Source organism: Lolium perenne, chromosome 1, assembly GCF_019359855.2.
Source record: "Lolium perenne isolate Kyuss_39 chromosome 1, Kyuss_2.0, whole genome shotgun sequence".
NCBI classification, from domain to species: Eukaryota; Viridiplantae; Streptophyta; class Magnoliopsida; order Poales; family Poaceae; genus Lolium; species Lolium perenne.
This window is the reverse complement of record NC_067244.2, coordinates 21,895,077-21,967,165: the sequence shown is the minus strand read 5'-3', so window position 1 is coordinate 21,967,165 and position 72,089 is coordinate 21,895,077. Positions and strand designations below refer to the sequence as shown.

At 43.8% G+C, this 72,089-nt stretch overlaps 1 protein-coding gene across 2 annotated transcripts; it reads right to left on the bottom strand.

The window, feature by feature from the left end:
* Positions 1 to 19,758: 19,758 nt before the first annotated feature.
* Positions 19,759 to 57,828, bottom strand: LOC127344130 (uncharacterized). 2 transcript variants are annotated; one of them, XM_051370347.2, is made up of 12 exons: positions 57,548 to 57,828; positions 57,207 to 57,435; positions 56,833 to 57,091; positions 32,861 to 33,092; positions 32,608 to 32,737; positions 32,258 to 32,473; positions 28,583 to 28,933; positions 28,030 to 28,297; positions 27,152 to 27,389; positions 26,835 to 26,982; positions 26,425 to 26,689; positions 19,759 to 20,148 (listed from the first exon to the last, which is right to left on the bottom strand). In XM_051370347.2, the coding sequence occupies exons 2-12, from the start codon at positions 57,372 to 57,374 to the stop codon at positions 20,102 to 20,104; spliced, it is 2,322 nt and encodes a 773-aa protein (XP_051226307.1). In that variant the 5' UTR covers positions 57,375 to 57,435; positions 57,548 to 57,828; the 3' UTR covers positions 19,759 to 20,101. The 2 variants fall into 2 exon arrangements, with proteins under 2 accessions (XP_051226307.1, XP_051226325.1); XM_051370365.2 differs by having other exon boundaries at positions 57,207 to 57,431.
* Between the last annotated feature and the right edge of the window lie 14,261 nt (positions 57,829 to 72,089).

Here is a 72,089-nt window from a genome sequence, read left to right as displayed (position 1 = left end):
CTGATGCGCACGTCGCTTTGCCCCTTCGCCGTCCCAATCGTCGCCGCCATGGTCGACTTCCTCGCACCCCCACGGCCACCTCGCGCTCCTATAAAAGGAGAGCACCCGCGCCTCCAATCCTCACACCAGTCGCCTCCCCTCCTTCATCTAGCTCGCCAATACCCCTTCCCCTCCTCGATTTAGCCTCCCTTCGCCGGAATTTCACCGGAGTAGCCCGCCAGTACCCTGCAAGCCCACCGTCGATTTCGTCCATCCCCGGAGCTCCCACGACCACCGTTGAGCTCGCCGTCGTCAACAACGACCAGCAGCATCGACGCCGTTGATCGCCGGAGCCCCTGATCGCCATCCGCCCCTTCCTCCGCCGTGCCAGGGCTCACCTCTCGCCGCCAACGACGACGATGATCGACCGTCGGATCCTCCTCTAATCCTACGGCTCATGATCACAGGTACCGCTTCGGGTTTTAAATCACACTGACGGTAGGCCCCACCGGTCAGACAGCCCGCTGCGCGCCAGAGTGTTACTGGGCCAGCCTATTAGTCTTTCCCGCCTAGCCCATATGATTTGAATTCGAATTAATTTGGTTCACTCAAATTCTATACTGGTGCCCAGTTTGAAATTGAATAGCTTCAAATCTACCCAACTAAATTTGGTGAATTGGATGTTGTTGGAAAGCTTATGAAAGTATCTACACAACCCCGCTGGTCTCATCTTGAGAATCATTGTGGAATTAATGTGACAAAAAGAACAAGTTAGGTACTTTTGCACATTCAAACAATTATTAAAAATCAACCAAAAATGCTATTGAGTTGATTTCAACTCTCATGGATCACATTTCACATACTCTAATTGATTATGTAAAAATATGGCAAGGTTATTTTGAGTGATCATGGCCTAAAGTAAATAAAGGACTATATGGCTATTTTAGTCAAATGATATTGTCCAAAACTATTATGTAAATTGTATGAGAGGCTTGCTCTCATTTAAATCTTGTCCCAAGTACTTTCATATGAAGTTGTGACCCTGGTCTAATTACTCTCACATGGAATTACTTGGTGATATTAAATAATAAGTGGTATTGTTAAATGGTATGAGGTATTCTACCTCATTTGAATTATTTTCCCAAATAATGATGATGAATGGTTGACTTGGGTCAACATGGATTCATGCACGATTTTTGGAGAAGCTTAAATCTTAATAAGATTCAATGAGAGGAAATTATTTCCTCCAAGAACTAAATAGAAACTCTAATCTACATATGTAATGAGAGGAAATTATTTTTCTTAAAGAAAGAAAACAAAATGCAACTAATATGTTATGTGTGTCATGATAATAGAATAGTTTGTGTGAAGCCATGGTGTGCTTAGTGTAGCTCTTGAACTTTGTTGGGTGATTGTATCTCGTATTCGTTTTTAGACGCTAGTACCGGAAAATATCAAGAGGAGGAAGGCTTCTACCAAGAAGAGGAAGAAGAGAACTCTGATCACTACCTCAACCAAGGCAAGCTGATATTCTTGCAAGTGCAAAGCTCTATTTGAGCAAGGCAACCTTACTTTTACCTTATGTGCAACAATCCCATCCCAAGTTTTTACCTTACAAGTTTTCACTTGGTTTATTAAAAAGTTACTTTTATAGTTAACTTTGGTCTAAGTTTAGTGTGTTACTAGAGTAGTAAAGTTAGCCTCAAAGATGGCCAAGAAAGATAGCACCCCTCATGATTAGTGCTAGTGCTAAAACTAAAATTGACTACTCTAGATGGGAACTTGTGATTTGAAATGAATTTGAAAACTTTGGAATGATGAGTCATTCTATTGAAAGAGCTTTGAAGGTGAATATGACTTGAATGATATGGTGGATTTTGATTAAAACAGATATTGGTTTGGATGCGATACCTTTCCAATTTTTGAGTACCCCCTGACAAGGGATTAACTTATCAATGCCTACAAGTTGTAGACTAGGGTTTTAATCGGAAGTAGAGGGCAAGTAGATCTCGAAGGTTTCAGCCGAAAAGTGCTCGACGATATGAAAACTAGGTTTTTGTGAGACAATGATTCGATGCTTTCTTTGTTCCTCGACCCCCCTTATATAGGAGGCGGAGTCGAGGGATTCGTAATACAGAAGTTATAGAGTCCGGGAGGGTTTCGAACCCATCCCGCTAGATTACAAACATTATTTCCTAATACAACTCTAGCTTTCCTTAATAATAACTTGGGCCATCGATTCTTCTTATTCTTCGAGTCATGGGCCTCCAGTAAACCCCGGGTACCATCTTCGGCAGGCCCATTGGGGATGCCTTTGTCAGTAGCCCCCGAGATTTTGCTTGAATCGCAGAATCAGGGAAAATCTCCAACTTTATATTCAATAACTCTGCCGAATTTTATCACATATCTTTGGATACGTAATTATATATTGTACAGGGATAATGGTAGTTGGGGCTAGTTCATCTGACGGATCAGGTACTAGTTAACTGCTCTAGTGGCAATCCGCAAAAACCTACTTCAAGATCACGTCCCTGGACATGATCTCGGGATACTGGTGTAAACTTCGACAGGTGCCGCTTAAGGTCTTACCATTCTGTCGAGTCCCAGTCATATTTTATCGGGTACCTAACGCGTCCGTTAGGATTTTTCTTCGTATCTGTTGATACGTAAAAAAGTAGCAAACCGACGTCAGAGACGGCGCCACGCCACGCAGAACGGATCTGAGGTCTTACCTTCGTAAAGTTTTGCGGCATTCAGAGATTGTTCGCAACTTTGGCGCTCTGAGAATATTTTGTCGAGTGCTTTTTCGGCTGTTGGAATAACACATTTTATTGAGTCAACGGATGACTTATATTGCTCTCCCGATGGGAGTATATGTAGAGTTTTTTTCATAACTCGAAATATGCTCACTTTTTGTTCTCTCTCTCTCTTTTTTTTTTATAATTTCATCGGGCACGCGAACAGCGTTCCCGATGGGAGTAGCCCCCGAGGCTACAGCCAAGGACTTGTGCTTGGGTGTAGGCTGAACGCCTTATGTTTCTATATTTTCCTTCTCTCTCGAAATTTTCATATTTATCGGGTGCGCGACCAGCGCTCCCGATGGGAGTAGCCCCCGAGGCTATGAGCAAATGCTTGTATTTGATCATAGGCTCTCGCCATTTCTATTTTGTCATTCTCGAGTTTTTTATTGTTCCAAAGTAGCCCCCGAGCATTTGATAAAAACTTGTATTTGACCAAAGGCTCCCGAAATAATCAACAATCTTCTGCTCTCGCCATTCTTTATGAAGCTTCATAGCCGAATTTTTCTCTTGCCAAGGTGACATCATTGCTGACGATAGCCACGATCACTGTATCGGGAAAACGCGAGAATTGCGCTCTCTCTGCCTTGCGGGCCCAAATTGCTCATCAAGTTGACACGTCGTGCAAGTGAGGGACACACGTCCTCCACTTTCCTGGCGCACGCACTGTAGCGCCTGTTCTTTCTCTTCTTAGTGAAATTAATTTTTTACCCATTGTCCACGTGTACACCATCTATCTCACAATCTCTTCATCCAACGGTGCGTCGATTCACCGCACCTTTATTTAAGGTCATCGTCTTCCTCCTTCCACACTTTCGCTTGCGCCGCACCTCTGCTTTTCCTCTGCAAAAAATCCTCCATTGCGCCCATTGCCTCTTGCGCTCAACCACGCTCGCAGCTTTCTCCTCCACTCTCATTGATGCCACCACGCGCGCGGCTCACCAGGCATAGCACTCCCGAGTACAAGATGGCCACTGAAGATCTGGAGTGGGAGAGATCGAAGATCTTCAATCAAGATATGAACCTGCTGAAGAAGCTTGGGTTCACGAAGAAGGAGAACGCGCTGCGCTTCCCCTAGGAGGAAACCTATCCATCGCCTCCAATCAAATACCGGGTCAGTTTCGTTGACCACCTCATCCGCGGTCTTTCTCCCCCTATCCACGAGTTTCTTCGTGGTCTCCTCTTTGTCTATGGGCTACAGCTACATCAGCTGACGCCCAATTCCATCCTTCACGTGTCGATTTTTATCACACTTTGTGAATGCTTCCTCGGAGTCCAACCTAATTGGGCTCTGTGGAAGCGCATCTTCTGCCTCCGCCGCAATGGCTCCCACAATGTCGCGTATAACATCGGCGGCATTTTCATTTGCGTTCGTTCTGATGTCGAGGACTTCAACGTCAAGTTCCCCGACTCCGTCCAAGGGTGGCGCAAGAGATGGCTCTATGTGCACGAAGAAAGCTCCGACTCAGTGGAGTTCAATATTGCCCCTTTCGACGGAGGAGCCAAGATTCTTCACCGCCGTTCCTGGGACGCTGAAGCCACCGAAGGAGAGAAGTTGGCGACAGAGACGTTGACGACTCGCATCCATGAGCTCTAGAACACCCGTGGCAAGGAACTGTCGGGTATCCAAATCACAGCTTACTTCCTTAGGATTAGAGTACAACCTCTCCAAGCTCGCAAAAATCCCCTTTGGATGTACGCTGGTGAAGAAGACGTCGACAGGCTCTCCAAAGACCTTCCTGTGAAGGATTTGGAGAAACTGATCCGAAGAATCTCATCGCTCAGCAAGAAGGATACTATTCCATCCTCTTGCCGCATTAAGCCATATAGTGGCGCCAATGCCCTTCCCGATGTAATTTTTTCTCTTGACTACTATCTTGTCTTCTTGATTTTTTAGTATTTATCGACTACTATCTTGTTAGCATCTTAAAACTTTTTGTCGACACTCCTTGTTTTTCGCAGAACCATCCTGTTCTAGCTTCTCTTCCTCCTCTTCCTGAAGGTGGAGAAGTCGAAGAACGTACTGTTGTTACTGATGACAACCAGGGTACTTCTCGCCCTGAGAGTGAAGTCGCGGGTTCTCAAAAATCCGCGGCTTCCTCTGAAAAAGAAGCCGAGTCTGAGGCTACTGCCTTGACACGCTCCCTTCCTTCCGCTGTTTCTCCAAGGGACAAGAGGAAAAGGGATGAAGTCGCCGATTCCTGCGCCTCCAAAGCCGAAGAAGCTGGTCCTTCTGAAAGGAAGACAACTTTCAATCCTTACGAGGATGCCCTTGTCAGCTCGTAAGTTATTATCGCTCTTTGTTGTTTTGCTCTCGATATTTTTGCCTATGTTGCTTTTTATATTGTCGCCATTTTATTGCAGTGGTGACGAGGATGAGGATCAACCTATTGACGCGACCGCTCGAATGAGTACGTCGCGTACTTTAGTTGTTTCTGAAGCTCAGCCCGATGGAGATGAAACTTCGCCTCCTCACCAAAACATCGAGCATCCAACTCCACCTGCAAGCCCCCGTGCCCCTTCACCAAAGAGGGCTAGGGTCGAGCCAGCCAAGGAGCCTACCTTACTACTTAGTAGCTCCACGACGCCTTCCTTGGATGACGTAAGTTGTCCACTTCTTCTCTTATGTGCCGAATATTTCAATGTTGTCGACTCTTCTTTATTTTTCACTTCTCTTTTATTTTTTTTGATGTCGAACTTTTTTACCTTACTGATGTTTCTTTTTCTCTTTCCTTTGCAGCCTTTAATGAAGGAGTTTATCCGACTCGGTACCCAATTCGTCGGGTAACGTGACCATGCTAAAAAGGCCGAAGGTACTATTTTGTCACTTCTTCTGGTAACTGACCTCTCCACCATTTCTTGTCGTGATATTTATTGCCGTCGACTATTTTGCCAGAAAACCTTGTGGAAGCCAACAAGCGTGCTGATTCTCTTGCTCGTAAACTGGAGCAAAGTGAAAAGGCTCGTAAGAAAGCTGAAGCAGATGCTGCCGCTGTCGAAGATCTTCGACAAAAACTTCATGACGCAGAAACTGCTTTGAGCGACAACATAGCTGAGCAAGCTTCTCGTGAAGAAGAAATCCTCAGTCGCTTGCAGACGCAAAGTCGAAGTTTTGTTAGTAAGTTCTCATATCTCTGCTACTTCTTCGAGCTGTCAATTTTATCTTTGCGCAATTTTTGACGAGCTTTCTTTTGCTTCTTTGTAGGGAAAACACACCAAGATTTTGACTTGGAATGTCCTGAAGGTGATCAGCTTCTTGACGAGCTTTCTCTTCTTGAATTTCATGGAGAGGAAGCACGCGAAGGACTTGCTGAAGCCAGAGCAGGTCTGTCGCGTCTTTTTCCTTATTTCTTCCCGAAGAAAGAAGAACCCAAGAATTTCACTACTCTCGCCAAGTGCTTCAACTCTCAAGAAGATCTTGGGCTCAAACTTCGCCAAGAAGGCCTGAAGATTGGCGTCGAAGGCACCATTTCTCTGGTTGCTGAGAGCCAATAAGACGTCGACTGGGCTAAGGTTGGCGATATAAAGGAGATGGAGACGAAAAAATGGCAATCTTTGATTAATGCTGCCAAGCCCAACTCAAAGCCGATCCTTGCCTTCCTTGGCTGCAAGCCAACTCCTGCTCCCAGCTCATCCAAGCCGGAGGTCAAGTAGACCACCCTATCTTTCTTATTTTTTTGTTTTTCCTTTTGATGATGTCGCCAGAGTAGCTTTGGCGACAACTATCTCACTAGTTCGATAGGGTATCCTCCTTTTGTAATGCCTTGTAAATACTTTGAGAATCAATGGAAATCTATTTTGCTTGATGATTGATGTCGAAACTTTTGTTTTCAGTTGATATTTGATAACGACACTTCAACTCCTCGTCCCTCTGCTGTTTTTCCTGCTTCCTCCCACTCGAAGAAAACGCCTATTGATAATGAATTTGGTGAAGACTCTTCGAGTAAGGGTTCAACACATGACTTGGAGGAACTTCGTCAACAGCTTCAGTATACGAAGAAGCAAACACTTATAATAATGGACCAGTCTCGAAAATCATCCGAAAAGGAAAAAGTTGCACTGCAGCAGGCTCAAGAGGCCATTGCTGCCAAAGAAGCCGCCGTTTCTGAAGCTGCAAAGGCAGCCACTCGAGAGAATTTTATGCTCGAGTTGATGACTGAAGCAAGTTTGGATATGACAGGTATGCTTTGCAAACCAAAACTTTCTCTGTTTCTTCCCTGTTTCCTCCTTTGAAATTCTTGTGCTATCACCAAATAGGTTCCTTTCTAGACACTGCTACCGAGGATCAACGGGTAGACACAAGGACAAATCTCCTTGTTAATCTTTCACTTGACCATGGTTCTCTTTTCTAGGCTACTCCAGAACGCACCCGACAAATTGTCAGATTCCAGGACCGTGCTTGTCAAGTTCGTGAGTTTCTTGATTTTTGTACAAGAACCTTGTCTCTAGTTTATAGTACCATGTTTCCTCGGAACCAAATACCAGACACTCTTCCTGCTCTGATGGAGAAATTTCGGGATGCCCCTCGTATCCACAATTTTGTGCGGGCTCAACTATCAGCTGGGGCAAGGTTCGCCATGATTATGATATAGATCTGCTACCCGAAATTAGATCTGTCGAAGATTGTCGCCAAGTGTCTGGCCAAGCAGTCGAAATGAAAGAGGAATATTGATAAAATCAACGACATTGTAACTCCTGTAGCCGAAGAAATGATGGACAAACTTCTTCGGATGGACTCATAGTTCTTTGTAAAAGGTAGCTATGCTGAACATACGACTGGTGCTGCAAACAACAAGGGTGTAACCATAGATGATATATTAGGTAGCAACTGAGTTGTACTATATTGCGGGAATTCATATATTTTTTCTGTGTCGAATTTATCTTGATGATGAAGTTGTCTATATTGTAAAGCATACTCTATATTGTGAAGCCCCGAGCCTTTGGCCGGAGCTCAAGCTATTTTTGCGTCTCGATTAATTTACTATTTTGCGAGAATATATCTATATTTTGTTGCCACGGGTTATGAGCCCCCGAGCCCGTCGACAAAAAAAGATGTATGCCATCAATATCTTTTACTATATTGCAGCACCGCGAGCCCGCCTCATTAAAAACCTTTCAGCCCCACTCGGTGCCCTGAAAGGAAAAGAGTGCGTCTGAAAACTCGCGGGCGTTTCAGTACATTGTATTTTTACAAGGAGGACTATATTTCGACACTAGGCGTAAAAACGCCTTAGCTGCGCCACGTTCCAGGGGTTTTTCTTGGGAGACCCCGTCTTCTTGTCCTTTATCCTGTACGCTCCTCCTTCGATTACTTCCGTGTTGATGTAAGGGCCAAGCCATGGAGACTCGAGTTTTTCAGTGCTGTTTTGGTTGAGTCGTAGAACTAAATCTCCAATCTGAAAGGATCTTGGCCGCAAACGTCGACTATGATAGTTTTTCAAGTCTTACTGATACTTGGTGACTCGTGATAATACTTCATCTCGAGCTTCATCAAGTGCGTCGACATCGTCTTCTAATGCTTTTCTGGAAGCTTCTTCGTCATATTCCGCGACTCTTGGAGAATCATGCTCTATTTCTATCGGCAGTACTGCCTCAGCTCCATGGACCAGAAAAAACGGAGTCTCCTGTGTTGCTGTATTTGGTGTTGTTCGAATACTCCATAATACACTCGGCAACTCTTCCTGCCAAGTATGTCGAGCTTTTTCTAGTGGTCCTAACAAGCGCTTCTTGATACCGTTGCAGATGATACCATTGGCTTTCTCGACTTGACCATTGGTTTGCAGGTGCCCAACTGACGCGAAGTGCAATTTGATGCCTACCTCTGCGCAGTATGCCTTGAACTCCTTGGATGTAAAGTTACTGCCATTGTCCGTGACGATGCTATGAGATACTCCAAACCGAAAGACAATGCTCTTTACGAACTTTATTGCTGACGCTGCGTCTGGTGAATTTATCGGTTTTGCTTCTATCCACTTGGTGAATTTGTCGACAATGACGAGCATATACTCGTATCCTCCTGGCGAGGCCTTGTGTAACTTCCCCACCATATCGAGGCCCCATTGAGCAAAGGGCCAAGACAATGGTATTGGCATCAACTCCGCTGCCGGAGAGTGAGGTTTTGCGGCAAATCTCTGGCACGCGTCGCAATTTCGTACTATCTCCTTCGCATCCTCGATTGCTGTCAACCAATAAAATCCAGCTCGGAAAGCCTTGGCCACAATAGCTCGACTGCTTGCGTGATGACCACATATTCCCACGTGTACGTCCTTCAGAATTGTCCTTCCTTCTTCGGGTGTGATGCACCTTTGTAACACACCCGAAATACTTCGCTTGTATAGCTCCCCTTTGACCAACGTAAAAGCTTTGGATCGTCTAATAACTCGCCTTGCTTCAACTGGGTCGTCGGGTATTTCCTTCCTTAAGATGTATGATATATACGCTTTCATCCATGGGACCTGCACCATCATCACTAGCTCCTGTTCCTCTTCTTCTTCTAGTGCTTCTTCAGGAGCCGTCGAGATTTTCTCATCCTTCTGCTTCTTCTGTGCCTTATTCGGCTTTGTAGACCTCTCAGTTATCTCTTCCCAGAACACACCTGGTGGAATTGCGAGGCACTGTGACCCGATGTTTGCAAGAACATCGGCTTCATCATTGCTCAGCCTGCTGATGTGATTTACTTCGCATCCATCAAATAGCTTATCTAACTCGTTGTACACTTCTTTGTATGCCACCATGCTATCATTGACTGCATCACATTGGTTCATGACTTGCTGAGCCACCGTGTATAAGAGCTTCGTATTCTACCTCATTGTTAGACACATTTGGGAACGTCATCCGTAAGACATACTTCAATGTGTCGCCTTCAAGTGATATAAGTATCACTCCTGCTCCAGCTCCCTCTAACCTCTTGGACCCGTCAAAGTTCATAGTCCAAGTTCTCGATAAATCCGGGGGTCCTGTATTTTGTAACTCCATCCATTCTGCAATGAAATCTGGCAGAATTTGCGACTTTATTGCTTTTCTTTTTTCATACGTGATGTCCCGAGGGGAAAGTTCTATTCCCCAAATGGAGACACAACCCGTAGCTTCTGGATTGTTTAGTATGTTGGATTAAGGCGCCTCGTTGACCACTATTATCGGATGCGCCAAAAAATAGTGTCGCAATTTTCTTGCGGTTGTAAACACTCCATATGCTAGCTTCTGGTACTGAGGGTACCGCTGTTTTGAAGGCGATAAAACTTCACTGATGAAATATACCGGCCTCTGCTGACCACGAGTGCCGTGCCGTGCTGACCACTTGAGGTGTAGCTGCAATATATAACAGGAGGGGTTCCTTCTCTTTAGGCGCCACCAAGATTGGTGGTGTCGAAATTGTGCGCTTGAGATCTTCGAAAGCTCTATCTGCCTCTTCGTTCCACTGGAACTTCTCTTCTTGCTTGATTAAAGCGTAGAACGGTAACGCCTTTTCTCCTAGCCTGGCGACGAATCTGCTTAAAGCTGCGACTCGCCCAGTTAACTGCTGTATTTCTTTCAACTTTGTTGGCTTCCTCATTGTTACGATAGCTTGGATTTTTTCTGGATTAGCTTCAATCCCTCTTGCTGAGACTAGGAACCCGAGAAGTTCTCCTGCAGGGACGCCGAAAGAACACTTCGTCAGATTCAGCTTGAGACAAAACTTGTCGAGGATGTCGAAAGTTTCCTTCAGGTCCTCGATTAGCGTTGCCCCCTTTTTTGACGTTATGACGACATCGTCAATGTACACTTGTACGTTTTTCCCAATCTGTGTTGCTAAGCACTTCTGCATCATCCGCTGATATGTTGCTCCCGCGTTTTTTAGACCAAAGGGCATTGTTCTGTAGCAAAACACGCCGTAAGGTGTAATGAACGCTGTTTTGACCTCATCTTCTTCTTTCAACCTGATCTGGTTATAACCAGAGTATGCGTCCAGGAAGGAAAGACGTTAACATCCTGCCGTGGAGTCGATAATTTGATCGATCCTTGGGAGGGGAAAGTGATCCTTTGGACAGTGCTTGTTAAGACACGTAAAGTCGACACACATGCGAAGGACTTTAGTGTTTTTCTTCGGGACCAGCACTGGGTTTGCTACCCACGTGGCCTCTCTATGCAGCTCTTTAATGAAACCAGCTTCTCTGAGTCGATCAATCTCTGACAGCATAGCTTTGCGGTTTGGTTCCGAAAAACGCCACAAAGGTTGCTTAATTGGTCTCACTATTGGATCCAAGTTTAGGTGGTGCTCGGCAAGTTCCCTGGGTACTCCTGGCATGTCAGCTGGACACCATGCGAAGATTTTCCAGTGCTCACGGAGGAACTCGACGAGCGTGCTTTCCTATGCGACGTCCATGTCTGTCGCGATGGACGTCGTTTTCTTCGGATCTGTCGGGTGAATCTGCACCTACTTGGCATCTTTCGGGGGTGTTAAAGGTTGATTCTTTGTTAGGCCTCCCTACATCTGGCAGCACATCATAATCAGTCGTGAGCTTTGATGCCATGTATTCTGCTTGCATCCCGAAAGTTTCTGACAGTCGATGAAAATCCTTGTCACATTTATCGGCTAACGCGAAGCTTCCTTTGACTGTGATTGGTCCCTTAGGTCCTGGTAACCTCCATAACAAGTATGTGTAATGTGGTACTGCCATAAACCTGGCATATGCTGGTCGTCCCAACAAGGCGTGATACTGCGACGGAAAATCCACGACTTCAAACTCCAGTCTTTCTATTCTGTAATTTTCTCGGGTCCCAAACTGAACGTCGAGATTGATCTTCCCCAACGGATAACTCGGCTTCTCCGGTGTGATACCGTGGAAACGTGTGTCGGTTGATTTCAGATTTGCTAGGGAGATGTTCATCTTCCTTAGTGTATCTGCATACATAAGGTTTAAACTGCTGCCGCCATCTATGAACACTCGAGATACATCGAATCCTGCAATTATTGCTGGTAAGATAAGTGCTGACTGCCCTGGTCGAGGAACTTGCTGCGGGTGATCCGCTATTGTGAAGGCAATGTCTTGCCCTGACCAATTTAGGTACTCGATCGTTGGTGGAGGCATCTTTTCTGCTATGAACACTTGTCGCGAGATTACTTTCTGAGCTCTATTGGACGGCCTTCTGAATCATCGAGACCGCACCGTTGGAGTTAGGATCAACGTATGGAGATGGTTGTGGTGCTGCCGCTATTCTGAGCTGGTGTCGATTTTCGTCTGTAATTGCGGGAGGAGGTGGCAAGTGTATCTCACTCCTGGGCCCTTGAGGATTTTCTATTTGTCGCCTGAGCATTGGCTTGCCCTGCAAACCTTAGCATTGCCTGAAAATTTCGACAGTCCTTCTGCAGGTGTCCTGACTGTCTCTTCCCATTGCTGTCGAGATAGAAGTGCAACTGACACGGCCCGTTCATCATATCCTCGGGGGACACGAAAGGTCTCTGGAACCTTGGCCCACTATTTTGCCTGTTATTTCGGGAGTCATCTCTATTGTCGCCTCGCTGCTCGCTGCTCCTTTGATAGTCATCTCTATTGCCTCCTCCATTGCTTCCTCGGAAGCCAGCCGATATTTGGCCAGGAGCGTCATAGCTCGAGTACTGTCGAGGAAATCATCGTCTATTTTGAAAATTTCGACCACGGTCCTCCTCTGGTGACCTGTGCCGTTTGTTGTGAACAGCATCTTCTCCATCTGCCCACCTGTTTGCTATCTCCATCAATGCTAATACTGTCTTTGGGTTGGTTCTCCCCAAGTCTTCGACAAAATCTCCTCGTCGAATTCCAGCTACGAACGCATCTATCGCTCTCTCGTCAGATATGTTCTCCGCCGAGTTTTTAATGATGTTCCACCTTTGGATGTACTTTCTCATTGATTCATCCTGCTTTTGTCGACACGCTCTCAACTCCTCTAGTGACGCGGGTTTTTTGCAGGTGGATCGGAAATTCTTGACGAACACATCCTCGAAACTGTCCCAGCTATCGATGGAACCCAGAGGAAGCTTCTTTATCCAAGATCGCGCAGCTCCACTCAGATGTACTTGGATGCTCTGCATGGCTGTTGCTCTGGTTCCTCCTATCAGCTTCACCGTCTCGAGATAATCAACTAGCCAATCCTCTGGATCTTGCAGGCCGTCGAATTTTTTGAAGTTATCGGGTAATTTAAACCCTGAAGGAACTCGAGTTTTCCGGACCCTCCTTGTAAAGCACGGCAGCCCACACATATCCTCGTCATCTATCTCTGGGGAGTGCCGATGTTCCCTTCTATTTTGCCGTGCTCTGTCCACCCGTGCTTGTGCTGCTGTGTTTCTTGCTCCACTTGTTCTCTCGGGACCTGGTGCTGCTGCAGTAGGTCGTGGACTATTTTGCCTTGCGGATCCTTCAGGAGGCGAAGTTACAAACGCCGTTCCCATGGCCCCAACTCCTGCCATGGCCATATTGTACAATGCTTCTCTTGAATCCCCGGGAGGTGGCTTGGATGCGAGGATGAACGCTTGCGTCGCCATGTATCCAGCTTCCGGTGTCTTAGGGATGATGTTCCCCCTCGTGTCTATCGACATAAAGGACATGTCGAGATTTTGAACTAGATTTTCTCTGTCAGCCTCAGGTATATTTTGCAGCTGAGATCTTGCTCTGTTTCGAGCTTCTCTGTGGCTATCTCCCGAGGTTCCTGAATGTCGACTTAACTCCGCCCTTCGCCTGCTTGATGCGGAAGCTGCATCCCTTCTTTTGTTCAGAGCAGCTATCTGTTTTTCCAATTCTCTTCCAGTGCGAGCGAGTCTGTATTGGTATGCTTGCAATTCTTCTATCGTAGCGGTTGTAGCTATTGGTTCTGTACCATCCATAGCTCTTGCGGCTCTATCCCACGCTTCTTGTGGGAGTTGTACCCTTAAACGTGGTGTAGGCCCAACATATTTAGTGCCTAGACCTCGCCTAAGGTCAGAGGGATCGACGTATGGATTTCCCAAATCATCGAAAGCCTCTGACGTCTCCTCTGGATCGCGACTCGGTTCTCCAATGGCATAAATCTGATGATATTTTGGCTTCTGAACCTTGCTGGGTTTGGTGACATCATGATACGTCTCCGACGTATCGATAATTTCTTATGTTCCATGCCACATTATTGATGATATCTACATGTTTTATGCATACTTTATGTCATATTTATGCATTTTCTGGAACTAACCTATTAACAAGATGCCGAAGAGCCAGTTGCTGTTTTCTGCTGTTTTTGGTTTCAGAAATCCTAGTAAGGAAATATTCTCGGAATTGGACGAAATCAACGCCCAGGGGCCTATTTTCACACGAAGCTTCCAGAAGACCGAAGAGTCAACGAAGTGGGGCCACGAGGTGGCCAGGAGGTAGGGCGGCGCGGCCAAGTGACGCCCCTTGACCTGCCCTTCCGCCTACAAATAGCATTCGTCGCGAAACCCCCAGTACCGAGAGCCACGATACGGGAAACCTTCCAGAGACGCCGCCGCCAATCCCATCTCGGGGGATTCAGGAGATCGCCTCCGGCACCCTGCCGGAGAGGGGAATCATCTCCCGGAGGACTCTACACCGCCATGGTCGCCTCCGGAGTGATGAGTGAGTAGTTCACCCCTGGACTATGGGTCCATAGCAGTAGCTAGATGGTTGTCTTCTCCTCATTATGCTTCATTGTCGGATCTTGTGAGCTGCCTAACATGATCAAGATCATCTATCTGTAATGCTATATGTTGTGTTTGTTGGGATCCGATGAATAGAGAATACTATGTTATGTTGATTATCAATTTATATCTATGTGTTGTTTATGATCTTGCATGCTCTCCGTTATTAGTAGAGGCTCTGGCCAAGTTTTTGCTAGTAACTCCAAGAGGGAGTATTTATGCTCGATAGTGGGTTCATGTCTCCGTGAATCTGGGGGAGTGACAGAAACCTCTAAGGTTATGGATGTGCTATTGCCACTAGGGATAAAACATTGATGCTATGTCCGAGGATGTAGTTATTGATTACATTACGCGCAATACTTAATGCAATTGTCTGTTGTTAGCAACTTAATACTGGAGGGGGTTCGGATGATAACCTGCAGGTGGACTTTTTAGGCATAGATGCATGCTGGATAGCGGTCTATGTACTTTGTCGTAATGCCCAATTAAATCTCACAATACTCATCATAATATGTATGTGCATGGTCATGCCCTCTCTATTTGTCAATTGCCCAACTGTAATTTGTTCACCCAACATGCTATTTATCTTATGGGAGAGACACCACTAGTGAACTGTGGACCCCGGTCCAATTCTTTACATCTGAAATACAATCTACTGCAATTGTTCTACTGTTTTCTGCAAACAATCATCATCCACACTATACATCTAATCCTTTGTTACAGCAAGCCGGTGAGATTGACAACCTCACTGTTTCGTTGGGGCAAAGTACTTGGTTTGTGTTGTGCAGGTTCCACGTTGGCGCCGGAATCCCTGGTGTTGCGCCGCACTACACTCCGCCGCCATCAACCTTCAACGTGCTTCTTGACTCCTACTGGTTCGATAAACCTTGGTTTCTAACTGAGGGAAACTTACTGCTGTACGCATCACACCTTCCACTTGGGGTTCCCAACGGTCGCGTGCTGTACGCGTGTCACACCATCATAGAGATTGGTGAAGACCTTTCCAACGGTAGTGGATCTGTCGATGAAGTTGAAGCTGTCGATGCTGCTCGAGTCATCGCTTATATTGGAGTCCGCAGATGACTCGAAGGACATGTCGCTAAAGATTTTGGCGAGTTTTTCGCTTGCCCTGGAGTTGATGAAGCGTGGCGATGAAGTCTCCTCGTCGCCTGACTCGATTGACGGTGTTGAACTTGAAAAGTCGGGATCGACCGCCGATAATCCCGATGAGTTCGGAATTTCGATACGATACGCTCCTTCTTTCTCGACGCGAAAGTGAAACCTTCCGAACGTCATCTCCATAGGCTCCTCCAGATAAGCATATGCATCCAAACGGGAGGGCGGGTGAGGAACAAAATCGACTAGACCAGTTTCGATCTGTTTACCTCTGTCCATCGTGTTGCTTGCAGTTGACGCAGTCGACGATCTTAAACGTGCCATCGAGATCAGATCCTTGACGCCTCTAATCCCCACGGTCGGCGCCAATTGACAAGGGATTAACTTATCAATGCCTACAAGTTGTAGACTAGGGTTTTAGTCGGAAGTAGAGGGCAAGTAGATCTCGAAGGTTTCAGCCGAAAAGTGCTCGACGATATGAAAACTAGGGTTTTGTGAGACAATGATTCGATGCTTTCTTTGTTCCTCGACTCCCCCTTATATAGGAGGCGGAGTCGAGGGATTCGTAATACACAAGTTACAGAGTCCGGGAGGGTTTCGAACCCATCCCGCCAGATTACAAACATTATTTCCTAATATAACTCTAGCTTTCCTTAATAATAACTTGGGCCTTCAATTCTTCTTATTCTTCGAGTCGTGGGCCTCCAGTAAACCCCGGGTACCATCTTCGGCAGGCCCATTGGGGATGCCTATGTCACCCCCACAATACCTGATTATGGGTAGGGCTTAACTGGAAGTTTATACATCTTAGTATGGGTTCCCTCTGAACAAGCATCATAGGGGTTATGCCGAGGCTGCCTCCGTAGAATGAGAAATGATGTGAAATGCGGTGAATGTACGGCCCAACCCCTGTGCAGTTCCCAGGTTGACAGTTGGTCTTCACTGGGAGGCCAAGCTCATGGGGAGAGGTACCTATACTAGGGTATGTAATTGAAAGGTTTTGGTTGATGATCCGCGTACTGAGTTACGATGATTCAGAGTTGCCCCTGACGGATGAAATCAAATGTTGTGGCACAAGTATGCAACCTCTGCAGAGTGTAAACCTATTCGAATAGCCGTGTCCACGGTTACGGACGGTTGGAAAGGCCATACTGTTACCGGTGTCAGATAATTCTTGAAAATGCTGATGAAGGGAATGGTGACTTGACTTGAGTCACAACTGAGTTGTGGGAACGACACTAATGTTCCCACTTGAGTTAGTTAGCACATGAAGAGTCTTTTATCAAATACTTGTGAACTAAAATTGGCTTTATGCAAAATAAACTAGAGTTTAGCACCCCCTTACTAGAATTGATAGTCCTTACACTATTATTAGTTTGCGAGTACTTAAAGTACTCACGGCTGTGTCCCTGGCTATTCAAATGGCCAGACTATGAAGAGGAGCAGAACTACCAAGGTGACGACCAGCTGGACGCATACGACAACTAGGAAGCTTCTGACGTCAGACGTTGGCCTGTGGACTAGATAGTCCCTTTATTTACGCTTCCGCTATGAATTGTGTTCGTTGATCATCAGATCAACTATTTGTGTAATATTGGATCATGTGATCTGAATTTGTAAGACAAGTATGGTTTGTAATGAATGATGACTTATGATATCGACTGTTATGTCTCGCAACAACAATATTTCTGGGATTGCGATGTATGGCATAATAGGCATCTATACTTAAAAATCCGGGTGTTGACAGTGGCCATGGCGGCGCGGAAGCTCTAGTCCGCGCGTGCGTGTGGCCGGAGTGGAGAGTGGGGACAGGATAGGGACAGTCCTCCTCCCCCAGTCCACATTTAATAGGACTAGGGCACCGACAGCTGGGCCAGCCACGCGGACCAGGCGGACACGCGAGGACGCCGCGTGCCATCCGCGGGCATGCAAACCCGGCCCAGATTTGGGCCGGGTCTGCGTCGTTCCGGATGCCGCGGCCATCCGCTTTTGCGGTACGTCCCCGCGTTGGGCCACATTTTTGTCCGGCTGGACCCATCCGGACGCGCGGGATGGGTCGCCGCCTTGGAGATGCCCTAAGGTCGGCGCCCAAAATCGGGTGGCCCGCGGTGGCAGAGAAAGGAGGAAAGGGGCAGTGGCTCAACGCGGGAGTTCCTTGGCGAAGCGTACGGGTTCATGGAGGAGGAAGGGCGCCGGGGGGGAGGATGAGCACGACGGTACCGAGGCGTACATGCGGCCGGCCGTGGCAGGTCGAGGACGGCCGTGCCGAAGGAGGGCACACCTGGACGAGGGGGAGATCGTGGGAGACGCGCCGTGGTGCGCTGGTCCAGATGGAGGCTGCACATTGTCGAGGGGGACGCCGGTGACGAGCATCTGCGAGAAGAGCAGACAGTCACCGCGGCGAAGAAACAAAGCAGAAGCAAAGAAGGATAAGAGGATGTCCAGGAGATGCGGAAATTCTCCCTGAAGCTCAACCTGTGCTCAGAACGGAAAGGGGAGTGCGGTGGTCGCCGATATTGACGGTTTTTCCCGCCGGAGTTGGAGAAGAAACGGCGAGCTTTCGATTGATTTAGCGAAGCCCGCGTCAATTCCTTGGAGGTAGATGATGAGGTTGACGAGGCGCGTCGAACGGCGATCTTGGATGGTCTTGGGGTGGCTGGAATTGACGGGGAGCCGGCGAGCAAGGCGCGGTGGTTCTCGTTGGGGTTCACAGAGATGAAGAGGGGAAAAGAAACTGGTGGCGGCGCGTGGGAGGGAAAGTCCAGGGTTTCAGGAGGCCGGAAAATAAGAGCATCTCCAGCCGTTGGGGCTCCCCATGCTGAAATACGGCGCTAAATAGCGCTGGATGGATGTAAAAATTGGTCTGGGGAGACCCATTTTCCCAGCCGCGAGCCCAGGATGGATGAAAGTATTTTGACGTAATACGGCGAATTCAGACAAAATTGGGCGAAACTTGTTAAAACATAAGCGAAATTTAATGATATTTAACATATAGAGGCTTGTTCGTACATAAATAGGCCGAATTCGTACATATATTTGAATTCGGTGATGGGATAACTTAAACTTAAACTAAAACCGGCCTTCTACATGCCGAAATGGCAGTAGAAGGCCGTGTAGTCGCGACTGGTGTGGCGGCGCGGGCAGCGAGTTGCCGCGCGGCGGCCAGGTCCAGCATGGGCGCGTTTGGTAGGCTGCATGCTACGCGTTTCGTGATACCGAGGCGACGACATTAACTCGCCGCGTGAAAGCTACGCGTCCGGCGAATACTGACCGACGGCAGGCTTTTACAGCGCACGGAAGACGATGCGATGAGGACGACGATCGGTGTCTCTCGCCGACAAGTTGGAGCCACCAGACGCGCGGAAAGTTTCCTTGGTGTTTCACGCGCTTTCGTTTCGTCGGAGTGCCCGAGCGCTCCCCGGGGGGCCGGGGATGTCCTGGGCTCTCCGGACGGAAGAAAGGCCTAATCCGGACGAAAACGAGCAACCGAGGGCGCGACTGGACCATTTTTGTCCATCCGAATGACAAAACGCGGTCCTAAGGGCCTCATCGGGGAGACGGCTGGGATGCTCTAAAGGAGGATGGGAGGGAGCAGGTGTAGAAACGTGGGCGCGGTGGTTGAGCTCTGTCTGCGTCTCCTCTGTGATCGCTGTCTGCGTGACGACGACGAAGGAGATAATAAGAGAGGGGGTTGCGAAGAGGTACGTCCAGGAAGAGATGGGCCAAAGGGGAAGAAGGTTGCTGGGCTTTGCTCCAGGGCTGCGGAATGGGCTGGCAAGGAGGGGGTGGAGGGAGGCCACGCTGGGCTGAGGAAGAGAGAGATCCAGGGGAGGATTTGGGTTTTCCTTTTTATTTTAAAAATTATTCTCCTCATTCTTTTGTTTTAGAAAAATTGTTTGTAAATTAGTTTTGAATCCAGCACAAACAAAAGTTTGGATTTGAATACATAGGAGGAGATAAGATAACATAAGAACCAGAAGTTTTATAGCAAAAATAATAAATTGTTTTGCTTTAGGGTTTTTGTTAAAAGAAAAAGACAGGGAAGATTTCATGTAGAAATCATATGAGAGGAACAACAAAATAGTTAGGGTTTTAGTAAAGTAATTGTATTTTGTTAAATAAAACATGAATGATATGATGTATATTCCATGATGACTTGGAACGACTCGGAAAGACACGCAATTGGGAAAATCTAATATAGGGGTTTTTCCGGGTTGTTACACATGGGTGTATAATCGCCTGAGAAATTACATTCCTCTTATGACAGTAACATCATTCCATTTCTAGAAAAGCTGTAGTGACTAACAAAAAGAGCAGAAGCTCCAACCAGAACTAGAGCACCTCAATTCATGTAGATATCTCATCAACCCATTACCAACACATATTGGAAAAGTCTTGAGGGGTATCACTTAGATGCTATTGTCACCAGACTAGCTATGTGCTAATTCAAGTATGTTTTATTGCTTCCTCATGATTACATAAGCATCACTCTTGTCTGCATTGACCATTTCTTTAGTTGACCCCTGATCATCACGATAACATTCACCGAAGCAAGTCGCCCATGTTATTACTTCAATCCAAGTCGTTCCATCAATCTCATCACCTTACTCTTTTCTGATAACAAACGAATGTACGAAAGCATTAGATCTCAACCTAGCTCAGAATATATAAATTAGCTTTAGAAGATAAAAAACTTGAGTTCACTTTCATAAAAAATTAAGGACCAAGGAATGTGTAATTAATCATCGGTACCTTCCCAAAGTTCCGATTGATCAGCAAGTGCAATACATGCATACAATATGAATGACAGGAAATGTTGCTACCTCCCCAACCCACCTTCCTCCTCTCCACAACTCTACGAGTAGAGTGGACTCATGGACAACAAGGAAGTTTCACTTTAAAATAAGTCTTCCTTACCCTACAAATTTTTGGACGGCACAAGCTGCAGTACTTTGCAAAAATATGTTGGCCATCGGATGAACATCCTGGCAGTCAAGAAGGCCGACGCACAAAAAATTATCATGCTAGAACCCATACCGTCGGAAAATTACGTCGTTCTTGGTAGCTGGATGGACCGACCCATTTTAATGTCACGATAGGTAAACTTGGGCATAGATTATGACGCCGTGGATTGAACTTGACGTTTACCGTAGAGAGACTAGATAATCTCGTCTCGTATGGTCTACCACCACTGAGACAAGTTGAACATGATGTAATACTACCCCCTGATCTAAATTACTTGTCACAGATTGAAATCTGGTTGACCGGAGGAAGTATTATGTTTTCCTCTTCATGTTGTTTTAATATGGTATATGAACTGATTAAAATCATGGATTTTTTTTAGTGTCACATACCTTCCGTTCATTCAAGTATCAATATGTAATGACCTTGCAATTTTTTGATAACTTCAAGATAATCTCATAGCTATATGAATCGGTCCAATATCAGATCAAGATCAATAACATGGTCCAACGCTTCTCAGTAATCCAAAACGATGGGTTGACTGGTCAACAATATCTCACTAATAGTTCTGCCTAACAGATATTGGACAAGTATGGCCTATGGGTCTTCGTGGAAGCGAGTCACATAATTATGCCACACTAAGTCAAGTTAGATGTCTTAGCATTCTATATAATACACGAAATACTTGTTGTCAACTTGTCTTACCACACTGCCACACTCCCCTCTTGACTTGTATCTTCATGATATTAAGATATTTTCTTTATTAAAAAATCATTATAATGAGTAAAATTTATTCAAAAGTTGTCTGATATTGATGTACCATTATCGGGTCAGTTTTTATCTATCAATCTAACAACCATAGTATGGTAATCTGGCAACTGATGTGATAAAAAATCGTTACTCAGTTCCCTAGTTGTGCATATCATTGCAATGTCTAAACAAGTCATAAAATATTGTCTAGTAACCATGTACAATTAATGTGGTAATTGTGCACTTCTATTAATCTGACAATCATAGTACTTTGATCTATAAGTTGGTGCTGTGAAAATAATCATTGCAACATGATATCTAGTTTTGAAGCTCTTGTCGAGATGAACTGAGCTGTGTAAACAAGTAGCTAATCAGATTAACTTTGCAGGAGATAAACCATTTTGAAATTTTGGATTTAGCTATTAATGTAATAGTGTCAGCCTAGTGTGCTAGATTCCTTACATACATGCATGTGACATCTCCATATAAAGGAAAAGCTCTCAAACTTGCTGCCGCACCACAAGGATATATGTGTGTGGTGCCTATGTGTAGAATTTTGCAAGAAAAAATTAACACTTGGGAGTTCAGTAATTGAAATACCTTGGATGTGGTAATCTTCTTGGTTGATATTTGTACATAATGGATGTGGTCATTTGCTAAACTGTAAGACGAATTAAACTAGCTATATAACACCATTGACAGGCAACGACATGGATCACAGGCACGAGAGCTTGGAGTGGACACGTTGGGAGACCTCTAGAGGGTAAGAGGAAACTAGCTGTTGGACAAGCAATCACACAGTTTGGTAGAACGAGTCAAATTCAATAGGCGAGCACCGTTCGTTGGATTGGTGTGTTGCTCAAGTCAGTGGGAGCTTATAGCGGCTGAAGCGGAACGCCGGGATTAGGGTAGTCAGACTAGCCGATTCAACTAGTGAGGCATGCTAGACAAGGAGGTAAAATTGGTAGTTGGCAAAGATACGGAGAGTTCTGATGTGAATATGTCATTATGATTGGGTCTCTTATGACTGCTAATCTGTGAACGTGGATCTAAGGTTTGAATGCACCCGCAGAGAACAAAACAAAATATGGCTTCGATTTGACAAAGCAACTCATGTAGAATGTATGCATGATAGAACAAAGAAGTCGGATTCATATGGCATGAGGTGACTTGGAGCTCAAGGTAGTCCCATGAGGCCAAACTGAAGGTGCAGAAAAATCTGAATTATATTGAATCAGGATACATTTTAGTTGGTGGTTGAAGTCGTCCTTGGCTACGAGCGTACAACTACGATTCGACCAAGGGTTTAGCACCACATGGTCATAAGGAAGGGGCTAGGAGAGGGAACAAATAAAGTATCTCATGAGTTTCATAGCTTCAAATCTTTGAGCATGAGTTTCGGAAGGAAAAACGTTCATACAAGGACACGTTGCTGAAACAGTGGAGAAACTCAGGTCGATTCTGATCTAATGGACCAGATCAACATTAGCTTTTCCATAGAGAGTAGTTGGGTCCACAAACATATCCACGTCAACCAGGTTTGACGTGACATAGTTTGATATTACGAGCAACTTTGCTTTATGGATTTTGATGTTGTGAACCATGCCGGGATGGTTGTTGAAGACTGGGGCGCCCGGGGCCATATGGTTGGTCATAATTGATCACATCCTATATCATGTGATGTACGTGGTGAAATTATCCAAGGAAATATAGACCAAGTTGGAAGTGCAGTTTACGGACAAGATGATGCCTAATAAATTGTATATGAAACATGAGCATTACGACCTAAAATTTTAAAAGGAGGTAGACCTGACTAAGCACATCAGTGCATTCCACTAGGTGATCTTCTACCTTATTTATGAATTACAGCGTGAGAGTCTCCTACTGTGATCTAGGTCCTACCATGGATAGAGGTAAATAAAGATGGAGAACGAAAACACAGGGCCTTACTTATGCTTACTCTGTTGCCTATGTCTTAGAAGGGTATGGTTGTTACTCTAACATTTGGCAAGGCTAGCATCACCAAGCGAGGTTACTACCATGTAACTATCTTATGATCAAAGAGAAGAAAAAATTGTGAGAAATATTTTGGTGTTGGTGAAAGTGAATGTATGTGCTAACGGTAAAAAACAATTACAGAGAGAAATACAACATGATGAAAAAAAGGAGAAGAAATTTCCACAATGTTTTATTGCAAGGAGTGGTGTCATATAAGGAAGGTGTGGCCAACAAAGAAGACGAATGATGGAGCCAGCAATCAAGATGTGATTTATGTGAAGCAGGGGCTACTCCATTTCAAAAAAAGATGTGAGTTATGTACTTGATGATGAACTTCTATCCCTAACAAATTAATTGTTCGATGAAGTGAGAATATTGGATTCGGGGAGCTCTTATCATCTGATGTCTAACAAGGTGTGGTTCTTGACCTACAAGTCTCATGATTTGTAGTTGTCTATCAAGGCAATGGTGCCCTAAGCGTATTGTGTGCATTGGAGATATTAAGATCAGGACCGAAGATGGTGGTGAACTAATTCTGAAGGATTCATATTTCACTTGGAGAACTTCATGGTTAAGTTTTTCGAGCTTGTGGATAGTTACAAGTTGGCCATGAAAGACAAGAAGAAGGAGAGCTGGTGATGAACGGTAGAAGGAGTGAAGGACCAAACGTAACCTGTACATGGTGTGTGTGAGCATCACTCTAGGTGGACTTGAAGAGGAGCAAGTTGTGGCGACATGTTGAGTTGGAGAGTCAGTTGGACAGGGAGTTGAAGGCTGGCTCATACGAATGACCGACAAGGGAGACAAATTTTAACCATAAACATGTAGCACGAACATGACGATTTCATGTTGAAGGAAATATTCATCAATGTAGTGTTCGTTTTAACCATGTCGAATATATGTATAGGCTACCGCGTTAGACTTGGATTACTCATAGTGTTGGTGTTGGAGTCAAAACACTTACAGGTGCCAAGCTAGCATGTAAGCGATGGTCTCAAATGACACCATTGGGTTTTTTGTGATCTCTTCTAAAACCAACAGAATACTCTCTCAAATAGCCAATGATAGCACTACACACAAAAAAGTGATCCCCATGATATTTGGTTTTAGGTTCGCCCTTGAACACTTTTTTTTCTCGATAAAGGAGCATAGCCCCAGCCTCTGCATCCAAAGGATGCACAAAGGTTTCTGCTTTATTAAATTATTCGCGATGCCTTACAAGGGGAATACAATGATCTACTTGAAGCCTCCTTCCTAGCGACAACTCGCTATACCAACGATGAAGGGGGGACCATGAACAAGGCCATACTCCCTGACGGTACCAACGCACATCATCCAAAAAGCAAAACCCCGAGGGTGTGCCATTGCACACGTCGCAGAGTTCGCAACCGCCATCTATCTCGAACCCATCTCCAAGCGAGATCAACGCATTGACCGTGCCATGCCTGCCGTCGATGTCACCATAACACCAAACAGCTCCACCATCCTGCCCGCGTCCAGCAGTCCTCTCCCGTATTCGATACCCCGCAGCTCCACGCCGCTGAGAATCACCGACGACAACGTGGTAGATGAACACCACTCCACCAAAATCCACCTCCATCCAGCGGCTGCTCCAAAAACGATGCCCCAAGAGGTAGCAAGACGCAGGGAGCGCCGTCATCGTCCGATCCTGGCTGGATCTAGGGTTTCCCCCGGAGCAGCACGAGTGAGTACTCGCGGACTACGACGATGATGTCTTCAAGAAGGAAGCGACGCTTCACGCCACCATCGCCCGCCAATCGTGACACGGTTTTCACCGATAGCCGCGACTCCCCAACTCGGCGAGAGCAAACGGAGAGGCCAGCAAAGATGATGCCTTCGCAAGGGAACGACGCCAATAGCCGCCGCCATCATCCGCCAAGAACGAAGTCAAGGCGCGGTGTTCACCGGTGGCCCCTTCGCCGCTAGCTCGTCGTCGACTAGATCTTTATCGCCGGGGTAGAGGGATCTCGTGATCCGCCACCCCAACAACCAGCCGACCTCCTCCGGCGAAGAAGAAGGCCGTCTCCACCATCGAATCCAAGGTTGCTGCCCCGGGTGACCTCGTACCGCAGGAGAAGCCCAAGATCATCGCCCCGCACCGGCGAGAGGCGGAGGGGATGGCGCAGTCCGTCCCACCACCAGCCTGCACCGGCGTGCCGCCAATGGGAGGTGGGGTGGCCGCAACACATATCAACTCTTGCCGCCGTCGCCCCTCCATCCCCGTCCGACCGCCGCCTCCCAGCCATCCACACGGGAGGCGGGAGGGACGCCGCCGCAGCATCGAGGGAAGCTCCCGGCTGCCGTCCCCAGCGTGGCAGGAGGAAAGGCCGCCGCCGCCGCCACGCCCCGCGGGCTTTGCCCGGCGGCGGCGGAAGGCGGCTAGGGTTTGGTGGTGCGGGGAGGGTGTCCAAGTATTGGGTACTGCACACAACAGCCTTGAACACTTGTAGATCAGAGCTAATATATAAGACAATGTGGCTTGCCAAACAAAATAGACTAAATTGGTAGGTTAGACACAAGACTGTAAGAGGACAGTCCAATGCCCGTGACTTGGGTGACCGACATGGCATGCTGGTTGTGATGTGTATGATGGTCTTGACAAAGTATCGTCGACTGTACTATGTTGATTTACTGGATGGAAAGGATCGCCTAATTAAGCATACTCAAGCATGCTCTGCTGATGTAAGCTTGGATTTACGAGTTATACTAAATTAGAATAATTTTAATTATTTTTATTCCGTAGGAGAATTTCATTATACTTAACGCTTTTACATCTAGTGGTTAGACTAAAAATATTAACTCGTAATTCTGAATGTGTTAAATGACATCGTAATACTATGGCGTTGAGTTGTAGTGGAAAAGTAGATACTTTGTTTTTTTTATACGGGATGCTTTTAGTAAACACAAACATTCCTATCAAGACGGTATACAATATTTATAAATCCGGCCTCTGAACGTAAGTGTGTTGTTTCATTATTTCTGCGAGCACTTTTGTGCTGAGCAAGTTGGATATATAGTAGAGGCCCAACCCAGAGTGAGCGTGAGCTCTCTAAGATTGGCCTTTGCTTTTGGGTCCAAACCAATAAAATAATTATATCCAAAATAATCTTTGCATTTAAAAGAAGGAATTCACACTCGAAAGTTGCAGAATTGAAATACCTTTGATGCGGTCATCGGCTTGGGTGATATTTGTACGGACTGGAGGTATGGGCACTCCTCCTGCACCTGCTCTTGCAACTGGGACCGGTATCTTCCCTTCGTTGAGCCAAGTTAGGATCTTCCTAGTTGTAGGTCTCTCTTTAGGCATTGGCTTTACACATAGTAGGCCAATGTCAATGCAGAGTTTTACTTGCCACAGATGCTCATATTCTAGTGAGGGGTACAGTGATTGTAGTTGCGACTCTTCGCTCCAGTTTTCCTCTATCTGAAGAATATATTAGATCAAAGATATAAAGATAAATCACTAGTACATAAATATTTAATAATGAGATAAAGGCAGAAAATTATTGCTATTTCCACTGAACCAACAAAAGTATCTCATGATCAAAGGGATCAGCAGATTATCTTACACTCTTGATAAGCATTTCGTGTTTGCCTTTGATCTCTTGCCGTGTTGTGATCTCTAGGATCATAAGACCCAAGCTGTATACATCTACCGTAGCTAGATATTTGAAGTCAGTACCCCTAAAGTGGAAGAAGTCCGGTGGCAGGTAAGATCTGCAAAATAGAGCACGGAGATGCATATATGAACATATGAGTTTAATTAAAACCATGTTACGACCCATAGAGTAGCTAGATCGATCGGCCGCAACACATAAGCATGCGTGATGAGAAAATTCTAGAGCTAATCATGAAACCGGCTGCACTGATAGCATACAATACATACATTTGTCCATCCTTCTTAACTGCAATGGATCTGTTCTCCTTCTCACCAATGAGTTTGGAAAAATCGAAACCCGTGATGCATGGTGCGTTGTTTTCGTCCAGCAATACATTTGACGGGCATAGATTCAAATGAACAATTGGACCATTTCCATGGTCCTGGTGGAGGTACCGTAAGCCTTTGCAAGTTCCTTTGATCAATTTGTAGCGCATCTGCCAATCAAGTTTACGAGATCCTTGACCTAATAAACAGCAAGTAACAGAATGAATTACGGAGCTAGGTTAGCAAACTAAAAAATTGATCATTTTCCTACTACTTTTGCATGCAGTACGAGATTATATATATAAATATCACATCTGGTCTGACAAACTACTATATCATACTTCCTCCGTTTTAATGAATAATGTTTTTTTTCAAAAGTCAAGCTAAGGAAAGTTCAACCAAACTTGTAGAGAAATATATCATCTACTATGAGTCTATGATACTCTATAGGTATCATGTGAAAATATATTACATGATGTATCTAACTATATTGATTTTCTATTTTGCATGTTAATAATTTTTAGTAAAAATTTAGTCAAACTCTACATGGTTTGATTTTTCAAAAATAATATAGGACTTATTTATTGGAACGGTATATGATTCATATTGAAAGTTGATGCTCCCTTTCAGTGTAACTTTTACTACATTTGAGATTATTTATACTTGATAATTATTACTCCTTCCATCCGACCATCCCTAATTATAAGATGTTTTGCTGACACACCCTACAACGTCCCAAAACGTCTTATAATTAGGAAGAACGATAGTAATAAATTAGTGGACCCTTTCACACAAAAAACGGTTGTCCAGAGATATATTACTGGTGATCGGTATCATACCGACAAGATAGTCGTGAAGGCTTCCGTTGAGCATATATTCATAGCAGAGCAGTTGTTCGTGACCATCAAAGACCACTAGTTTTTCTTGACCTTTGAACTCTACCAGTCTCTGTTTTCTAGATTCGTCGTGGCAGTAGCTGACAACCTTTACTATATTCTTGTGATCCAGACTCTTGAACTGTTCTGCTTCCATCTTGAACTTATTAACGGGAATTTCTACTCCAATAAGCCTTTTCACAGCTACCATTTTTTGGCCTGGGACATCACCCTGTTCAAATATATGTATACATGCTTGGTATGAGTTATATACATACAATTCATATGTAAACTCAAGCTTCCCCGAACTAAAACACAACAAGGGTTAGGATCGTTTCGTACCTCTTCATAAGCTTAATTATGAAAGATACAGAGCGATCTCAGTCTTTGATGTGTTTAACTTTTGGAAAAGGAGGTGTACCAAAGAAGAAACCAAACCCTTAAAACGATGATTACACAAGCAAAGCAAAACAGTGCATCTTAGGCTCCGTCGAGGTGAAGATAGAATCATGCGTACCTTATAAACAAATACCTTGTGAGAACCTGGTCTGTACATACCGTCCTTCCCCACAATTCGTTTGTAAGAAAATTTATCTGTAATTTCCTTTAGGAATGTTAGCTTAGACAGGTCCGCCGATGTCGGCAACTTGCTTATCGTGTCTAGTTTATCATGTTCTTGGGTGCTTGTTTCCCCACTTATGTCTGTGTCGGCGAGTGACTCGATACTTGGAGGATACTCGGCTGTCGCTCGACTAATGGCAGTTGCGAACCACGACCAAAGCCCCTTTTTCCACCAGTGTGTTGAGTCTGGCTCTGGCTCTTGCTCAATAGTATCCGTGTCTGATAAGTTGGATTCCTCATCTCCTGACTGTTTATATATAAATCAACAACATGTAAGGATCTTTGCGATGTATGCCGGTGGGATTAGAGTAGTAAGTTTCTTGTCAACTTGACAATTAATATAAAGAAGATTAGAAGAGACAGAAGAATTAACACTTGGTGGAGACGATTGCTTCACGCCCAATAGTTTGTTACTTTCTCTATCCTACACTATGTCTTTGTCTCTGATGTATTTTCTTATTTAATTTTAATAGAACATCTATTTTTTCTAGTATTAGATACATCAAAATTTAGATAAATGTAAGACATCATTTTATGAACAGAGGTGGTACTATTTCTTATATATAAAAGCCGAACAGCTTTTGTTCTCACCACAGCCCCTCAGGCGTTACTCATACACGGATGAACAATATCTGTGCATGAACCTAGGGCTGCATATATTTTTTTTTACATTTTTTACAGATTTTTTAGTAATTTTTCAAGTGATGCATAATTCCCGACAGTACATAATTTATCGATTGAAATTCTCAGATTTGCCAAAAAACTATTATTATTAATTTGTTAGTGAAACTTTCCAACACAAACAGTAGTTTCCCTATGGTACCTATCTAATAGTAAGTTTTCAACGGTGCGTAAATCTTCAGCGTATGTTTCGCAATAGTATTAACAAATCCTGCACTATCAGAATTTTTTGAAAGTAATTCTTCAAGAAAAAAGTTCGTCCTCAACTGAATTCACCAAAAATAATAATCCAACAGTAATTCTAACGATTGTTATCTAATATTCTCTTCGTTTCTAGATATAAGCTTTATAGTTTTTTGAGAAAAAAATCTGGAATATAGGATTCATTGTGTTCCACCACTTGTTTGACCAACTTATTTTAGGATTTGATTAAGTTTTCTTATCTTATGCAAGCATCTCTATTTTCTCATGTTAATTGTTCAAGGATAATGCCGTCCAAAGCTGGTGTAATTTTTCCTAAAAGTATGTTCCTTAATTTCCGTGCAAAAAACTATATGGCTTATATCTAGAGACGAAGGAGAGAGTATTGATTAAATGGTGCGTAAATTTTCTAGGGCATTTTCGCAACACTTCCTCCATGATACATGCATGGTAATTTTTTTCCTTTTCCCGCGCTGATGAACAGTGGCCATGCATGAACAGTGTCCTGGGTCCCTATTTTTTTTTACATTTTTTGACATATTTGTTTCAATAAGTTTTACAATGATTTAATATTTTCCGACATTACTTTATTTGTTGAAATCCTCATCTTTGGCAATTTTTTTGACCATAATTTGTAAGTGAATTCTTCAACTTAGACAGTAGCTTCCCTAGGTAGCTATCTAATAGAAAGTTTTCAATCGTGCGTAAACTTTTGGCATCAATTTCGTGATAGTATTCTTCAACGATGCACGACCAGTAATTTTTTCAAAGTAGTTATTTTTCAAAAAACTTCATCCTCAAATGAATCCACCTACGGTAATTCTCCAACAGTAATTCTAGCGATTATTATTATCTAACAATAATTAACCTATGCATAATTTTTTAGGGCATTTTCGCGACATATTTCCTCCCCAGTGCGTGAACGGTCATTTTTTCATAGCAATTCTTTGACAAAAAACTTCATGCCAACTCTAATTCGCCTAAAGAAAGTATCCAACGGTAATTTCGACGATTATTGTCTTTTGGTAATTTTTTAACCGGAGGTTATTCCTCGATGTTAACTTTCAAAAAATATTTTCTCAACGGTACAAGAATGGTAATTCTTTATTTATATTGCACTACAAATTTGGTTGGAGTTCCTGAGTTTTGTAGATCTAGATAATTTCTTGATTTTCTACTATTTATAATTTCTCATGAGAATGTTTCATATTTTATTTTTGATTATTATTTAGCATGTGATTCAGAACTATTTCCTATGTGAAAATTGTCAAATTGGCGATATTTTGCCTACATAGAGATTATACAAGTTTAAATGTAGGTACATATTTCAATGCAGAAAAAATGTGTACATACAGATGATAATATACTGTAGTCATCTACTTAGATTTACCGTCTTATGAACTCTGAAGTAAAATTCTACTTAGCTGATAATAGTCCGCTTACCTGACTCCACTGAGGAGCTAACAAAATTGATGACGTTATAAACAACTAAACATGAAATCAACCATCAACAATGTACCTTCTTGCTTTTATAAAAAAAGTACCTTTTTCTTGTTGAACACTCTTATAGATTAACAAGGCACAGTTAAACATTTAAGTTGAGTACTGTTAGAACAAAGTCTATGCATTCAATATCGCTCATACGTGGGCCGCGAGATCCTTCCAAGTTAGAAATAATGGAAGACACTACTATGGGAAAATCCACTTTGTCTCATAGCAACATATGAACCCTGTGTGTGAAAATATATTTTGAAGTGTCAAAAAATTTTGAAATAAAATTTTGCATGTACACCTAGACATTTTATGTTCGTACACAACTTTCCGGAATTTTTTTTATGTCTCCTATAAAAAAACACAAATTTTGATAGTACAACACAACTACGTACATGAACTTTTTTCTTTTTTATACATGCAACATAAAATGTTGTTTTTTTACGAAAACTTGTGTACGAACATAAAATATGAAAATGTACACCATAAATTTTATGTCAGAATTTTTTTTAACATTTTTTTTAATTATTTTGCATAATGGATGCAAATGCTTATATGAGCCAAAATGCCTCCTCCACTACTATGGTGTAAGGATGTAAAACCTCGGTAAAAGGAGGCAATGTTTTAGCTTACCGAATACGGAAAACACATTTTAAAATGTTTAAGAAGTAAAAAATTATCATGCAGTAGGATAAATATTTCCTATTTCTGGGTATAGCTACACTCATATCTAATATATACAACCGTACAAAAGTATATGTAAATATTTTTTCGATTTGAGTATATTCCTACACAATATCTAAGATAAGTCAAACAAAGTTTGGTGAAAAAATGCAAATAAAACCGATAGTTTGCACTATATATCTAAAATACATTCATATTTATATGTAAAAATGGAGTATACGTAAAAAAGACATATTACCTCTAGATTAGTATATATACTTCCAAAATTGTACTAGACCCAGAAAATCCTGATTTTCATTCCTTGATATTACATGTACATACTTTTCGGTATGATAAATACAACTACCTAGATTGTGTGAAATACACGTAGATGTAACTACACTCGGGATGTAGTATAATGTTTTTCGATAAAGGGGTATAGTATAAATATATCGATTATAAGTTATCTACAGCATAAAGGTACATAAAGAACAAATACTCCGTACAATCTTTTCATGCGATCGGGTTGCCGTACCTGCCAAAGGGTTGGTGGGCCGCTGCTACCAGAATAGTCTGGACTTTCAGTTTCCTCAAGTCGGTGGATAATTTCCACTGCAGTAGGCCTTTTACGGTAGTCCATGTCAACACAGTTATACCCAATTTCCAGACATGTTCTAATTTGCTGGTAATTGTTTTCCCATAATGAGAACACTCCATCTTTTACCAATCTTTTCTTCAAATTTCTAAGTACCTGCACAAATTTACACCAAAATATGAGTCGCAAGGCTCAGAGGCATTCCCTATCTTTGGGAGTTAGCACATGGTACATCCAGTAAATTAATAGCGACCCTTTGATCCAAATGTAGTTTGAAAGGTTCTTCTTACTTGCTCAAAACTTTGTTCCCTGTCCCATCTCTGTCCAATCAATAAGTTCATAATCGTAACACCCAAGCTGAATATATCAGCCTTAAATGACAAAATACCTTTATCAATGAACTCTGGCGCTATGTATCCTCTACATGGCAATATATACATGCGTTAGACCAAAGGCATTTAGCTGACAATCTGTACCGTATTTTGGTTAGGCAAGACCTAATCCCCGCAGAAACGAATCAAAACTGTGCAGAGGTTAGCTCACCTAGTTCCCCTTAGCTCGTTGGTAAAACGTGAAATTGAGCTTCCAGGAAAGAAACTGGACAAACCAAAGTCACTTATTTTTGGCTTGAGGTTCTCATCTAGCAATATATTGTCTGGCTTGATATCTCCATGAATAATGTGCACTTCGTCGCTGTGGAGATAACGCAAACCATGACAAATTCCTGTAAGAATTTGAAAACGCTGGTTCCAGCCAAGACCTCCCTGAAAGTTATCTGCCGAAGTATGGATAATGTAATGGAAATGAGGTGAGTTGTCACCCCAAAATGTTAACATATATAGTGGATGAAGTAGAGAACGTAGATAGGAAACATGTATAATCCTGAAATTAATTTTTTTTGCAAATAACAAGTGGTCAAGTTAAGTCATGAAGTGTTATCCACCGTACCCAAAAACGCAGAGGTCGCCCAGAGCCAACCTAAACCGTCCGGCCCGATCTAATCCAGTGCTCGATCAACCTCGCGGCTGCCGTGCCACTTTTTTTTTTTTTTACCGGGCAAGAAGGCACGATTTCCTTCTCCCGTGGAGGATGTCACACCGTGGGGCAGCCTCCGCCACTGTTCTTATCTTATTAGTCGGCTCATCTTCCCTCCAAAACAGATTATGTCAATAAGCGTTCCTTAAGCGCCCTAGTATGTATTCCGGCCTGTGTATTTCCTCCTCCCCATTTCTAAACGTATGCAAGTCTCCCGCTCTCCGCAATATCTGGTGACCACTACTTTTGTTCACTATATGCATCCTTTAATTTCAGATCTCTACAATTTCGTCCTCGGTGTATGAGATTGTTGCACCATGTTCGGCCTTGTGTACACCTTAGCTGGTTGTTGGCTTCGTTGATTTAAAGCCGGACATCTCAATCCTTCTACCTAAAAGAAATATTACACTATTTTTTTTTAAAATAAAATCTCAATTTTTTTATTTGATAAAAGGAATATATTAATATCGAGAGATACCAATACATCCAGTATCTCCAACGACGCAATACTCTAATGGTAGTACGGATACATATAATCAAAAAAAGAATACTAAGAAATAAGAAGTCACGCTAGTGCCAGCAGCAACAATACATTCACCATCAAGACAACACCTAAACTCCAGATACTCCAAAAGCGACGTCTCCAAGAAGAGAACAGTGCACAAGCTCCGTCATCGCCCGATCAAAAGGTCTTAGGTTTTCACAATGAAGATAGTCTCTGCTCTCAAAATAATATCTTCAACAAGGTCATTTCCACGCATAACCAATTAAGGCTAGACCTTGGATTTTCACCTTAAAAGGTAAGACTCTGAACTTCACCCATGCTATCGCCCTCACGTGCATACAGCTGTTGTGCATCCAGAACACTAAGAAAGTCCCTCAACATCACAGAGACTCAATCCTCCATTGCTAATCCTCCAATTCGGCCTTTGTGATATTTTCTGCCTCTCATTTCACCACGGAACAGAATGGTATCTGATGGCAACATAGAACAGAGCTTTGCACCGCTCCCTCCAGATAAAACGGTCGGAATAAAATCATGGGTGAGCACGACCGAATACCACCTGATCCAACAAACTACAGGCATAAGGTGCACTATTACATTTGTTTGTGGAGCCTTCCGAAAATGGCACTCCAGCCAAATCTAGTAGGACATGCATCAGGAAGATCTTCGTCATGGCGCGCAAGGAACCCTAGGACCGCCGCCACTATTCAGGCTGAGCCCCCACGCAACAGGCCATCCTCGCTTGTCTCACCAGAAAACCTGCAGAAGAAACAACCCTTGGATGCGAGCGGGAGCCAGTAGGCCGCACAACAACCCTCGATGGTCGCGAGACCGCAGCCCGCCAAGCCCATCTGGGCCCAAATTGGGCCCTGGCCGCACCGCCGCCAGCCAAAAGCACCGAGGCCATCGCCGGCAACAACCATCGAGGGTCGTCGCTGCCCTAGCCGTCGTGTAACGGCCCAGGGTAGCACCCCTATTAGATTTGTTTGTGTTTTTCTTTTGTGCATCATCATGACATCATGCATCATATCATCCATGGTTTCACGAAATAAAATTATTTTATAAACCCTAGCTACCTTGTTTTCCCCTCTCATATGGTTTATATAAAACCCTCATCTTCCTTTTCATTTAACAAAACCTAAAAACAAAAATAAATACTTTAACTATGTTGTTTTCTCTCTCCCCACCTCTGTATTCAGAACTTAAATCTTGTTTGAATTATTTTCAACTTCTCTTTCTACAAACACATATTTCAAAATAAAACTAAATAGAAAGCCACCCTCTTTTCCTGGGCTCTCTCTCTCTTCCCCAGCCCATCTTCCTTCCCTTTCTCTTTCCCCCTGGCAGCCCAACCCCTGGCCCATCGCCTCCTCTCTCTAGCCCATCTACTCTTCCAGCCCGTACCCCTTCAGTCCCCTCCATCACTTTTCCACTTCGTCCTCGACAGCGACAGCCGAGAGGAGCACGAGAGGTGCTTGAGCCTCCCATCGCTGTCCACCACCACACCACCTCTGGCTCCCACTTGCTCCCTTCCCCTCTCCCTTAAAGCCTCACTCGAAACCCTAGCCACCAACCCTACTCTCCTCTCCCTCCCTAACGTCGTTGCCTCTTTCCCCTCTTCTTTCCCTCTCTGCGACACCGAAAAACACCGCCGCATCGCTTCCCGTCGCCGACGAATCAGGCCACCCCGTGCGACAACAAGACCACCAGAAGACGGGCCGTCCTCGTCTTCGTTCTCCCCTGCAAAGAATCGACCCCGCGCTTCCCTAGTCAATGGCAAAATCACCATCTTCACCTCCGGCCACCGGCGTCTTTCATTGATTCCGGCCACCGTGGTCCCCTTCCGTCCGTTCTGACTTCACCTCGAGCTTTAGGGTAATCTCCTCGACCTCCTGGACATCCTCTCCGTCCCCGTTGCTTCCTCTCTCCCTCGGTTGACGTTGTGCTGACCGCCACCTCCGCAGATGCTCGTCCCGACGATGCCCTGGTGCTTCCCTCCTCACCGCGCTGCCTCCCTTGGTCCGCGCCGACGAGGCAAGCTTCACGCCCAACCGCGCGCTTCCTAGAACCCACGGCATCGTCCGCACACCCCTTGCCATCCTCGCGGTGGTCACCGCCTGCCTGCGCAGACACGCACCCCGTCAAACACCTTCCGCACATCTTTCTCCTTCGCCAGCTTAGCGTCCAAGTCATCGGCTGGGACCCACCCGTCAGCGACTCCATCTACATTCCATCCCGGTGAGAAACGTTCCCCAGATCCAGATCTGTTTCTTTTGCTCTTAGCCCCCTGTCATGTTTCAAAGCTGAACCCGCAGTCCTTGCTTCTATCCATTTACAAGAAAACCCCCTGCATCTTTCTCAAATCAACCCGAGGTCTTTCCCCCGGTCAAACTTTGTTTTCGGGTCCTTTCCCAATTAAATAAAACTTGTTTGTCTATTTTTAAATAACTAAACACTAATCTGCTAATAATTTTTAATTGGTAATTCGAAATGAAAAGTGTTATACATGAAAATTGATCATAAAAATGTGCTGAACATGAATATGACATCCCTACAACTATTTTCATCTTAAATCATGTCGCGTGTTGGTAGTTTCGCATATCCACCTCACATACATGCGGAGTATTTCAGATATCCACCTAGGATTTTCTCACTCTGTTTAATATTGAAGTAGCTCACCATGCCATGTCTCTACCATGTTAATAAACCTTCAATATTGTCGGTAGAAATGCCACTCTAACCCTAATTTGTTGTCCGGGTTTCGATCCCACTTAAATTGGATAAGTTGCATTGCACCATTCCTGCCATGCCATGCATATCATATCTTCATCATGCGGTTCTTCTTCCGTAGTTGTAAGATTTGCATCCATTGTGTGTTGTAGCATTTGCTTCTTCCCAGATAGGATCGCGAAGTGGTGTTGCGGGTACGACAAGATCTTCAGCTGATCTTCGACAATCTTAAATATGCAAGCATTTCCTAAACTCCCGCCTCTACAGGAGTCGCTCACCTATTTTAATTTGCCTTCTCTCTTATGCTAGCCTTGAGTTGCGATCATGTCACGTGTCCTATCCACCTGTCACCTCGAGCAGTCCATACTGCCTCCATCACCCTCCTACAGCTGTTGTTTGGTTTATCGGGTCTGCCTTGCGAGTCATAGTGCATGCTAGTGCCGTTTATATCTTGTTACTATTATTGTTATCTTATCGAGTTATCTGTTGGGAGGTTATCACATGCTACTTTAGTTGTCAGAGATAATCATGTCCTACTTAATTGTTAACAACTAAAATTGTAAGCAGTGCCATCTCTGAGTCCTTCTGCGAAAGCATCAGATCTTTGTCTCGCTAATGTCCCCTAGGACCCGAGTTCTTGTTATCTGTTTCGAGATTGAGCGCTCTACCCGTACGTGGGGATGTTTATCGGGACCCCCCTCACCCATTACCTTTTCTCAATTCAGTTGAAAAGGGGCCACAACCTTGGTTTTATTTTCCTATACCATGTATGCCATGCTTTACTTACTGTTGCCTTCTGGTGTTTACATTCTGCTGTCTTGAGGTGTTTATATTCTGTACTGTACCCCGCGGAACGTTTAGCGAAGCGTGTGGTTTGCACGCTTAGCCATTAACGCAAACCTTGAGTTTGTCACGGAGTACAGCCGAACTTCGTCACGGGAAGCTTAGTCGGGTGCCCCCTAGACTTTCTTGTTGAACTGGGAACGGTCTTGTTGTGAGACTCCGCACTTGCTACGTGGGTTCGAGCATGCGTATGGTTACATTTGGGCAACCCCTGCAAGGTGTACATCTTATCGATAATCCGTGCTCGCGGTTATGGACGACTTGGAATTGTATAGCTTGATCATAGAACAAATTACATCTTTATGTTGCTGCTAATAAATTGATAATAACTTGCGTAGTAAATTAGCATCAGTACAACTGTTACCTAATAAAACTTGTCAACCGTGTGAGTGCCCTTGTTACTACTTCTTCCTTAGCGAAGGGGAAACACATCGGCTGGGTTATGTTTGCAGAGTATAGAACTGTTAGTGCACTCTCTTATCTATTCTAGCACCTGTAAGTTGAGAGTGTATCTATAGGTATTTAGTGCTTGCGCGCTGCCGCTTAACCCCATCATATTGCCTATGACGTTTCTCTTGCGTCTTCTATGTCCCCTACGTGCCTCAAGTACAAAGGACGACTGGTTGACGAATGCTATATGTCTTGAAGTCTTGTTAAGTACGAACCCGTACTTATTGCTGCTTTGGGACATAACCGGGCAGGTATGAAGATCGGTGCGATGAAAAATGACGTTAGCAAGGTTACCCTTCTAGCTTGGCCTGGGCAGAGTTATGGATGCCACTGGTTATCTTCAGAACTCTTAGTCCAATTTGTATCTTGTCCGTACTCGGATATATTTGATCTTCTGTATGATTTGGATCTTTGATATTGTATATTTGTATCTTGACTCGTTGAAGTCATTGTTGTAATATATCTGTTCTTGTAGGCTCTATTGTAATCCTGTTGTAATGTTACCGTTCGTGTTAATTCCTCTGGCATCACGTGTGTGATTCGTCACGCATGTTATGTCGGAGGGCGCCTCTGAATCGATATCGTGCGGATTTCGGCGGGATCGCTGGAATCCTCATGGTACCTGTTCCGGGGCATCACATGCCGGCCGCCACCGCACCCCACCACCAGCAGTGCTGCCCCACTCCCCACCGCACCTCCACAAGACAGCAGGCCTAGGCGGGAGACCTAGGCCCGCGGCATGCCTCCACCACTATGAGAGACAACCGTCGCCTAGCCGGGGAACGCCGCCCCGATCGCTGACAAGGGATTAACTTATCAATGCCTACAGGTTGTAGACTAGGGTTTTAGTCGGAAGTAGAGGGCAAGTAGATCTCGAAGGTTTCAGCCGAAAAGTGCTCGACGATATGAAAAGTAGGGTTTGTGAGACAATGAATCGATGCTTTCTTTGTCCCTCGACTCCCCCTTATATAGGAGGCAGAGCCGAGGGATTCGTAATACACAAGTTACAGAGTCCGGGAGGGTTTCCAACTCATCCCGCAAGATTACAAGTATTATTTCCTAATACAATTCTAGCTTTCCTTAACAGTAACTTGGACTTCCGATTCTTCTTATCCTTCGAGTCGTGGGCCTTTAGTAAACCCCGGGTACCATCTTCGGCAGGCCCATTGGGGATGCCTATGTCAGTAGCCCCCGAGATTTTGCTTGAATCACAGAATGAGGGAAAATCTCCAGCTTTATATTTATTCAATAACTTTGCCGAATTTTATCGCATATATTTGGATACGTAATTATATATTGTACAGGGATAATGGTAGTTGGGGCTAGTTCATCTGACGGATCAGGTACTAGTTAACTGCTCTAGTGGCAATCCGCAAAAACCTACTTCAAGATCACGTCCCTGGACATGATCTCGGGATATTGGTGTAAACTTCGACATGTGTCACTTAAGGTCTTACCATTCTGTCGAGTCCCAGTCATATTTTATCGGGTACCTAACGCGTTCGTTAGGATTTTTCTTCGTATCTGTTGATACGGAAAAAAGTAGCAAACCGACGTCAGAGACGGCACCACGCCACTCAGAACGGATCTGGGGTCTTACCTTTGCAAAGTTTTGCGGCATTCAGAGATTGTTCACAACTTTGGCACTCTGAGAATATATTGTCGAGTGCTTTTTCGGCTGTTGGAATAGCACATTTTATTGAGTCAACGGATGACTTATATTGCCCTCCCGATGGGAGCATATTTCGAGTTACTCACTTTTCCTTCTTCTTTCTCTCTTTTTTATAATTTCATCGGGCAAGGGAACAGCGTTCCCGATGGGAGTAGCCCCCGAGGCTACAACCAAGGACTTGTGCTTGGGTGTAGGCTCAACGCCTTACGTTGCTATATTTTCCTTCTTTCTCGAAGTTTTCATATCTATCAGCAAATATTTGTATTTGATCATAGGCTCTCGCCATTTCTATTTTGTCATTCTCGAGTTTTTCATTGTTCCAAAGTAGCCCCCGAGCATTTGATCAAAAACTTGTATTTGACCAAAGGCTCTCGAAATAACCAACAATCTTCTGTTGTCGCCGTTATTTATGAAGCTGTATAGCCGAATTTTTCTGTTGCCAAGGTGACATCATTGCTGACGATAGCCACGATCACTGTATCGGGAAAACGCGAGAACTGCTCTCTCTGCCTTGCGGGCCCAAATTGCTCATCAAGTTGACACGTCATGCAAGTGGGGGACACACGTCCTCCACTTTTCCTGGCGCACGCACTGTAGCGCCTGTTCTTTCTCTTCTTAGTGAAATTACTTTTTTACCCCTTGTCCACGTGTACACCATCTACCTCACAATTTCTTCATCCAACGGTGCGTCGATTCACCGCACCTCTACTTAAGGTCATCGTCTTCCTCCTTGTACACTTTCGCTCGCGCCGCACCTCTACTTCTCCTCTGCAAAAATCCTCCACTGCTCCCATTGCCTCTTGTGCTCAACCACGCTCGCACCTTTCTCCTCCACTCCCATTGATGCCACCACGCGCGCGGCTCACCAGGCATAGCACTCCCGAGTCAAAGATGGCCGCTGAAGATCTGGAGTGGGAGAGATCCAAGATCTCCAACCAGGATATGAACCTGCTGAAGAAGCTTGGGTTCACGAAGAAGGAAAACGCGCTGCGCTTCCCCAAGGAGGAAAGCTATCCATCGCCTCCAATTGAATACCGGGTCAGTTTCGTTGACCATCTCATCCGCGGTCTTTCTCCTCCTATCCACGAGTTTCTTCGAGGTCTTCTCTTTGTCTATGGGCTTCAGCTGCATCAGCTGACGCCCAATTCCATCCTTCACGTGTCAATTTTTATCACACTTTGTGAATGCTTCCTCGGAGTCCAACCTAATTGGGCTCTATGGAAGCGCATCTTCTGCCTCCGCCGTAATGGCTCCCACAACGTCGCCTATAACATCGGCGGTGTTGTTATCTGTGTTCGTTCTGACGTCGAGTACTTCGACGTCAAATTCCCCGACTCCGTCCAAGGGTGGCGCAAGAGATGGCTCTATGTGCACGAAGAGAGCTCCGACTCAGTGGAGAACAATATCGCTCCTTTCGACGGAGGAGCCAAAATCCTTCGCCGTCGTTCCTGGGATGTTGAAGCCACGGAAGATGAGAAATTGGCGACAGAGGCGCTGATGACTCGCATCCATGAGTTCCAGAACATCCGTGGCAAGGAACTGTCGGGTATTCAGATCACAGCCTATTTCCTTAGGATTAGAGTGCAGCTTCTCCAAGCTCGCTAGAATCCCCTTTAGATGTACGCTGGTGAAGAAGACGTCGACAGGCTCTCTAAAGATCTTCCTGTGAAGGATTTGGAGAAACTGATCCGAAGAATCTCGTCGCTCAGCAAGAAAGATACTATTCCATCCTCTTGCCGCATTACGCCATATAGTGGCGCCAATCCCCTTCCCGAGGTAATTTTTCCTCTTGACTACTATATTGTCTTCTCGAGTTTTTAGTATTTGTTGACTACTATCTTGCTGGCGTCTTTTGCATAACTTTTTGTCGACACTCCTTGTTTTTCGCAGAACCATCCTGTTCTAGCTTCTCTTTCTCCTCTTCCTGGTGGAGAAGTCGAAGAACGTACCGTTGTCGCTAATGACAACCAGGGTACTTCGCGCCCTGAGAGTGAAGTCGTGGGTTCTCAAAAATCCGCGGCTTCCTCTGAAAAAGAAGCCGAGTCTGAGGCCACTGCCTCGACACGCTCCCTTCCTTCCGCTGTTTCTCCAAGGAACAAGAGGAAAAGGGATGAAATCGCCGATTCCGGCGCCTCCAAAGCCGAAGAAGCTGGTCCTTCTGAAAGGAAGACAGCTTTCAATCCTTACGAGGATGCTCTTGTCAGCTCGTAAGTTCCCTATTGCTCTTTGTTGTTTTGCTCTCGATGTTTTAGTCTATGTTGATTCTTAAATTGTCGCCATTTTATTGCAGCGGTGACGAGGATTAAGATCAACCTATTGATGCGACTGCTCGAACGAGTACGTCGCGTACTTTAATTATCTCTGAAGCTCAGCCTGATGGAGACGAAATTTCGCCTCCTCAGCAAAACCTCGAGCACCCAACTCCTCCTGCAAGCCCCCGTGCCCCTTCGCCAAAGAGGGCTAGGGTCGAGTCGGCCAAATAGCCTGCCTTACTACTTGGTAGCTCCACGACTCCTCCTTTGGATGACGTAAGTTGGTCACTTCTTCTCTTCTGTGCCGAATTTTTTCGATGTTGTCGACTCTTTTTTTTTGTTTTTCGCTTCCATTTTACTTTGTGCTGTCGAAATTTTTACCTTATTGATGCGTATTTATCTTTTTCTTTTGTCAGCCTTTGATGAAGGAATTCATCCGTCTCGGTACCCAATTTCTCGGGTACCGTGACCATGCTAAAAAGGCCGAAGGTACTATTTTGCTACTTCTTCTGGTAAATAACCTCTCCACCATTTCCTATCGTGACTTTGATTGCTGTCGACTATTTTGTCAGAAAACCTTGTGGAAGCCAACAAGCATGCTGATTCACTTGCTCGTAAATTGGAGCAAAGTGTAAAGGCTCGTAAAAAGGATGAAGCAAATGCTAAGAAGGCTGAAGCAGATGCTGCCGCTGTCGAAGATCTTCGACAAAGACTTCATGACGCGGAAACTTCCTTGAGCGACAACATATCCGAGCAAGCTGTTCATGAAGCTGAAATCCTTAGTCGCTTGCAATCGCAAAGTCAACGTTTTGTCAGTAAGCCCTCAAACCTCTGCTACTTCTTCGGGTTGTCAAATTTATCCCTGCGCGATCAGCTGCTTGACGAGCTTTCCCTTCTTGAATTTCATGGAGAGGAAGCACGCGAAGGCCTTGCTGAAGCCAGTGTAGGTCTGTCGCGTCTTTTTCCTTATTTCTTCCCGAAGAAAGAAGAGCCCAAGATTTTCACAACTCTCGCCAAGTGCTTCAACTCTCAAGAAGATCTTGGGCTTGAACTTCTCCAAGGAGGCCTGAAGATTGGCGTCAAGGGCACCATTGCTCTGGTTGCTGACAGCCAACATGACGTCGACTGGGCTAAAGTTGGCGAGATAAAGGAGATGGAGACGAAGAATTGGCAATCTTTGATTAAGGCTGCCAAGCCCAACTCAAAGCCGATCCTTGCCTTCCTTGGCTGCAAGCCAACTCCTGCTCCCAGCTCGTCAAAGCCGGAGGTCAAGTAGACCACCCTGTCTTTCCTTTGTTTTCTCTTTTCTTTTGATGATGTCGCCAGAATAGCTTTGGCGACACCTATCTCAGTAGTTCGATAGGGTGTCCTCCTTATGTAATACCTTGTAAATATTTTGAGAATCAATGGAAATCTATTTTGCTTGATGATTGATGTCGAAACTTTTATTTTCAGTTGATATTTGATAACTACACTTCAACTCCTTGTCCCTCCGATGTTTTTCCTGCTTCCTCCCACTCGAAGAAAACGCCTGTTGATAATGAGTTTGTTGAAGATTCTTCGAGTAAGGGTTCAGCACAAGACTTGGAGGAGCTTCGTCAGCAACTTCAGTATATGAAGAAGCAAACACTTATAATAATGGATCAATATCGAAAATCATCCGAGAGGGGAAAAGTTGCACTGCAGCAGGCTCAAGAAGCCATAGCTGCCAAAGAAGCCGCCGTTTCTGAAGCTGCAAAGGCTACCACCCGAGAGAATTTTATGCTCGAGTTGATGAATGAAGAAAGTTCGGATATGTCAGGTATGCTTTGCAAACCAAAACTTCTTCTGTTTTTTCGTTGTTTCCTCCTTTGAAATTCTTGTGCTGTCGCCAAATAGGTTCCTTTATAGACACTGCTGCCGAAGACCAAAGGGTAGACACAAGGACAAATCTCCTGGTTAATCTTTCACTTGACCATGGTTCTCTGTTCTGGGCCATTCCAGAACGCACCCGACAAATTGTCAGATTTCAGGACCGCGCTTGTCAAGTTCGTGAGTTCCTTGATTTCCGTACAAGAACCTTGTCTTTAGTTTGTAGTACCATGTTTCCTCAGACCGAAATACCGGACACTCTTCCTGCTCTGATGGAAAATTTTCAGGATGCCCCTCGAATCCATAATTTTGTGCGAGCTCAACTGTCTGCTGGGGCAAGATTCGCCATGATTATGATACAGATCTGCTACCGGAAATTAGATCTGACGAAGATTGTCGCCAAGTGTCTAGCCAAGCAGTCGAAGCGAAAAAGGAACATCGACAAAATCAACGATATGGTAACTCCTGTCGCCGAAGAAATGATGGACGAACTTCTTCGGATGGACTCTGAGTTCTTTGTAAGAGGGAGCTATGCTGAACATACGACAACTGCTGCAAATAACAAAGGTTTAACCATAGATAATATATTAGGTATCAACTGAGTTGTACTATATTGCGGGAAGTCATATATATTTTTTGTGTCGAATTCTTCTTGACGATGAAGTTGTCTATATTGTAAAGTATAATCTATCTTGTAAAGCCCCCGAGCCTTTGGCCGGAGCTCAAGCATATTTTTTCGTCTCGATGAATTTACTATTTTGCGAGAATATATATATATATTTTGTTGCCATGGGTTATGAGCCCCCGAGCCTGTCGATGAAGAAAGATGTATATCACCATATCTTTTACTATATTGCAGCACCGCGAGCCCGCCTTATTAAAAACCTTTCAGCCCCACTCGGTGCCCTGAAAGGAAAAGAGTGCGTCTGAAAACTTGCGGGCGTTTCAGTACATTGTATTTTTACAAGGGATCCCTTAGACGCTGCCCCATGGCCATCCCTTAGACGCCGCCCCAGCCGCATGTTCAAGGTCAGCCGCCGCAATCCCCCACTCCCAGCACCTTAGGTTCCAAGGGGCTGCCGCCACTGCGGCCCACACCGACGGCAGCGGTAGGCGGGAGCTCGAGGGAGGGAGGGGAAGGAGCCGACGGGGATTTGGGCCCCCGGCGGCTCCCTGGGGAGCACCGCAGGAAGGAGGGTTTCCCCGCGGGTGGAGGAGAAGATCGAGGTAAGTCTCTTGGATGATATATGGAGCGATAGACCGTCCAAAAAAAAATCTCAACTTGCAGATAAAAAATTATTCCATCTTGAACTGCAAGTTTGAGACAGTATTTGGTTTGATCCAAGTATTTCATTCCAAATTTTAGACCTCCATTCAGAGGATTTCCTCGTTTTATGGTGTTCCGTTCCAAGAAACCCAATCTTACGTCTGCCGGGCGGGAGTATATATGCATGCGGGCGCACCAGCTGGGGCATTCGAGCGCGGCTGCTAGACTCAGTAAATTTTCCAATCGAGTGGAGAAAAGATGAGAAAGGAAAGACGGAGCAGCTCGAGCACCCGTTCATTCTTTATCACGTGAGGGGCAGCTCCAGCACTTCAGTTGGATGTTAGCAGCGCAATCAAATGAAGTCGGCCTCGTGCGTTTGTGTCCTTTTCCCCATCTTTGCAGCAAATATGGTAGTGGATTGGGGCAAGTCTTTCTCTCTCTTTCTGATTTGCAAGAGGCACTTCTGAACCTTAAATGTCACTAATCCTATTTTGGTTTTAGTCCACTCAGAGTGGCCAGGAAACGCTAAGCTCTAGAGCTTGAGCTGATGTTTACATGAATCTCTACTTGTGAACGTGTGTCTAGAGCTAACATACCCCTTCGCTCCTGTTCAGGCGATTCAGGTTCTTATGCCTCCTGCCGACGGCCGCTTCCGATCTGGCTGCCTCTATAGCCTTTGGGCCATGGAGGTGCAGCGGATAATGGCTCTCGTCGGCGGGAGAGCACTTTTTCCAGTCTTGGAGGCTTCGTTTTGCTTCATTAGGGTTTTTGTTTGTAGGGGCGGCGCTAAGGTGGTGGTGGCGGCGTCTTGTGCAATAATGTTTCTCCAGCTTCAACCACATCTCGACGGCGACATCAAGAAGCTTGTGGGTGTGGTGTGTGGTCTTCGAGAATTTCATCTGGCTGTGGGGATCTACGGATCGTCAAGGAGCTTCATCGGTAGTTCATCCTTTCTTCGTCTCTGGGACGAATGTGATCTTTTCGAACCGTTCGTTCGGACTTCCTGTTCGTAACCAACAACGTCAGGCCGACTCAGTGAGGAGCGACAGCGGCCTGTCGACACTGTCGGGAGGTTGAAGATGAATGGCTTCTAAAGGATCTCGTTGCAAATTTTGTTTTTCTTGGGCTGCTTTGTACTATTCATTGTTTCTTTTGATGCTAGTGTTCTATTCACACAAAAAAATTGTGCCTAGGAAAAATCTGCGGAGATGGAAGGCAAATAATGTATTGTTTGGGAATGGTTATTGGAATCAGAGATGATATGTTATGATATTAATTGTTCATATTGCCAATTACAATTATTATATTTATTTAAAGCAATATCAATTTATGTAAGGCTCGTGCTTTCATACACCCCAAGTTTCAAAACTTTGTAAATCCCCTTTGTCTAAATTTAGTGTTGTCCCGTCGTAACGCAAGGGCATATATCCTAGTTTAGATATAACAACAAAACACTATATACAATTGGTTTTTTAGGAACTTTTAGTCTTATTTCTTGTAACTACACAACCATAAATATGTGATGTGAGAAATTATTTCTAAGAGATCATCTATTAATTAACAGAAGACAATCATTTTTTCAACTTTTTCTTTATTCTACCTCGGTGTTTATCCTATGCGAGACTTCTATGATATCACTATTGTATATACCCTCACAATCCAATATGGGTGCTGTTTGAACCCTAGTTCTCTTTTATTACATGGATCTCTTCATTACATCGAACGGTTTCACACTCCCCTTTGAACAAGTACCCATGTGAGTGGAATGCAAGTTTCACATTGGATAGAGATGGTTGACTAGACAAATTAACTGACCTTTTGTTTAGACATGCTAACATTAATTGCTGGTTTGCTCATCTCTAGTATGGATCTTGCTTTTTTCAGTCGTACCTTGCATGTCCTTTTTGCATATTCGTTACTTTGGCAAGTTTTTTTTTATAGCATCCCTTATTAGTAGTACGATCCCAATTTTCACCAGCATCAGTCTCCGTGTAAGTAACGTCGAGAGTAATTGCACGGACTCATACAATTTTATCTATCCAGATTTGCCTTTCAGTTTGAGATATCTGGCTCCATTAGATTTTCAATGCTAGCATGCACAAACCTGCATCAGGAGTCTATCTATACCTAATAATAAAAGAGTTAAGGTTTCTGCCAAAAAGGTTCGTCAACGTTTTTTTGACCGTTTTGCCCTCCCACAAACATAAATACTACCCGCTCTGCCACCCATAAGTAAACAGTTCGAAAAATTTATATCCGTAAGAAACGGTTTCGATCGCTGAACGTAAAGCCTGCCCGATCTAAGTTAGATCTGATCGCCTTCTTCTATTCAGAGGGAAAAAACGGATGGAGAGTGAACCACAAAAATAAGGCCCACTTCACGCACCGGCCCAGAACCTTGCACCTCCTGTACAATTTACTCCGTTGATTTGCAAGCTAGGTTCTATTCGTACGAATTAGACTCACGTTTTAGTCCCACCTTGCGTTCTTGCACCAAGTACCACCGATTTATATACGTCTGCAAATTGCCTTGTCACAAGGTGAGTCGGAAATTAAAAAGTAGCAGCAAATCGGGATGAATTAATGCTTGCTGGACGGGACGGAAAGGATGTGGCGAGAGTTGCTCCAAAGAGCAGCAAATCGGGATGGATTATGGGCTTGCTGATGGAAAGGATGTGGCGAGAGTTGGTCCGAAGAAGCAGCAAACCTTGCGCACACGCACAGTTTGGTTGGAGGCATATGCCCCGGGCACATGGGTACCAGTGCTCTCCTCACTTTTAGATTTTTGAAAATTTTAAAAAGACCGTGCTGAAAATCCTTCGGAGGATTATTCCTCTGGAACCTCCGCCTTCCCCTGGCGACACGTGTCCACCGGGACCATCACCCCATGTGCATCTATCTCCCTCCTCCACACTAAAAATATAAAAGAAAAACGAAACAACTTTCCACACGCCGTGGGCGCTTACCGGCCACACCTTCCTCCCGACACACGAACGAAGTCCGGCGAGGGACCTCGCCGGCAAAGCCTCGACTCCGGCTGGCAGCACCCCCGCCCCTCCTGCAGCATTGGCGACTTGCAGCACCACCAGCGGGGGCGATGGCAACCTTGCAGTACCTAGGTGGCGCCGACGTCGGCGGGCCTACATCACCGCGACGGCGCCCCACGCCGGGCTTGCAGCACTGAGCCGGCGCTGACAAAGACAACGTTCGCCGCTTGCAGCACCAACAACGCACCTTTGAAGCTCCGACGACGCACCTTTGAAGCTCCGATGACACATCTTTGAAGCTCTGAAGGAGTACCTTTGAAGCCCCGACGGAGCACCTTTGAAGCTCCGACGGAGCACCATTGAAGCTCCGATGGAGCACATTTGAAGCCCCGCCGTTGCTACTTGCAGCTCCCGGTGACGTTGGCACCCGCTTGCAGCACCGTCAGTATAGCTATGTAGCTACAGAGATGAACCATTGCAGCTTGGACGTCCGTCGGTTGCAGCTCCGGCGATGCCGCTTGCCGCATCGGTCCCTGGCTCACCGCCGTCCCCGCTCGTCGCAGCAGCGCCCATGTAAGGTCGAAGTAGATCTGCCCTCCTGTAGCAGCAACAACTAGGATTATATGCGGCTCGTGGAGGGATGACAAGGAGGTGCTCCGGCGGGTCGGTGACGCTGGAGGAGCGCTAGCGAGTACCTTCACCAGCGGCTGGAGGTGAGCGCTTGCAGTGGATCAAGGGCGTTCGCGATCCGCTGATGGGGAGAGGTGTTGGGTAGAAGTGAGAGAGGAGGAGATGCAGGCGGCGTCGGCGGTCGAGATCAGGGAGGTGCGGCGCCGGCGATCAAGATCAGGGAGGCGCGGCGCCGGCATGGTGGTTGGGCAGGCGGCGCCGGCGTGGATATTGAGCAAGAACGAGCAGGAGGAAGGAGTGGATGGGAGAGGTTGGGAGCGGATGTGTTTGGTGGGCCTCCTGCGGCTGCGGTGTCGTTTCTATCCAGACCCACGCGGCGTGGGACAGCACACGATCGATCGATCTAATGGCCACGCGTTCGGAGGTCGCGAGCGGTGCGTGCCTCCGCCTGATACAAAGCATTTTCCATTTTAAAATCTCACATTTCTAAGTCTCAAAAAATTATGACATTAAATATATAGATAGATATATACGGCTGGGGTGTATGCAAAAACGTCCCGTTAAAAAGTACTTTGTATTTTGAACAATATAAAAAAGACAAATTTCTGACAGTTAATGGAATTAAATTAGTATTAAAATAGTGTATCCTTCTGTCAGAAATTTGTTTTTTTTGTTATTTCCCAAAATTTAAAGTATTTTTTACCGGGATTTTTTTGCATACACTTCTCATGAACATATCTATCTACATATTTAATGCCACAATTTTTGAAAACATAAAAGGTGAGATTTTAAAATTTTCAATAAAATTGAAAGTGGAGGGAGCACTGGCACCCATGTGCACCAAATTCCCGTCCTACTTAATATTTTCTTCTTCAATGACAGCATACTCGGGCCGCAATAAAAGAAAGCACCAGCATAAATGCGAGAGAAAGGAAGCACCTCAGAGAAAAATGTAGAGGGATGAAAGGGCGTCATCGTTGAGCAAGAAAAGGAGCCGGATCCGAAGGACGGTGAATAGGAACATAGGGGAGCCATGCGCTTGTGGACGATGGAGGAAAAATAGTTGACACGTATATTACAAACCCTACCACCGCTTAAGTAAAAAACGGTTCAGTCGTTGCTGGGTTTCTTGTAAGGTCGCTGATCACTCCTAGGCCGGTGGGTCTGCTTCGTATCAATGGGCCACAAGCTAAACAAGGGGTCTAACTAAAATCGTCTGCCGAAAAATCATGCAAAGTGAGCAATGGAGGCGACATGGCTCGGTAGAGCCTGTCTTTTGTGTGGTCGGAAGAAATACAAGTTGCACATGATAAAGTATTAAAGTTGGCTACAAAACGCGCTGAACACTAATTGTGAAATTAAATCAATTTTAAGAGTTCAGAGATGGAGAAGAGAAAAAGGTCTCATGGGAAAATTATTCAACACCAGGCAATATAACAGGTAAAGAGAAGCTGCCGTCTTTGAATTAAGTTTGAGATTAGTTCATTAAAATATAAATATAATTGTTGTGGCAAAATAGATGTCGGTGGGTCCCCGAGGTGGACGGTGGGGAGGCGCTGGTTGGTAGGTGAGGCTCGATAAATATCAACCAGTACTAACTCAAGGACATATTCGCTCTTAATAACAAGTATATTTGTTTTACTTAATTATATTGGCTTAACATTTGGTCTATCTGTAGTAGCAACGCACAGGCCCACGGATTTACAAAGTTCTACTCCTACATAAATCGGTCAGATCGTCCCTTCGGGGATATCCGATAAATTGGTCAGATCTCCACTCATCGTTGTTTTCCCTCGATCTCCGTTGGCGATGCGTCAGCGGCAAGCAAAGACTTCGGGGGACTAAGCGCTAGAGATGTATATCCGACCAGAATCTACTGCCGCCGCCCACAAGATCCACTTCGCCGGTTCGGCATCGTTCGTGTTCCTCTCCCGGTGCAACGCACATGCACTTTTGCTAGTCTATCTAACGGGAGATTGGTATCTGGGGAAAACATCACCATGCGGTGGACTCACGAACTCCAGGCCTTGAGGAACCATAGATCTTCCCCTCTTTTCCTCCACTACTAGTAGAAGTGCGGTAAATATAGGAACAAAACGCTTCTCGGGTCGCTCGTGCGAGCAACTTCGGAGGCGCCGCCCAACAAACACTAACGACCTGCCGCCACCTTGCTCTCCTGGCCGCGCTCTCACTGCTAGCGCCGGTGGCGACAGCGCACCCGAACGTCGAAGATGGAGGGAGTGGAGCTTGCACCCCCGAGCGCTTGTCTTTTTGCGGGGATGGGCTTCTGGCAGCCGTGCAGGGTGGGGCTGCGGCGGTGCGGCCGGGAAGGCTAGGTGATAGCTCTCGACAGCGAGTGTCGTGCAGGTGTGGCTCCTGGTGCGGAATTGCGGCCGCTGATGCGGCATACGACCTCCAGTCTGGGCCACTCGCAAGGGTTGTCGCGATGGAGGGGAGGTGGTGCGGTGGTGTAGCAGACGCATGGTGTGGGGGGCTACCGGCGGTGTCGTGCGTGGGGGCGGATGGGTCTCCGGCGGGCCTGATCGATCTGGGTCCGGCCAGAGCTCAGGTCGCTTTGGCAGCTTCTTTGGGGCTCAGCCCTATCCTGGGGTGGGCGGCCCGATGCATGTGCTATGTTGCTCACCTCACAGATCGGGGATGTGAAGGAAGGCCGACATCGTCCTTGTGCTATCCGGGTGAAGCTCAAGGTGGTCGGCAACTCCCTCGACGGCATTAGCTGCATCCCCTCGTTGGTGATGGCCAGCGGTTGGCCCATAGTTGCATGTGGGGCGGATGGAATGGTTGGGGGAAATCTAAGTGTTGATGCAAAACGAGGGCGGCACGTGCGGGCGCCGTCGCCTTTTTGAAGTGCGTTGTCTAGACCCCTCCATCATGTCTCCTCTTGAGCAACGCGGGAAAACCTAGACTCAGTTTCTGGTTTAGGCAACGATGGTGCTACGACATCATCCCCTTCTTGAGGTGTTGTCCACGTTGCTCGTGGAGTCCCATGTTGACCATTGGTGTCTAGGTTAGTCGTCGCCTAAAGCGTGGGTGTCTGGGGCGCAATACTTTCTTCTACTCCCTCCGTTACTTGACTTCAATATGGATGTATCTAGAACTAAAATGTGTCTAGATATATCCATAATGTAGTCAATTAATATGAACCGGAGGAAGTACAGTTTTTGGATGACACAATCCTCAGGTTCGGTAAAAGGTCATGCTATCACTGGTAGAAAAATAGCCTTTAGTCGCGGTTCGCAACTGCCATTAGTCGCGGTTGCGCAACCGCGACCAATTAAGCGCGACTAAAGGCCCCCCCTTTAGTCGCGGTTCAACCGCGACTAAAGGTCCGTCCACGTGGGCGGCTAGCGTGCGCCTGGGCGAAGGACCTTTAGTCGCGGTTGGTGTCCCTAGCCGGGACTAAAGGCTATTTCGTTAAAAAAAAATTAATTCATTTGGGTTTCCAATTTTTTTTCACTCCGTTTTTTTTCTATTTTTTCAGAATTTCTATTATTTCAGTTATTTGCATAGCTTAGTCTCTATCTCTAACTACACTTATCTCTAGTCAAATTACTTACTCGTGGTCAAACTTCCCGCTCGGTCACCCATCCTCCCACTACTCCACCTCTAGCACGCTTAACTTCCGAGTTCCATTCCGTCCCGCATCCAAGTGCTACGCGTACATGTATGTCATAATAGTATCATATCAATCATATTAACATGTTGGTCGATGTTTATATTTTTTTATTGTTTGAATTTCAAATATTTTTTTCATAAACAAAAATAATGATGTAATAATAATCGTGAATAAATAAATGAACATTAATTTTTTAATTTTTATTATTTTTAATTTTTTTAATTTTTTAAATATTTTTTTGCCAAACCTAAAACCTAAAAATTTGAAAATCTAAAAATTGGGTATAAGTATTAATAATCTTTATGCTGGATGCAATTATTAATTTTATTTTTTTGAAAAATTTAAAAAATATAAAATCCATAATTGCAAAAACTAAAATCTTCCTGCTTTTGTATTTCCATTTGCAATTTTGAGAATCTAAAAATTGGCTAACCGGGTAAACCCGGGTGAATTCGGATGTAAATTTTTCCGAGAATTTTTTTGATATATTATACGTTTTTTTCCGACGTCGTATGCAAAAGTTATTGCGGTTTTACCATTTTTTTAACTTTTTTTGCAAAAAAAAGTTAAAATTCGAATTTCTTAATTTCTCCGAATAGTAGGTTGCATAACAAACAAGAATTTGAAAACAATTTTTTTCTGAATTTTCTATCATTTTCTATCATTTTCCCCAACCGCGACTAAAGGTTTTCCGCCGGCCGCATCCCTCCATCGCCCTTTTAGTCGCGGTTGGTGGGTACCCTTTCGTCTTGGATGGAGCATTAGTCGCGGGTTGCCTCCCAAACCACGATTAAAGCCCCCTTTAGTCGCGGTTCGAACATTTTCGGGACTAATGGGAGTGGACGGAAGCCTCTTTTTCTACTAGTGTATCCACTCCCCGATCTTCTATGCGTCATGGGTGGGTTGCATGTTGAGGTGTGCCATCCTCAGGCGTGGAGAGCTCATGGCCAGCGGTTGGGCAAGGTGTGCGTGTGCTTGTCGTGCGCTTCCGGGTATATATGACTCACTGGAAGGCTTCGTGTGCAAGAGTTTTGAGTCTAGTTTTCCTCATAAATTAGATCAAGTTTTTCTCCTTTTAAGCTTACCACAAAACGCGCAGCTCTCCTGGGTACTTGAAATAAAGTGTCGTAAATATGCATGAAAATTCTTATACTACTACTTATAGTGGAAATAACATAGTAGTACATGGCATTTTGGTGACATGTAAAATCATTAATTACAAAAGAGGGTTGTGGTAACTAGCTATGTTACCATTATTAGGCTACTCATAGCTATGTATTTATCTGCACATGTTACTACTCACTCTTACCTCCATTCCAAGGAATAAGGCGCACGTGTATTTCAAGACGAAATTTGACCATAAAAATTGAGAAACAAAATCTTGGTTATATTATATGTAATTAGTATCATTGGATTCGTATTGAAAAACACTTTCTAATGTTAATTTTATACAAACAATCTTTATATATTTAAAGTAATACTTAGTCAAACGAAAAACACGTAAAACGAGGACGCCTTATTCCTTGAATCGGAGTTAGTAGTAACTTATATGTAGTTTAATGCATTGTGTTATTTATGATATTGTAGACTCATCTTGGTTTGGTGTGTGTGATGTTATGGTAACATAACTACCCCCTTTATTTATTTATTGTCATGCCATGTCACCAAAAATATCTTAAGATTTGTGATGGTACTAGCTATGTACACTCTCACTATGAGTAGCCGTACACATTTCAGGATAAGGTAAGTGTACAATCTAATTAATATGACTTTACATGATACCAAATATATGTTACTACCCATTATAAAGGTAGTAAATAGGCTACTAACATGTGCATGTTACTTCCCAATATGACTAATCTTATATAATAAAATAAATAAAACAATATACAAAAAATATAGACCAAACACGTGGGTACATAGAACTTAACTGTTTCTGTTGGGCAAGATGTCGATACATGGTCCACTGGTTGTGCCCACTCAACAATTTGGGACCGAATTACCGTGTGAGGTGAAATGGGGGATACTTATCCACCTCGATTGGCTAATTTGTATCGTTCCGAAGGAGGCACGATTCATGATAATCTTCCCGTGCAGATAAATACATGGGATGTCAATTATGTGACCTGGAAAGTAGTGCTAGAGTTTGCAAAACACCACTAATTAACACAATACCCCCTCTCTCCTAAATTAGGATGCATGTTAGGTTTAGTCAAAGTTAAACTTTGTAAACTTTAATTAGATATATAGAAAATTATAGCAATATCTACATCATTATCTCAAAGTTATTAGAATCATTATGAAATATATTTTGATATTATATGTATTCCATATTATAAAAGTTAATCTATTTTCAAATATAGTTAGACCAACTTTATAAAGTTTAACTTTGACCAAACCTAATATGCATCCTAAATTGAAAAGGAGGAATTATAAATGAGTTTTTGACAGTCCAGTAGTACTCATTGGGTCACCCAACACCTTGGTGCTGATGAGCTATACATGCTTTGGGATCTTCTCTTTCTTTCCTTCTTCCCCCTTTAACCACCATCACGCCACTCGCGACAAAAGTTATGGTGGTGATATGCCCAATACATAGTCTGAAAATGAAGCAACAACAGCAGTAACATCAAGTAGCATCGCCGGAGATGAAACAGGAACAGGCGTAGCCTGCCCGGCCCAGAGCCCGGCTGAACCGGCCTGGGAACCGGTCGGTCCGGCCTGGGACCCGGTCAGACCGGCCTGGGGACCAGTTGGTCCGGCCAGGGACCCGGTCAGACCGGCCTAGTGACCGGTTGGAACGGCCAGGGACCCGGTCAGGCCGGCTCGGTGACCGGCTGACTGTCCCGGGCGCCCCTGGATCCTGGCCGGTTGGCACCAGCCGAGGACCCGGTTTTGACCGGCCCGACAGGTCCAGAACCCAGTCAACCGGCCTGGAGACCGGATCTGGTCACGATTCTCCGTCTTCTTCCCGATTCCAGACACGAATTTTCGCGATTTTGACCTCCGAAACAACCATGGATATCCTGCAAACTGCACCAGAACAACTCCAAACTTCCTCCAACCAACCTCCTTTGACCGAGAGCCAAACTCCTCCGATCTAGAGCCAATCTTCTCCGATGCAAACCGATCCAAAGAGATCGATCAACAACACCTCGCCGTGAGCAACCCAGAAAACTGATACCACATGATAAGAGAGCGACCCACTGGATCCTCCTTAGTTGATGCCCGATCTTTCACAGCGAGAACCTGGGGTAGAGAATCCTCCCAATAACGCGATGAACGCAGCCTGGAGAAGAGCGAACGAATCCAGCAAGCAACGGATCGATGAACGATACGCAAACCAAGAGCTAGATAATCTTTGATGAACACAAGAACCTTCACAGTGGAAAATATAGATAAACGGCAGCGCCGTACCCCCGGAGGGATGATACACGTGAACACACGCAATGGGGAAAACCCTAATCTTTAGACTAAACTTGAACTACCAAACCCTAGCCGTCCCTCCACCTTATATGAGGGGTGGGGGGTAGCCGGCCAGCCCTTGTGGGCCTCCTAACTTGGTTTGGACAGGCCCAAACCAAACTGATTCAAATTATTAAAAACCCTAATTGGTCCACATATGACCATTACATAAACTAGGATAATTAAGCTGGTGGAGTCCTGAATCTGGGCTCCACATAGACCTCCATGCCCGTATCACGACTCATGTGCAATTAGTGATACCCGAGATAAACACCCATAAGAGGTGAAAATGAACACCCAGATGTAAAGTCCACTATTTGGTAATTCGAAGGATTGGGTATAGATATTCTAGGCAAGCCTTGTTTAGGTTAGTGAAGCTAGCACGCATGCCCCACCTATCATTAGGCTTTCTGACATAAAAGGGTTTGGCCAGCCAGTTAGGATGTTTGACTTCCGCCAAGAATCATATGCTTGCAGGCAGTCAATTTTTTTTTTGTATGGTATCGTTTCGGTCAGGTGCCCACTTGTAGATGATTTGGTTGGGAGAGTTTGGAGTTGGGGAAACATGTGATCGGCGATTTAGTGAATTACGTTGGGTATGTCGGAGGAAACCCGTCCAAGCAAATCTCGATAGGCTTAGAAAACTAGATCCCATGTTGACGTGTTTTCGATAAAAAAAAAATCATACAGAGTTTTCATATTGTTATCACTTAGTTACCATATTAAACACAACATAGTTACCAAACTGTAATAACTTAATTAATTGCCGCATTAGTGTACTTCATCTAGATCAACGCAAAACCGCATAGGGAGTGCTATTTTGTCTTATGTGTGCATATGCTCCCTTTATTTTGAAATGCATCTAGCTTTGATATATTTTGAAATGTAAAAAAAATTAAATGAAAAATTCACATGTACACCTTCACATGTGCACAATTTTTTTTCCATGAAAAATAAACTTATCATCTCGGATGCGTAAAAAAGAATGATATTGGTGATAAAAATAATTTTTTTTACATAGACCACAAAAAATATCGATTTTTTGCAAATTTTTACGAGCACACACATAGATTGTTGAGATATACAACAAAAAAATGTTAAATTTTTTGAGAATTAAAAATATGATTTTTAGGTGAAGGGACATATGCACCCGAGCGCTGAATTAAATTTCCGAAGCTGTATTGAGCTTACCATGGATATATCTATCAAGGCTGCCGTTAGGCATATACTCCATGCAGATGAGTCTTTGAATTGACTCTGCGAAAACATATCTTCCTTGAAATTGGACGCTTTCAGATTGTGCCTGACTGCAGTAGCCTATGAATCGCACTATGTTCTTGTGAGCAACCATCATTAGGTTACCAACTTCATTTAGAAATTCCTTGTCACCAAATCCATCGGTTTGGGATATCTTCCTCACAGCAACAGCTAGCCCATTTGGAAGCACCCCCTATACATCCGACGTTAGTAAGTGGCTAATAACGAGATATGCAATGCTTAATCACTACTATCAAAATTCGTGTGCCCGCGCGCATGTAAGAAAGAAACAAGAGGAGTTTTCGTACCTTGTAAACCACTCCGAACCCACCGCGACCAACTATAAGTTCTTCTGAGAAATCATCGGTTATGTGCCTGAGAAGCGAAATCGACAGACGTGTTGCCTTTGCTGTTGGATCAGATACAACGCGTTCCAGTTCTTCTAATTCCGAAATATAGAACCCGGGTCCTTCCATTTCCGAGTACGCAAGTAAATACGCTTTCTAGCAAGCGCTAGCGATTCTCCTTCCTCCCTTTCTTCACAAACAAAGTTAAGCAGCATATTCATATATGTAGGTATCTGGAATCCTGAAATCAACGCAAAGAGTATTAGGAAGAGGGAGGCAAGAGCAGCATCTTAATTACTCACCTGGAGATCAAAGGAGGCGAAGAGGGGGAACGGAGCTTCTCCAAAGACCTGTTGCTTCTCGTCTTGTATATCACGAGCCGATGTTATTATGCTCAGGAAACCATTGACCAAAGGAAGATAAGCAGATCCAGAGATCTGGATGGACCGAGCAAATGCTTGCCAGCTGCACGAAAGTCCCAATCGACCTCGGATTAATGTATGAAAACCCAGTCCTGGGTGACCAGGCAGCTTGCATTTTGGAAAGCGACACGCGCTGGAGGAGACCTCTGGGCCGGTCGCGTTTGATTACGATTTCCTACCAGTAGTTGCGAGTATTGGAAATATACACCTCAGGGCGAACAAGAGGCTGGACAGACTACTTTCAAGCAATGTAGTCCTTTTGCTTCGGATAATAGTTTCTGGATTCTAGCAGGTTTGTAAACGTTGTATTTTGACGGGCCCACTTGTAATTTTACTTGTTGTTTCCTGCTGCTAGATGACATCGTCGATTACAGAGCTGGCATGTGAATCCATCCGGCATTGTGCGCGCTATATTTTTATTCCAGTAGCTGTGATTGGCCGACAATATTGTACGATGTTTGCTAGACAAAACCAAGCTACCACGGCGGGTGATTAAAAGAATGTTAGGTTTGCAAATTCAATCGAATACTATACCTTCAACTTGTAGATAAGATCATCAAAAGAGTCGCTTCTTGGAGAGGTTGGTTTGCTCTAGTACTAGAGCGGATTGGTTTTAAATAGTCCCTCTCTTGTCACAAGGATTCATCATTGCTTCTTGCCACGAATTGATTGTTTTTTTCCTGTGCACTGACCATTGTTCCTCCTACGACTCCATTATGCTCTGGACCACCACGAGAAGATTCTTGGCAAGCACCATTGTCGCGCTGGCTGATCAGTGATCACCATTCTCTTCTGTTTGAAATGTTCAGTGTACTCATGCTTGTTGCTGGTCAATTCAGTTGCCAGGCCATCAGAAATTTTAGATAAAGGATGTTTTATTACTTTTTTAGAAGTAATTACATCCAGCCTCTGCATAACCAGGATGCACACAGCCATTTGTGAGTCTTAAATTCAATAGATATCAAAACTTAAAAGCTAGGCGGAATACATATCGCAACGATGAATCATATAGCGTCTAAGGTGTGGGTGGGGCTTCAATCCGTAGACTATGCTGACACCCATGTAGGGAAAAAGTATCCCTCGCCGTAGCCTCCAACCGTGTACAGACCTCCGTAAATAGGTCTCGGTTCTCCATGCGCTGAAGAGGTAACCACAAACGGAGAATACATGTACATCTATAGATGACTTGCAACAATGAGCAATTTTTATCATTAAAAATCTTGTCATTTCTACTCAGCCAAAGCGCCCAAATAACTGCTAGCACCCCCACCCTAAGAAGTAACTTGAACCTTGGATCTATACCATGAAGCCAATTGCCAAAGACATTGACCACACTAGTCGGAGGATACTAGGTAGACACAACTTGGATGACCGACCAAATAGATCTTGCAAATTGGCACTGGAAGAAAAGGTGTTTAATGGTTTCATCCTGATGATAAAAAACACACCAAGTACTTCCGTGCCAATTCCGCTTAACAAGATTGTCTTTGGTGAGAATAACTCCTCGACGAATGTACCATCCAATTTTTTTTATTTTTAATTGTATCTTCATCTTCCAAATTTTCTTATTATTATCAACTGGTAAATTAGAATGAAGTATAGCGTTGTATAAATATTTGACCGAGAAAGAGCCATCTACTTGTAAATTCCACCTAAATTCGTTTGGTTCAGGTGATAGGTTTATATCCCCCAGCCTTTGAATTAGTGCATTCCATGCCAATAGCCTTTGTCCTAGCAAAACTCGTCTGAACGTCACATTTGGTGGCGAGGTAGCCATTACTGTGGCAATGGTATCACCTTTGCGACGAACAATACTATACAATGCATGATACTGTTCACTTAGAGGGGCATTGTCTAACCAAACATCTTCCCAGAACCGTATCTGTGCTTCATTCTTGATCGAGAAAGTACCATGACGAAAAAAGATATTTTTTTTCGCCATGAGACCAGCCCAGAAGTGTGAATCCCCAGGTTTCCAAATCACTTGGGATAACGTCTTCGAGCCGATATATTTTTTCCTAAGAATAGTTTGCCAAATCTTATCCTCTGTAAGAAGCTTAAAAAGCCATTTACCCAGCAGGGCTGAATTCTTGACCTCCAGGTCATGAACTCCAAGCCCGCCTTGATCTTTGGGACTACAAACTATACTCCATTTAACCAGTCGATATTTCTTTGTCTCGCTGTCCCCTTGCCAAAAGAATCTGGATCGATAATAATCGAGTTTATGCAGAATTGTTTTCGGTAATAGGAAAAAAGATAACATATACAGTACCATATTTGTCAGTACCGAATTAATGAGTATCAATCTTCCCCCTAGGGACAACAATTTACCTTTCCAACTACTAAGACGCTTTTGTAATATTTCTTCCACTAATTTCCATTCAGCAATTGTAAGTCTCCGATAATGAATCGGAATACCCAAATAGGGAATAGAAAATTGGCCTTGCCCACAACCAAACAACTCTGTATACAAAGTTTTATCATCTTGGGCTTCATCGAAACAGAACAATTCACTTTTATGGAAGTTAATTTTTAATCCCGACAACTGCTCGAAAGCCGCCAAAATTAATTTTAGGTTGCGAGCTTTTTCGAGATCATGATCCATAAACAAAATTGTATCGTCGACATATTGAAGGATAGATAATCCACCATCAACCAGATGTGGAATCACACCCTCAATCTGACCATCAGACTTGGCCCGCTCTATAAGTATAGCCAACATACCCGCTACAATGTTGAACAACATTGGTGATAACTGATCCCCTTGGCGTAACCCTTTTCGAGTTTGCCAGGCCATCAAATATCGTAAGCATAATTGGTTGACCGAAGTTCTTTTTTTCGAAATGGGAGAAATATCGCCCCAGCTTCTGCATCCAAAGGATGCACACGACTTTTTTTATTTAATTATTCACGAAACCTTACAAGAAACAATACAAAAGATCAAACTCGAAGCAACCTTACTATACCTATAGTGGGATGAAGAGGGTGACAATACACCAACTCACATCATCGAAAACTAAATGCCTTCCCAAACCGCCCAATAGCAGGTGAGAAACACATCCAGTCAAGCAGACTCTCAGTGCACGCCAACACACACGCCACAGTAGTTGCTCCCGCCGTCTTCCTCGACTCCATCTTCAAAAGAGATCATCGCATTAACCTTGCAAGACCTGCCGTCGATGTCACCATGACGCCAGACGGCTCCACCCTCTTGCACGTATACATCATCCCGCATCTGTCGTCGATACCTGTGATCACATCCTTTTAATCAATTTGGTTAACAGATGATGTCTTCTGGGCGAGAGAGTTCCCAATTTCAATTGAGAGGTACAATGTTAGAAGAGGAGTGGAGACCTTTGGCGTATTTGGTCCAGGAAGGATATGGCATTCTGGGCCATTGATCACCTGGGCAACACATCTGAGCCATTGATTCTGAAGGCCGGGACCACACGGCAGAAGGCTGCGGGGAGAGGAGATAATTTTTAGAATAAATTGGGAAAACCAAGATTTGAACTCGAGACCTAGGGCTCTGATACCATGTTAAGCTTCATGCACTAGCCACTTGAACCAGAAATCCGAATTGATGGAAAGTGCTAGGCAATCTACTTGTTCACGTCAACAGATTCAAGTATTCAACTACATGGGTGTACAGCCATTCAGCCAAGAGCTGGTGGCATCTTAGTTTCAGTACATCATCAGCGAAGGGCAACAACTTGGGAAATTAAAATTTAGACAGGTTTTTTTTTTTGGCACTGCTACCGTTGCCCTGTTGGCCATGCTAGCAGTTGGTATCTGAATTCGTCGGGCTTTGCGTGCACTCTAGTTTTATTCCACTAGCTGTGATTGGCCAACAATATTGTAACAATCTTAGTAAGTCAAAAGAAAGCTACCACGAGGGGTGATCAAATAATAGTGGTTTGCCTATTTAATCGAAAGGTATACGTCTCCAATCTCTTGTAGATAAGATTACCAAAAGAACTGCTGCTTGGAGTGATAGGTTGACGTAATATGAGAGCAGATTGGTTTGAATTAGGTCCTCTATTGCCATCAAACACTTTTACTATGTTCAGCTATTAACCTTCCTTCTTGAGCTATTTTCTAGATACTTAATTAACATATTTTTTGAACTTTTTTTTTACAGATTTGCATATGCACATGATGTCGAGAGGTCAACTGAAATGGTAGGATCAATCATTCTTGCTGCCACAAATTGCTTGGTTTCTCTGCGTCCTACAACTTTTGCACTGCCAACTGATCGTCTGCAATCAGAATCTGTAACGCCCCACTTTTTCAACCTTGTTTATTTGTTCATGTTGCAAAAATTAGGGGGAATAAAAACTTTTTATTTAGACTAATTAAGATGAATTGCCTTGGTCTGTTTGTTATGATGAATTGCCTTGATCTGTTGATAGATGAATTGTCTTGATTTGCTTGTTGAGTTTTGTCTTGAGCTACCTCATAGAACGACACCCCTAGTGGTTAAACAAGCAACTCACCAAATAAAACACATGTGTGGTTTAGGAAGAATTGTTTTCCTTCTTACTACATCAAACCTCTCTCCTGATGACAACATGGGTGTGCCATCTTGATTTTTCTCTTTGTGGTACAAGATAGCTCAATCATCCTTAATTCACAACTTGGTGATCTCAATGCATGGATCTCATATGTGCATCTCCCTCTACAATTTCCACATCCTGCATGTCTCATTCTACCCTTGCATCACATATATTCAACTTGATCTTATACCCTATCCAATGATTCAACTCTAGATCACTTCCTTCACTTTTACCTCTTGTTTTTATTCAAGTTTAATCTTCACAAAACCAAGAGTGGGAATGATGGATACATTTTGTAGCCACCATCTACCCTTGAGAACACTCCTCCCTAAATTAGTTTCCCTCCTCAAAAATCCTACTGTTTTCCTTCTCTAGTTTTGATCACAAAACTACTTCTAGTTTTATTAAAACTTTCTAAGATTTCTCTTCAAAGAAAACAAGGAACTGAAATGGGTTTTGTTTTTATCCCATTTCTACCAAGTATTGATTTATAAAACATTATTTCTATTTTGCTTTGTTTTAACAAAAAGCTTGTTTATGGTACCTATACCATTTCTTGTTTTCCTCTTGATTATTTTACATTTGAGAAAAACTCTACCTAACTTGAGAAAGTAAGTAGAATATTTTGAACTCCTATGTTCCAACTAGTTCTCTCTCAATATTTTCAAATTCCATTCCACTCGAGTTCATTCCCAATTGTCCCTAGACAATTGAGGTGTTTCAAATACTTTTCAAATAAGTTCTATTTCGAATGACAATTCTTGCACATCTTGTGTACATCTCTGATCTACCCCATAATGTTCCTTCATCCTCCAATTCTTGATCAAGTAGATGAACTCTTGATACTTTCTATTGAACTCCCTTCAACTAAACCCTAGACTCAGAGAGTATTTCAAACCACTCCAAATTGACCTCTTATTTGTAGAGCAACTATATTCCATCATACCCATCTCAATCCTCTATTATTTTCCATCATCACCTTGACCTCTTGAATTGATGACTTATGTCACCATAATCATCATTAGAATTGCATCATTATTCCCTTCACTATCTCCCTAAAACTTGGACTCTATATCCCTGGAAGAAAACCTATTTTTCTTGCATAACACAAGTGGTGTCGTGTGTCTTGCATAGGCACTTGAGCACCATGTGTCTCATCTTGTTTGGAGTAGTCAAGTCTCAAATCTTGTGGAGGCCATCTCCAAGATGACATGCACATGAAACCTTGTACATCACCATCATCTTCTTGGCACAAAGCCATCATGCAACAGATACCATCATGGTATATTTTACCATCACAATCTTCCCCCATCTCTATATCTCTCACATTGTTCATTTTTATTGGCAAGAATGGAGCCGGCCAAATGGTGTATGCATGGCAATTTCGGCCAGCCATGCCTCTTCATTTCCTTCCTCCACAAGTCTTGCCTCCCACCTAACCCAATCAATAAATGGGCAGCCACCATCCTTGGCCAATCAAAAAAAGGAGGCAGCCACCCCTCTCCCTCTATAAAAACTCCCTAGCCGGCCACCTCCACTCCCCTTTGCTTATTTCTTTCACACTCCACTCCCTCATACCTTCCTCCCCCTTCCTCCCCACGAGCTGCTGCTCCTCCTAGCTACCATGGCCGGCCATGGCCATGAAGATCCACCAAGATGAAGCTCCCTTCCTCCCTCAAGCTTCCCCTCACCATGAGAGCCTCCCTCTCCATCTTCTCCCCAACCCTAGGTGGTTTAATCTCCTCTTCTTCTTCCTCCATTGCTAAGATTGGATCTTGATGCAGGTGCATGTTGGTCCAAGCATGGAGAAGGTTGAGCAATCCTCAGATCTGAAGTTCTTGAGCAAAGTTCGTCCAAATCCCTGCAGTAATTTCTGCTATCTTGCTGTTTCAGATTCTGGTACGAGCTTGTAAAATCCACCAAATCTCGTGTGCGGATCCAAATCGAGTGATTCAAAGTTCCACAGATAGATATTGAAAAGATCTACAACTTGGAGTTGGTCTCATACTCAAATTCGTTACGGATTTTCCACGGTAAATAAAGTTCTGTAAACATACAGAATCACTGTTTGTTAGATTTGTTCAGATTTACAAAACCTTTTTGAGCAAACCCAACTTCGGGTGAACGCCCTCTTCAGTACCTTCATTTTGGCGATGGTTTCACTTCGATTGACCTCCTGAAACTGAAATGGTTCACATATCAAGATCTGGTCAGATCTGACTTTGTAGAATTAAACCAGGAGCTTGGGAACGAATTTTTGAATGAAACAAATTGGGTAAGAACCAGCTTTTCAATACCTTTCAGATGCCAGAGACCTCATATTTTTATGATTTATGTACGATTTGTGGTTAATTAAACTTGTTCTGTGTGTTCAGCAGACATGGCTGTTAGCTTTTAAATCACCAAAAATCCATATTTGAACCTAATTGAGTGATTCCAATTTTGTAGGACTACTGGATGTTTTATTTATCATCTCAAACAAGTTTCAAACATTTATCTGTTATGTAAATCCAGAAATAAAGATAATGGTAAAGACATGCAGTAAATTTGTTAATCCATTTGTGAGAGTTTCAGAAATAGTTTGAACCCAAATCCAATTGTGTATGTAACTCTGTTTAAATACCTTTCAAATGCCAGTGGTCCCATATTTTTAGGATTTTTCTACGATTTATGGCATACAGATCTTGTTTTCTGTACAGACAGATTCAAGCAAATTCCTAAAATTGTAGGATTAATATTTTTGAGTGAATCCAATTGGGTTAGTCTTGTATTAGTACTGGCCATCCACGAAAAATACTGTTAGTCTCTGTTCATGCATATTGGTTACTGATATTAACATGTGTGTGCTATATGAGTTGTTGGATCAAAACTTTTTGGTTTACTTAAAACCCTTGTCCAACTCTTTTTCTTAGAATTGGACAACCTTTGTTTTATGCTTGCAAAACAAAACCTCTGCAACTTAACATTAGCCCTATTGTTTTGCTTAAGTTTTCAAATGATGTGGAATATGGTTTGCTTCCTATTTTGGATGTTGTGTTATGTGAGCAAACTAAGTTAGGAAAACTGTTTTCTACTTTTCCTAAAATGTTTGAAAATGTTTTGTGAATGTATTTGATGTAAAATTAATGCTCTTGTCCTCTTTATGATGTTATCTACCAGGGGATGTTTGGTTTATACCATGGTGATAACCGAGAGAGGCAATTGCTAAGTTGTGATACTCTCATACCTTTACTAGGTAAATAAAATGGGGTTTTCTAAATTAAAAATTCTTAAAGTTGTTTTGTAGTATCTATAAGTCCTTAGTATGTTATCCCTTGGTTGAGAAGTTAGTTGTTGATTGTTGTATGTTGTTTTGTTGAAGCAATGTGATTGATTGTGTTCCTTTTATATTTTCCGGCGATAGATGCGAACAATTCCGGAGAAGAAGAAGAAGTGAATCGGATGAGGAGATTATTTATATTGTTGGAATTCTTATTGGATGGAGTTGAAGAAGTCCAGGGACAAATAAGCCAAGGCAAGCCATCTTTTGATCTCTGAATGTTGAATCACATATTGTGGTTACTTGTTGTCATTATTGTCTCTCGATCTATTTGGTGTGATATCTACTTATGTGTTGGAGCATGCTCACAGTGAGCATGGTGCATTCTCTTTGACACCTCACCTACCATCCTCTTTAGGAAAATGGTGGTCATCATCATGATCTTGGTGTACCCTCTAAGTGTGATGGGTATGCCCACTTATCTTGTGTGTGTCGACCTATTGACACCCTTCTTGAACCCCTTGTTGATATTATACATACTTATTTCCGAGTATGTTGAACCCCTTGTTGATCATGGCTATGCCATCCTACCTTGTTGAGTTACATGCTTACCGTAAGCATGTGACACTTCTTTCCAATTCACTCCTACACCCTTGTTAGTGTAGTAGTAATAACATCATAATTTTGGTGTACTCTCATTTTGAGATGAGTATGCCTACCTACCTTAGGTATGTCAAATATCGTTGATCACCCTCACTTCTATTAGTGTTGGTTGGTTAACACCACAAATCTGAAAGTATTTTCCCTCTTATGTCGACAACATGCATGCTTACCCTAAGCATGTATGCCCCCTTGACCCCCTACATTATCATCTTCTTAGTGGCATGATGATTAACATCATGACCCTGGTTGTATCATCCTACTTATGTTGTCCCTATGCATGCTTACCCTAAGCATGTATGACTCCTTTTTGACACCTCAAACATCGTCTCCTTAGTAGTATGATGGTTAACATCATGCTCTTGTTGATATCTTAGTTCTCGACAATCAAACCTTAGGTTGGGAAACCCCGATGTTTTATGTTTTGGAAAAACTTTGAAAACATTGGGAAGATGTTGTCTTGCTCAAGTGTTGTTCAAGAGAAAGGTCTTGATGTTTCGGAAAGTGGTATGGTTGGTTGTGGACAAACAAAGGAAGTGTGGGTAAAATGTTTTTAAAGGAGCACTGCGTATAAGTGTACGCCAGCCCAACTTTTTATCGCGCAACCACTCTACCCCAACGTGGGCACGGGGCTTAGCCCTAGTTTGTTGAAGCTGACATGAGACCCCTTCACAACTCTCTAGGAGGGTCACGATGACCTCTGACACCGGGTTGCGCTCTGGAGGAGGCAATACACTATCTAGACCGATAGCCGGACGATTACTGAGGGTCTTCCGTCGTGGCGCCGGAGATACGCTCAAAAAGGAGGTATGCTGCCGGGGTGCCGGGAAGGGGTAAGCCCGCAGGGAAGGACTCATGTCAGTGGAGATGGGCGAAAGGTTATGTCCGGGTATCCGTCGTGGCATATGTTGTTATGCGGGGATGATGCCCACACGATAGGTATCCGGATAGTTGTGGGGAAAGTGTGCAAACTCTGCAGAGTCAAAACTATTCGAATAGCCGCGTCCGCGGTCATGGACGGGTTGCAAAGGCCTACCTTAACCTGGGCTAGTTTTGTTTTAAAAAGGCTTTACAAAGAAAAAGAGAAAGATGTTTTCGAAATACCGGAAGGGTACGGGAAAGTGGTTGACCATGTGAAGATGGTCGGAAAGGAAATAAAAAGGGGCTACTCCCACCCTAGTGTTTTATGTTGAAGAACTCTTTTAAAGTATATTCTTTAACAAAGATATAGAGATGTCATAGGTTATCTTTTGAAGTATCTTCTTCAATAAAGATATAGAGATGTCATAGAAAAGTCTTATCACCCTCTTAGTGTCCCCTTCAACTGTGATGTTGGGACGCTACATCCACAATAGAAACTACTTCTCTTCCTCATGCTATATCCACAAGAGAAACTACTTCTCTTCTTCATGCTATTTCCACAAGAGAAATTAGCTCTTCCCTCTCGTCATCTTAGTTTAGCACTTGTTATCTTGCACTCTTGCAAAGTACCTTTCGTGATGGTTTGCGCGTACAATTCCAATGTACTCACGGCTTTGTCCCTGGCTATTTACTTGGCCTGACTTGGAGGAACATGGCGGATGAAGAAGGAGTTGGCGACGTCTATGCAAGCTAGGAACGTCTTCCCAGTCAGTTGCCTGTAGGGTTAAGGCAGATGACTTGGGCTCTGCGCTGCTGAAGTGATTCCGCTACTCTGATGTTTTAGTTAGGCCCTTCGAGGCTATTAAGTAAAGGTTGGTCATGTGACCTTATTGTAATTTTCTTATTCCGTTTTGTAAAGGATGATGTAATTTGATATCAGTTCGGTTATGTGTTCACGACGCACTGATCATGGGATCGTGAACTGTATACATAACAGGGTATTTCGGACAGCTAGTCCGGGGTCCCCACAGAGCTGGTATCAGAGCTATCCTGACTGTAGGAGACCTTAGTTAGCATGGACGTTAGTTAGGAAACAAGTATTTGGGAAAAACTATTTACGAAACAAATTCTTTCTTTAGTCGGAAGCATAGCTTCTGCTCCTCCTATTTATTCAAAGCTTCTAAATCCTTATCTCTCCACTTTATAAAAAGGTTTGAAAATTCTTACTCTATTGTCTCATCCAATTCAAACCTACATATTGGACGATGTCCCCGACTCAGACCTGGAGGCTCGAAATCAAAGATGGATCAACCCCTCGGGAAGGCTCGTGTATGTCCAACAGCAGCTGTTGAAGATTGGAGGCCGACTTAGTGTGCAGATAAAAGAATAATAAGATCATGTCTTTGGTTATCACCAAAGTCTGTTAAGGAGCTGACCTTGTTCCTCCGTGGACTTGCACTTTTTGCAGTCGTCAGGGATCAAGCCCCCAGTTTCTTGACTAGTTATTTTTAGGCCAGCCACGAGAAGATCTCTACTTCAGAAGCACCTCAACAGCTACCTCTTTGAAGACCTCATGTTTCCGGGATGTCGAGACTAGAAGTTCTACACAGCTTTCTCCTCCGCCTCAACATCAACGACTCAACACCCGGCCCCTTCACCACCAACTGCTACAAGGATCCAAGTTGAAGCTGATGCTAATGATATGAAGACGTTAACATATGCGACCAGCCCCAAACCTATAGGATGGATAGGACAAACTCAATCGCTTTGATTGAGCTACCCCACGCATTAGGAATTTCTGGGTACTTAGAGTACCATGTCTGGTGTGATGATTGCTTGTGGTTCCCTAGTGTGCTGCCTTGAGTGTTTGCATCTGTTTGTTGTGTGCATGTATGTCTTGCTATTTAGACGTTTCCGTCCTTTTTAATTGTTTGAAATTTGTAAAACAGAAATTAAAGATGGAAATCTGCCAGTGTACGGTTTTGCTAATAAAAATAGTTTGGTAGCTCCGATTGATGTGATTCCCATTGCACTCGAACCAGTGTGAAATTATCTTTCAGATGCCACTGACCTTGTATTTTTAGGATTTTTGTGCGATTTTTAATAAATAAAACTTGATCACTGTTTCTGGTTAGTATTTTGAGTCTCAAAAATTGAAAAATAAATATTTTTGAATGATTCCAATTGTGTTGATCTTGTTTTGTTTCTGTGCATCTAGGAAAAATACCAGTAGCCTCTGTTAGTGGTATTTTGTCTCTGGTTATGGTTGTATGGGTGTCGCATGCCATGATAGGATTAAAGTTTGCCTCGCTGATGTATTGCTAACTGCTAGTTAGTTGGGTAGATTAACGAAAGACTCTAACTCTAAACCCGTTAGCAGTTGTTTTTCAACCATCAGGGAAACTAACTCAGACCCCTACCTACGCTGACTACTTTCAAGGTCATCTGAAGCATCTCCACTACACCAAGAAAGCAGAAGCCCCTACCTTCAAGAGTGACTGCACCTCTGCGAGAAGACATACTAACTTGGTCTAACCTTGGAGTATATTCGCGCTAACCTCGAGGATATCTTTTTGAAAACTACCCTCTAACACACCGTCTAACAAGCTGAACAATAGCGTCAAAGCCAAGCTACATCACATAGTTCATCTGGTCCTCATCAAGTGAAGCTCCTGAAGATACCTCAAAACTCAAGATTAGGTGCCACTTACCCGCTCACATCCCAACTGGTATAAGTCAGCACCGACCCGCAAGCTGAAGATTGTCTTCGACGACCTTTGTTGCTGCTTCATATGGATACCAACCAGGAGTTCCATTGACCCTCTAACTCACCGCACGTCCCATATGGTTGAGTTAACACCGTGGGTGCCTCTTGAAGTTGTGGTCTGCACGTCGCCCCGGAAGACTCTTCTACTGAGTACGGAAGATCGACGACTTCTTCAGAAGCCCCAGACAAGAACTACAAGGAAGAAGCACAGAGTTTTTCCTAAAGCCCGATGAAAAATCTTAAGGGTGGAAGACTTCGTCTTCCACTAAAAATTGGAGCTGACCCTAAATTTTTTAAACCTTTCTAAAAACACCGTTGGAAACTTGGGATGCACTAACCCCTCTTGAAGCCGTGGACTACACAACGCCCTCTGAAGATGTTCGACTCAAGACGAGAGATCAATGACTTCTCCAAAAAGTGCCCGACAAAGACCCGTGGCCTAAGCTTAGAGTTTTCAAACCCCCTCCCCGATGAACAATTTTAAGGGTGGAAGACTTCGTCTTGCACTAAATTTAAAGCTAACTCTAAAAAGTTTTCAACCCTGCTAAAAGCACCGTTGGGGTGCACTAACTTCTCCGAAATCATGGACTCTGCTAGGATCGCTAAGAAGCTACAGATCTAACACCGACACGGAGTATTCAACCTCTTCATGAAGCTCGCCATCGGCAGGAATCCATCATGTCTCCCAGAAGATGAAGCAACGACCTTCTCAACAATGGCACATCTACAGAAGAATGGAGTGTAACTTTAGTTAAACTTTACAACCCCTCTAGCCCTACGCTTAGTAATCTCGGGACGAGATTATTTTTAAGGGTGGAAGAATCTGTAACGCCCCACTTTTTCAACCTTGTTTATTTGTTCATGTTGCAAAAATTAGGGGGAACAAAAACTTTTTATTTAGACTAATTAAGATGAATTGCCTTGATCTGTTTGTTATGATGAATTGCCTTGATCTATTGATAGATGAATTGTCTTGATTTGCTTGTTGAGTTTTGTCTTGAGCTACCTCATAGAACGACACCCCTAGTGGTTAAACAAGCAACTCACCAAATAAAACACATGTGTGGCTTAGGAAGAATTGTTTTCCTTCTTACTACATCAAACCTCTCTCCTGATGACAACATGGGTGTGCCATCTTGATTTTTCTCTTTGTGGTACAAGATAGCTCAATCATCCTTAATTCACAACTTGGTGATCTCAATGCATGGATCTCATCTGTGCATCTCCCTCTACAATTTCCACATCCTGCATGTCTCATTCTACCCTTGCATCACATATATTCAACTTGATCTTATACCCTATCCAATGATTCAACTCTAGATCACTTCCTTCACTTTTACCTCTTGTCTTTATTCAAGTTTAATCTTCACAAAACCAAGAGTGGGAATGATGGATACATTTTGTAGCCACCATCTACCCTTGAGAACACTCCTCCCTAAATTAGTTTCCCTCCTCAAAAATCCTACTGTTTTCCTTCTCTAGTTTTGATCACAAAACTACTTCTAGTTTTATTAAAACTTTCCAAGATTTCTCTTCAAAGAAAACAAGGAACTGAAATGGGTTTTGTTTTTATCCCATTTCTACCAAGTATTGATTTATAAAACATTATTTCTATTTTGCTTTGTTTTAACAAAAAGCTTGTTTATGGTACCTATACCATTTCTTGTTTTCCTCTTGATTATTTTATATTTGAGAAAAACTCTACCTAACTTGAGAAAGTAAGTAGAATATTTTGAACTCCTATGTTCCAACTAGTTCTCTCTCAATATTTTCAAATTCCATTCCACTCGAGTTCATTCCCAATTGTCCCTAGACAATTGAGGTGTTTCAAATACTTTTCAAATAAGTTCTATTTCGAATGACAATTCTTGCACATCTTGTGTACATCTCTGATCTACCCCATAATGTTCCTTCATCCTCCAATTCTTGATCAAGTAGATGAACTCTTGATACTTTCTATTGAACTCCCTTCAACTAAACCCTAGACTCAGAGAGTATTTCAAACCACTCCAAATTGACCTCTTATTTGTAGAGCAACTATATTCCATCATACCCATCTCAATCCTCTATTATTTTCCATCATCACCTTGACCTCTTGAATTGATGACTTATGTCACCATATTCATCATTAGAATTGCATCATAATTCCCTTCATTATCTCCCTAAAACTTGGACTCTATATCCCTGGAAGAAAACCTATTTTTCTTGCATAACACAAGTGGTGTCGTGTGTCTTGCATAGGCACTTGAGCACCATGTGTCTCATCTTGTTTGGAGTAGTCAAGTCTCAAATCTTGTGGAGGCCATCTCCAAGATGACA

Excerpts from the sequence above, each read along its gene's own strand:
- LOC127344130 (XM_051370347.2), bottom strand. The coding sequence starts at position 57,374 with ATGGAAGGACCCGGGTTCTATATTTCGGAATTAGAAGAACTGGAACGC. Across the intron at positions 27,390-28,029 it reads CCTTCACGACTATCTTGTCG|GTCAAGGATCTCGTAAACTT; the intron begins GTATGATACCGA and ends GCTGTTTATTAG. Across the intron at positions 20,149-26,424 it reads AGCCGATGACCGCATCAAAG|AAAAGAGTAAGGTGATGAGA; the intron begins GTATTTCAATTC and ends GTTTGTTATCAG.